This window comes from Culicoides brevitarsis, chromosome 2, assembly GCF_036172545.1.
Source record: "Culicoides brevitarsis isolate CSIRO-B50_1 chromosome 2, AGI_CSIRO_Cbre_v1, whole genome shotgun sequence".
In the NCBI taxonomy this organism is placed as follows: domain Eukaryota; kingdom Metazoa; phylum Arthropoda; class Insecta; order Diptera; family Ceratopogonidae; genus Culicoides; species Culicoides brevitarsis.
The window spans coordinates 10,404,483-10,464,851 of record NC_087086.1 but is presented as its reverse complement, the minus strand read 5'-3'; the positions used below and the strand labels follow the sequence as shown (position 1 = coordinate 10,464,851).

At 26.3% G+C, this 60,369-nt stretch overlaps 1 protein-coding gene across 2 annotated transcripts; it reads right to left on the bottom strand.

Annotated features, from left to right (window-relative positions):
* Nucleotides 1-1,670: 1,670 nt before the first annotated feature.
* Nucleotides 1,671-59,717, bottom strand: LOC134831125 (dual specificity tyrosine-phosphorylation-regulated kinase 2). 2 transcript variants are annotated; one of them, XM_063844781.1, is made up of 13 exons: nucleotides 59,435-59,715; nucleotides 56,988-57,023; nucleotides 28,524-29,165; nucleotides 21,257-21,512; nucleotides 15,717-15,880; nucleotides 14,810-15,087; nucleotides 12,688-12,826; nucleotides 11,999-12,170; nucleotides 6,623-6,766; nucleotides 5,651-5,780; nucleotides 2,393-2,640; nucleotides 2,252-2,323; nucleotides 1,671-2,190 (listed from the first exon to the last, which is right to left on the bottom strand). In XM_063844781.1, the coding sequence occupies exons 3-13, from the start codon at nucleotides 28,539-28,541 to the stop codon at nucleotides 2,072-2,074; spliced, it is 1,740 nt and encodes a 579-aa protein (XP_063700851.1). In that variant the 5' UTR covers nucleotides 28,542-29,165; nucleotides 56,988-57,023; nucleotides 59,435-59,715; the 3' UTR covers nucleotides 1,671-2,071. The 2 variants fall into 2 exon arrangements, with proteins under 2 accessions (XP_063700851.1, XP_063700852.1); XM_063844782.1 differs by lacking the exon at nucleotides 2,252-2,323 and having other exon boundaries at nucleotides 59,435-59,717.
* Between the last annotated feature and the right edge of the window lie 652 nt (nucleotides 59,718-60,369).

The following is a 60,369-nucleotide window of genomic DNA, read 5'->3' as shown; positions in this document are numbered from 1 at the left end:
TTTGTAGACAAATGCATCCCTGTCCCTATATCGGTCAAATAGGAGTTAAAAATCTCGATATTGATGTCTTACCGAAATTTTTACCTGGCGTTTTTCCATCGGGAAAGTACGTTCTCAACTTTAGTTTGAGAAATCAAAATGATGAGACAATTGGAAATACAAAAATTGAGTTTCAAGTACAACCGACTTCAGAATGTCGGAAAAATTAACCTTGAAATAAATTAATTTTTATGAATATTGAGCGGAAATGATAAAAAAATTATTATTTTTATTTTTTTAACTGTGACTTGAAAAATAAAATGATTTTGAATAAAATTTAAGAAAATTATTTAAAAAATTATATTTTTTTTTTAAGTTAATTTTTAAAAAAAAATTAAAAAAAAAATTAAAATTAATTAAATAATTAAAAAAATAAAATAAACAACTAAAAATAATAAAAAATATTTTTTTTATTTTTAAATGTATAAAACTTACATTTTTAATAAAAAAAATCTGAAAATTAATTTTTATCAAATAAAAACATATTTTTTAAATTTTTTTAATTATTTTTTTATTATTTATATTTTTTTTCTCACAATTATTTTTTTTTTCAATCATCATCACTGAGAACGTTTAAATTTATATTTTCTTACATCTTATTTTTAATTATTTTTTCAAATAATTTCAATTAATTATTTACCTTTAACTGTATCAACTCATGATTGTTTTGGTATACAATTTTTTTTATTTATATAATATTTATAGAATAACATATTTTTACACAGTCCAGTATTTTTTATTCGCGTCGCGTCATTTTTTCGGTCCATTAATTAATTATTTTTTTTTAATTATTTTCATAAATTTACAAGTTTTTAGTTATACATAAAAGATTTTTTTAAAATATTATTTTTGATTAAAATTATTAGTACCATTTTTTTTTCTAAATTTAAAAATTTATTTTTTTTTATTTATGATTATCAGAAATTTTATTTTTTTTATTATTTTTTGTAATAAAAAAAGGATTCATGGCTTTTTTGTGGTCATGGTGAAAGTAGCTGGCAGGCAATGGAAGCATTTTTTGGAGATTCAAAGCAGAAATATTATTATTTTTTAATATAAAGAATGAAAAAAGAAAGCTGTAACCGGCAGCTTTGCTATTTTTAAAGATTATGAAAAAATTAAGTCCAGCTAGCTGTTTGTTTGTTATTCAAACGAAATATTTGTTGCAACATTCTTGAGCTTGTGTTACTGGATTTTATTTTTTTTTGTTCTATTTTGGTCTAAATATGAAAGAATCTTATGTAATAATATTTAATTGATTATTAAAAAGTTTTTTTTTTGCAAAATCCGATAAAAATTCCTTAAGTAAATTTCACTATGACAACTTCTAATTTTTTTACCTTTTTATTTTTTTTTATTACAAATATTGTCATTTTTATATCTCATAATGTCCGTTTCTTTAATATTTTTTCTTTTCAGGTAATTTTCTTGGTCAATTCGTTTTTTGCGTTTTCAGATACAATTTTTTTTTTAAATTTATTTATAGGAGACGTTGAATTTTTTTGGAGTTCATCGTCGTTGAAAATTGCCTTAAAATTTATAAAATTGGATAATTTTTCACTACATTAAATTTTAAATATTTCTACTTTTTATCGTAATTTATTTTATTTTAATTTACAGAAAGTGGGGCACAGCAGTCTTGGATTTTCATTTTATTTAGATTAAAATATTATTTTATTTTTTTGACTAATTAATTCAACTCTTTGGATCAGCAACTTATTCATCCTCCAATAGAGTAATTTCTACAAAAATTAATTTTTATTTTTTTTTATCACGTTTTGGACCATTTTAAGCTGTTTTTGACATCTACACTTATTTTTAACCACCTTTGGCTTCAATCATTGTCATAAATTGTAATTAATGGAAAACATGTTTCGTCGTAATTTTAATTTAATTTAATTTTTTTTTGTTTCTTGCATTAAAAATTTATCTCCTCACTAACAATAGTAAACGTATTTACAGGCAGGTGTTACAATAAATCTGTGGCATCATCAAAATGACTAAATTTCACGTGTTCCGGTTGCGTTCCACGTCATGCCCTCCCAAAGATGGATGTGACGTCGCCGGTACTTTGCGAGTGTGCCATGCCAGCGGATGTGTTTGTGGCGCCGTTCGTGTGATGACTAGATCCGTATTTGGTACCATTTGTTCCTGTCATTAAAAATTTCATTAAAAAATTGTTTTTTTTTTACTTTTTTACGATCTAACTCACTTGCTTGATACAGGCGGTGCAGCGAGTACTGTTGCTGTGCAATTTCTAAATCACTAGTTGACGTTGTCATCACTACAAGCGAGCAGAAAAGTTAAATTAATGAAGCAGTTTGACTTTTTTTTTACTTTTAAAAAAATTTACCTTTGGTCTTTTCTTTTGAAAATCTTTGGCCGATCCGATTTGACGGCGTTTTAATTTCAGGCAAGATCGTATTCGGAGTAATTGGTTGATTTCGACCGTATTTGTGGAGTAAGCTGTTCTGACTTTCGCTGTTTTCCTTGCTTTGTTCGCGAGCTGTCTTGGAGACGATGTATGTGGGTGTCGCTGATGGTTGGAGCCATTCGTGATGGGCAGCTTCATCGGGAGTCATGCGTTTTTTGGGATCCCATCTGAAAAGAAAATTAAGATTCATGTTAAAAATTGTTGAAAAAATTATTTTTTTTTTAAATAAAAAAAAATAATATAAAATAAAAATTTAAAAGTTGAAAATTTTATGCCAGAAAATTTTTTCATACTTTTAATTTTAAATTAATTAATTAATTTTAATATTTTAATTAATTAAATATTTTTCAAAAAAAAATTTTGAATTCTTTCAATTTTTTTTTTATTTAAAAATTAAATTAAATAATTAAAATTTAATTTTTAAAAATTATTTAAATTTATTTATTTATAAATTTTATAAAAATTACTTAACGATTAAAAATTAATAAATTAAATATAAATAAAAATATTATTTTTTGGAAAATTTAAATTAAAAAATTTTATATAAAATGTTATAAACTTCATGAAAATATTTTTTTTAATTTTATTTTTTTGTTAATTTTTAATTAATTTTAATTATTTTTTAAAGATATTCCTTTAAATTATTTTTTATATTTTTAAAATTTTATTAATTTTAACAAAATCGTTCAAAACGAGTTTCACATCCAAGAACGTAACAAAGAAATAGAAATAGAACTTGACAAGCAACATCATTTAAAGTCCCTTGACCTCAGATATTGCAAGAGAATCGTCTCTTAAACACACAAAATGCAGCAGTTGTGTTGCATCTGTGCCTCAATTAAGTCGTTAAACTGAAATTTTCTCCATTAAAAATGTTCATATTTGGTGTAATTTTAATTAATTTTCTCCGTTTTTGTCATTCCTTTCACTTGCACGAAGAACTTGGGCAAGTGTGTGGCGAATACAATACTTCCTTGGAAACTTCCGAGCATTTTAATCAATTTCCGTGGTTTGTGTCGATCTATCTGAAGCATGCCGATGTAAGTAAAATCCATCTATGACCGGATTTCCTATTGAAATTAATTGAATTTTCTTACAGTATCCATCACTTATTCATGCCAGCGGGGGCACGTTAGTGTCCAGAGATCTAATTATCGCGCCAGAATCGATTTTTAAGGGCACGAAACCGCATTTGCCGGATAAATTTGTCGTTTTTGTCGGGGAATCGGCTAATTTGCAACGAATTCAAGCCGTTCAATCAAGAACTGTGAGTTAAAATTTCAAATTTAAATGATTTTTTTTGGTTATTTTGTCAAAAAATTAAAATAAATTAAAATAAAATAAATAAAATTAAATTTTTTTATTTTTAATTTTTAATTAAATTTAAAATTTATTAAAAGAAAAATTAAAAATTTAAATTAATTAAATAAATTATTTAAATAAAAAAATAAAAATAATAAATAAATAAAATTCATTTTTTGTCCCATAATAAAAGGGGTAAATAAAAAAATAAATATTTTTGAATTTTTTGTTTGTAATTTTTTAACGTTTTTAGACATTAAACAAAAAAATTCTTAAATTTATTTAAAAAAATTTTAAAATTTCAAAAGTAAAGAAAAATCAATTAAAATCTTCCAAAATAAATATTTAAAAACGTTTTAAAAAAATGTTTTTTTTTGTAATTAATTTTTTTAAAAAAATTTTTTAATATAAAAATTCCAAAAATGTCAAAAATATTTTAAATTAAATTTTTATTTTTTCAAAATTTTTTCGACAAAATCCGTGGGGGGGAGACAAAAAATTGATATATTAAATTTATTCGCCTAAATTAAAAAAAAAATAAAAAACCACGTGGTTAAAAAAATTAAAAAAAAAATTAAGAACTTTCAAATTATCTTATTATTCTTTTTTTTTTACTCAGTATTTAATTATTTTTATTTTTTTAAATTAATTATTAAATAAAATTTTATTTAAAATTAAAAAAAAATTAATTAAATATTTTTCATAAAATAAAATAATTTTTTTTTTAAATTTTTCAGATCAAAGCAATAATTTCGAATCCTGAAAACCAAAAAATTGGCGCTTATGCAGATTTCGTTCTCTTACGTCTCGACAAACCCGTCGAATTCAACGAACATGTCGCCCCCATTTGTCTTTGTCATCAAGACAGCAATTGGTGCGAGTTACGTCCCGAACAGATGGGTTACGTCTTGAATGCCGAACCAGTTTGGACTCCCGCCATTCGTTGCCCGAAAACTTTCCATCGCAAATCCACGATTGAAACAACAATTTGCGCTTCGCACTTGCATCCCATAAAGTTGGCGAACTTTTCCGACATCGATCACGGCATGAACACGATAATTTGTGCAGAGTTCAGTAACGATGCATGCACTCACAAGACCCGATCGGGACTTTATGTGCAAGCGAATGACGGCACACAAAACGGAAAATGGTATTTAAAGGGAGTCGATTACATTCCAACGAGTCCCTTCAAGGAGCACTTCAAAGCAGAAGATTGTCCGCGACACTTGAACGAGAAACCCGACGTTTTTGCCGGATTTGTTGACATCAGTCACTTGACAAATTGGATCGAGAGTCATATTTAACAATTTTTTTTTGTCGTTTCTTGGAGTAAAATAAAAAATATTCGATTTCGTACGAAAAAAAATTGTATCGTATCAAGATTAATGCGGTGTCTTATTCCTCATCAGGGAAATACGCAGAAGACAAAAAATACGAAACGAGATGAAAAAAACAAACAACTTTTTTTTGTTGTCCTTCGTCTCATCACGATGTGTTCCCCGGTCGACCTTGAAAGTGTTTGTTGCGGAAAAGCAGCAAACCGCACGCTTTTCGTTGATTTTTTTTTACGGTGTTTACCTCTGTCATGCTAATCATTACCTTCCCTCCGTCAGGTTAAGGTGTGAATTAAACAGTCAATTTTTCGCACATGTTTTCATTAAAAAACGAAAAAAATATTTTTTTCGGGGGTAACAGCTTTTTATGTCTTCAGACACGCGGCAACATGCCGGTTGTAAAAAAGTAAAATTCAAATTTTTCGGGGAGGAAACTTGTCTCGTGTGTGCTCATTTTGCTCACAATATAATTACAAAGTATGATTTTGAGGCAGACGACATAATAATTTAATTTTATAATTGGAGTGTGTCGTTTACTTACTCGAGACATTTGGTGACAAAATCGATGAATAAGGTGTCGTTGCAGCGGAGTGCTTGTGAGATCGTTTTGCTGCCTGGCTTGCGTTTGCGGCCCTTGGAGTTTGTCGTTGTTCGGGGATTGCCACGGGAGTCTAAAAAAATTGATTAAATAATTAGTTTCATTGTTTTAATCTAATTTTTAATTTTTATTATTTTGGTAAGTAATATAAAAAATTGTTTAATTTAATTTATTAATTATTAATATTTATTAAATAAATTAAAATTTAAAATTAAATATTTTTCATAAATTTTATTTTTTTTAATAATTTTAAAATTTAAATTAATTTTTTGTCAACTTTCTAAGGCAATGTTTTTTATTTATTTATTAATTTATTTCATTTCAATTTTTTAATGAAAAAAATAATAGTAAAATTTTAATAAAATTAATTTTATTTTTTTTCCTCAAATTTTAAATTATTTATATTTTTTTAAATTTTTTAAATTGAATTTAAAAATATTTTTTAAAATTAATTTTTATTTTTTAAATGTTTAAATTTTTTATTTTATCAATTTAATGCTCATTAATTTATTTTTTATTTTGTTAATTTTTTTTTGTTTTTTAATTAATTAATTAATTAAAATTTAAAATTTAATTTAAAATTAATTACAATTAATTTTTTTTTTTTCAATTTAATTTATTATTTTTTTTTTAATTTTCAAAAATTTTTATTTTATTAAATTTAACTTTTTTTTATTAAATTAAAAAAAATATATTTAATTTATTTTCTTTAAATATTTAAAAATATTATTTTTATTGGATTTTTATCAAATTAATGCTTCATTAATTTATTTTTTATTTTAAAGGCAAGAATTTTTTTTAGTAAAATTTTTATTGAAGAAGTTTTTCAAATTTTTTTTTTTTAATTATTTTTTTTAAAATTAAAAAAAAAATAAATTTTTTTCAGAAAATTTTACAAAAAAAAATTTAACTTACCAAAGAATAATCTGCGTCTCGTTGCCTGATTAATCAATTCCTCTGGCGGCAAATTGATCAACTCCATAATGCACGCCAACTGTTCTACTTCATTTTCTCCGGGGAACAATGGATAGCCGGTATACAATTCAGCCAAAATACAACCTGTGACACAAAAAGAGACAAGAGTTATTTAGTTTGTTGTTATGATGTCACATTTTATGCAAATTTCAATTATTTTTCCATGTCACTGTGTGTGAGAGAGAAGGAATTAACATCAGAGGTATGAGGGTAATCAATAATAATTTGTAGGCGACGTATGTTTTTTGTCCAGTCAGCTATTGCCAATTATTTGCCAATAAATAGGAGAACACACGCACACACGTTTGATTGATGTGGAAATATATATTTTTGATGCGAAAATTTATGTCGAACGAGGATGTCGTGTTTGGTCTCTCTGTGGGTAAGTAATAAAAAATTTATTGCTTTTTGCACCATTTTTTTTGTTTGGATTATTCTGTTATTTAGTTGTGTGATCAAAATGTTGTCACGATGAAACAAAATAATCAAATGAATCTTGGTAATAAACAAACAAACAATTGAATTTTTAAATAAAAAAGGCTTTCAAGAGCTTCAAATTAAAAGTTTTTATTTAAAATTGACAATTTTTTGAAGGTTTTTTACGATTTCTAGCTATTTTACAGCTTTTGAGGAAATCAGTAAAAGTCCTCGTATTTTTAACGAATAATTTTATTTACATCTTTGAAATAAACATAACCTCAATAAAAGTTATAACCTCAATAAAAACCTTTCAAATCAGCATAAAATAGATTTTAACCTACTAAACTTGCAATTTTAGAATTTTTATAGAAATTTATAAGCTAATTTTTCAAACTTTTAAAGAAATTGCTTTTGAAAGATATGAATGATCTGTCAAGATCTGATGAGGAGTATAAAAATGTGAAAATAACCGTTTTTGACATCTCTAAGTAAAATTGATATCAAGTGACCTTGAACTTTTTCACGAATAGACTCGCCCGTCCTTTCAAGTTACAATTTCCTTCATATAATGCCTTTTAAAAAATTAAATCCGTTTTAAAATTTCGGGTCTTATCAATAAATTGCAAGAATCGTAAATATTTTAAATACCACTAAAACTCAAATGCTCGATGTCTGAAAAGGTTCGTTGTACAAAATTTAGCAATTTCCTTTCATAGAATTGTTTTTTTTTTCACATCCTCAGTTGTTGCGGTAGCTGCGGAGGATAAGACACACCTGATGGTATAAATAAGAAAAGAGGAGCCATTACGACGCACATATGAGGAGAAGCTGTATTTTCCGTACTTTATTGATTATCACACAGCTCAGTGGCAGGAAAAAAGGTAAATATAGGTGTATCCACTCGTAATTTTTTATTTATTTTGTTTCTTCACCTATTTTCCGTATAAGTTTAATATTTTTTCTCGCAATTTCATTTCACGTCTTCTCATGCTCTCGTTATTTATTTATGTTCTCCCTTTTTTTCGGTCCATTCCATGTTTTCTTGACCTACATCTCGTCTTTCATGTTAAATGAATGTTTTTAATAGTTCAGACCGAGGTATTGTCGTTTTCCAGTACTTAACTCCTTATTTGTTCATTTTGGGTTACATTGAAAAGCCATTCATTATCGTGATTTATTGATTACAGAAATGGAGGACAAAAGTGTCGCTCGCGTCTTGAGCAATTTTGATAAGGCGAGATTAAATGAGGTTGACTTTTAATGGACAGAGACAAAGACCGATAAATTTATTGGAAGAGACAGCGTCTTTCGAACTGAAGGAGGGTTAGAAAACACATTAAAGTTTATTATTACACGGTCTTAACCCATTTTCACGAATGAATGACTGTCTTTTGTCGATTCGATAAAACATATATTTAAACAATATGCAGAGAAAACATGACACATAAAAGTAAATGTGTTGTATCATAATGTTCTTTTGCTATGAATATGGGAGATGAACAGATATGGAGATTACAGTTTACAGGAGTTTTCGAACCTCGAAGTTATTAAGTTAAGATGAAGATGGGTAAGTTTTATGTAACATTTCAAAAAAATATTTTGGAGAGCAAGAACCTGAAAATTCTAATGCTAAGGTTAAAAGAAAGAGGACTTTGAAGATTTAACTTCATGACGAGAGAAATTTATCGTATGTAAGTATTTTTTTTAAATCTGATAAACTCATAAAAATTTTCTAATATTAACTCATTTCAAGAGCCATGGACCGAAGCACATAAGGAAAAAGTAATTAAGCAATTATGTCAATTCTATAATTTAGTTCAAGGTTTGTAGCTCCTGTTCCTCTGACAAATGTGATAAGTATGAGTCAAAAAGAAGATTCTAATAGTAAACAGGAAAGAACTAGAATAAAGCTAAACGATCTCATCACAAAAAGAATTAAATCTGACTTAAACTTAAAGATCAATAAAGTAACTGTGGATTTCACTGATCTGAATTGTATTGCAAATAGTTAAATTGCTGAAGCACAAACTAAAAAATCATACAAGAAGCTCAATGAATAATGTTCATAATAAAAATGGTAATATTCGATGTCGTAAGATGTAATGAATCTCAATGTAGAATGTTTAGATTCGGATTATCACATTACCAAAGAGGAGGATGTTTGAAGAACGAATTGACTGCGAAGATCATCCTCTATTTCTGTATAAAGTTTTTATTATTTTTCCATCAGATCTTTTGATTTTGACAAAATATCAAAACTTTTGTCAATATTTCTTTTTTGTCAAAGCTCAACCTTAAATTTATTACTCGAGCTTCAAATAACCACGTGACTTGGAATCCCTTTGTGACGTTTTTCTACTCTTATGATGTTTCTCCGATGATGATAGTCTGAAATTTAATACATGTTGTCATCATCAACCCATTTACTACTGTGAAGCAAGCCACCGGATGGAGAAATATCTCACATACAGAAAAGTAGGATTGAGTTCACGTGGACATCTTTTGCATAACAAAAAAACGTGCATTTACATGACAAAAGTTTCGTGAAAACATGAAATGAGCGCACAAAAAGTGTCGGAGCAGAAAATATTTTTCTCAACTATCACTTGCATGTGCGATGTTTTCTTCCATTCTTTTTAATAATAAAAAAAGCACAGCATTTTCGCAGCAACACAATTTTCACAATGTTGTTACTTTTCCAAGAAAACCGAGACAGAATTTCAATAAGTATGCAGCTGATGAAAAGTTTTTCTCATATTTTCTTTTTCTTTTCATTGTAATAACAATCAATGACAATGAGGTTCTTTGTACAAAAAGGAGATTTGAAGTATCGATAAGAGAAGAAAGGAGAAGCACGATAAGAAAATGGGGGATAAAAAATGGAACAAAATACAAGAGCGATAATAGGATTATAAAAAATCTCAAATAGTTGATCTACTTTTCTCCTTGCGACACGCAAAAAAAAAGTGTGAACAAGAAAAAATCAGATAAAAAGTCAATTGTGATAAAATTGAGTGTTCATTTTCGTGTCAATACACCCGGAAGGCATGAGAAAATTTCTCGCTAGTAACTGACAAATGAACAAAATTTCAAGTTATACGGAAATAAATGAATCAACAAATTTTAATAATAATGAATTTGCTGAACTCCAGAGAGAAATATGAATTTTCCTCACGTAAGAAAATAAAGTTTAAAGGAAATGCAAGAAGGATAGTGTGCGCAGCAAAAGTTTTTCTTTTTATGACAATTTTATTTTATGATGTCATGAAAACAAGTCCGGGACAAGAACAGCGAATTGGATGTCATGGAATTCCATTTTTTATTATTATTAATAAATTTATTGCAAGTTTTAACATAAACAGCAGGCTAAATAAAACGAAATGTAGGGGAACAAAGGAATACCGAAGATAAGTTGGCAGCCAAACAAGAAAATGGTAGCGAAGGGAGGACATTAATGCGAGTTCCAGCTGGGAGTTTAGAGGAAGAAATTTTCTTGTTTTTTATGTTATTTTGTTGTTTCTGGTTCAATGCTTGCGGAGAGGAATTAGAGTGTTTTATGAGTATGAAAATTTTAATACGCAATTTTCAGGAATTTTAGTTTTTTTCATCCTACTCAAGGTTTTTTAAATTGCGACTCTGTTAATTATTTTCCTCAAAAATTAAAATTTTCTTTTAAAAAAAATTATTTAAAGTTTCATTTTTCAAGATTTTTGTTAAGTTGAATAAAATATCTTTTTTTTTTTTTTTTTTTTTTTTTTGAAAAAAAGTCTTAAGAAAATCATTTAAATTTCGATAGTTTTAAATAATTTTCCTCTAAAAACAAAACTTCATGAAATTATAATCTAATGAAACATTTTCAGCAGAAATTCTTATAAAGCATTTTAAAACAATTTTAATTAGCTAAATTCCTCCTTTGTTCTCTAACATTTTACTCTTTTCTTGGTTTTTGCTGTTTATCGAACAGCGCTGTTTTTAATTAGCTTCATTTATCGACAGATTTTCCACTGAATTTTCACTCTTTTCAAAGTGATATCCGCATCAAAGCAAATTAAAAGCATATTAGTGCAACTACAACGCGAGGTAGGCACAAAAAGGTATAAATCCGCAAATAAAAGGAATCTGGCTATTTATTCAAAAATTCCATTAAAACTAGATTGAGACAGTTCACAAGGGACTCACTGAACCGAAAAGTCATCATCAACACTCGTCTGAGCCAGGATTAAAATTTCAAAAGAAACAAACATAAATCCAAGAGCCATTTAGAGTTTAAAATAATTTAATTCTGTTTGTGAATTTTCTGTTTTAAAAGATGTGCTTTTCTTGCAAGACTCATAAGACCAACTTTTGTCATTAATATTACCATTAAATATTCCTTTGTGTGTCACGTTTGTACATGTGCGCCGCATGCCAGACTAAAGCTAAAAAACTTTTCCATGTAAAAAAAATAACAAAATATTTCTGGTCTCCATGTTGTTGTTTGTTTGTCTTTTTAGTTCAGTGAGCAAAGTAAATACGTCACTTTTATTGCAATAAATTAGTATTTACTGCCTGCATTATTATTACTTACTCTTTTTTTTTGATAGTTTATTTTTTTTTTGTAGTTTTACATTATGGAAGAATGTCTTGTCTTTTGCACACAATTTGTATAAAAAAAAAATTTCGTGACACGCGATTATTGCATCAGAAAGAGTTTCGAATGTTGTTGGCAACACACAGACCGGCAAAAAAAGACAAATAACGGAAAAATTTGTTCAACAAATTGAATTATTTAGTATGTGCACGGGTTTTTCTGACATTTGACTAATGTCGTAGTCGCCCGTCATACCTCACAGCAACATATTGGAAAAACAAAAATTATTATGCAGGATTTATTTTTTTTGTTGTTGTTTGACTTACCTAAACTCCACATGTCGATTGGCGTGCCATATGATAATCCGAGAATTACTTCCGGTGACCGATAGAAACGTGATTGGATATAAGTGTAGACTTTGCGGTGCGAGTAGCAAGAGCTGCCGAAATCGATGACTTTTATTGAACTACTGCCGCGTTGTTTTAGAAGAACGTTTTCCTGTTTTTTTTGAAAATAAAAAAAAATTAAAATATATTTTTTAAATCGTATTTTTTTAAAAATAATAATTAATAAATTAATATAATTTGTATTTAAAAATTTATTTATTTATTTTTATTTTTTTAAATTTATATTTTAAAATTATTTTTTATTTAATTAAAAAAAAAAAAAAATTAAAAAAAAAAATAATTTAAAAAATCAATAATTTTTTTAAAAATAATTTTTTTATTTTAAATTTATTTTTTTTTATTTTAAAATAGTTTTTTAATAATCATTAAAAAATATTCCTTAAATAAAAATAAAATAAAATAAAAAAATAATTTTTAAAAAAATTAGGTATTTAATTTTTAAATTATTTTATTTTTTTTTCTAATTTTTTTTTTTTATTTAAGGAATATTTTTAATGATTATTAAAAAATTATTTTAAAATAAAAAAAAAATATTTTTAATATTTAAAATCAAAATTTTCTATTTTTATTTAAAAAAATATTTTTTTACATGTTAAAAAATTACTTACGGGTTTCAAATCACAGTGAATAATGTTCTCGTGATACAAAAGTCTCAAACATTTGATTATTGAGTTACAAAATCTCCGAATGAGGCTCAAGCTAAATCCTTGATAATTATTCTTCTTAATCAGCTCGTACAAGTTTATGCTGCAAAAAAGGAAAATTATATAAATATATATTTTTTTTGTGAAAAATGTCGCAGAGCCCAATTCACGAACGAACGAACGAAAAAACAATCATAAAGTTTATTCAACAATAATTTTTAAAACGTGTCCTTAACATTAAACTTTTTATTGTATCTAGGCATTTTTTGTCGTACCGTTTCTCGAACGTACCAGAAAAATTATAAATAAAACAAAATATTAATTGCCTTAAAACATGAAGTGAGTCTTACAACTTTTTTTTTACATTTCTCATAATTTTGGGCTTGGATCGCAACGGTACCCACACAGTGTCCTAAGTATGATTTTGACGCAACTTTTTTCGAGCATTTTCTTTTTATTTTTTTATAGAATTACGAAAGAAGGTCAAAAAGGTTCAACTTTAACGGAAATTGTTTTTAAATTTTTATTTATTAGAAAAATTAAATTCACGTGGCTTTTTATTATTTTTCTACAAATTTAAAGCGCGTGCAAAGAAAAAATTGTAATAACAGACCAGTTGCTATGCGGATTAATTTAATGAAATGAACAATGATGAAGTCTTAATTTTGCGTGTTTTGATGAGAAGACTGTGATAGACAGACAAACACTTCAGATTTTCTCAAAAATGAAAATTAATGATAAGTATTTATCAAGCCACGATGAGGATACTCGTGGCAGGGAACTTTCGTTGGTAAGAAAAATAATTCAAAGAAAAATTCATAAAATTTTTTTAAAATATTATTTCGGAAATAAATTATTTAAAAATAAAAATTAATAAAAATTAAAAATTAATTAAAATTAGGTCTTATAAAATTTTCTTTTCTCTAATAAAAAAAAATAAAATTAATATTCAATAAGAACTAAATGAAAAATTTTAACAAACTCATTTAAATCAATTTTCATTGAAATTTTATTATTTTTAATTTTCAATTTTGTCATAAAGAAGACAAAAATTTTTAAAATTTCAATGAAAATCGAATATTTTTATTTCAATTTTCATTAAAATTTTATTATTTAAAATTTTCTTCTTTTAAAAATGTTCAAAAAAGACGTCTATAGAAGCAATTTTGGTTGTCATAAAAATTTCAATTGAAAATCGAATATTCTTTTAAAGCTTAATTTTTTAATAAAATAAATTTTATTTTAAAAAATAAAAAATCAAATAAAAAAATATAATTTTTTAATAATATTTTTTTTTTAAATAAATAATAATTTTAATAAAATTTTTTATAAAATTTTCTACGTGATTCTTATTTTTTTAATTAATTTTTTTAAAAATGTTTTTAATTAATTTAAAAAAAATGTTTATAATTTATTTTTTCTTTGTAACATCGCAAAAAATGTCAAATACGTGATATTTTCGACAAAATTCTCCTCCGTGTGTCACAATAATAAAAAATAATTTTGTTTGCCTAGATAATCTTTTTGAACCCAAAAATAAATCACTTGCGGAAAAAGGTCAACTTTAATAAAGAAACCTAGAAGGGTAAGAAATAAATGAGTTATAAATGGCTTTCAGCAGGTACAAAGCACTATTTTTCATTTTTATTCATTCATTTAATGAACAATTTTTCATGTTTCAAGAAACTTTTGTTCAACACAATTTCCGCTAATGACGAGCTATCTAAACGTGGGAAAATGCACTGCTTTCATTTTATTTCATGAAAATAATAACACGGTCCTTCAATTTTAATTACGTTAAAAAAATAAAAACTTGCATTCGACGTCCTTTCATCAACAACATGCAAAAAAAACGCGAGAAGGATGCGATGCGCGACAAATGCTGTCGAAACCGCACGACAAGCAAAATAATATGATTTATAATTCAACTATTTATTTTTATGAACACGCTGCATTAAGAGGCGGAGGCGTGATGAAAAAACTTTTTTAATTATCGTTTCGCTCAGATTTAATTATGTTGTTCTCTCGAGTCGGGCGCAGCAAAGTAAGTAAACGACAAACTTAAAGTGCAAAGTGCATCACTTACCTCATCAATTCGAAGCTAATGCACAAGTGATTTCGGAAGTAGAAGTAGTCGAGCATGTGGATGACGTTGTGAGAGCTGTCGGCATCGCGTTTTCGTAGCTCATCGAGAATCCGGACTTCGACGAGGGCTTGATGGTGAAACCGTTTCTTGTTACGAATAATTTTGATGGCGACATGTTGATTGGTTTTGTGGTCTAATGCGCGAATTACTTGACCAAAGCTACCTTTTCCGATGACTTCGAGAATTTCGTAGCGGTAGCAAATGTGATCGTGAATTACCTGGTAAGAAATTTAATTTAAAAAAAAAATTGAATTAGAAAAATGGCGATTTTCAAATTTTCAAGTGTTATTTTTTTTCAATTTTAACGAATTTTATTTTTTTTAGAAAAGATTTACAAAATTTTGGTTAAAATTAATTTTTTTTATATATAAAGTTTTAAACCATTCTTAATTTTTTAAAAGAATTTGTGAGTTTTTGCTTTAACTTGAAAAAAATTTAAAGCAAATTTTTAGTTTGAATTATCAAAGAGGCGATTTTCAAATTTTTAACTGTCATTTTTTTAATTGACATTTAACGAATTTTATTTTTTTTTGACATTTTGTACAAAATTTGGTTTAAATTTATTTATTTTTTTTTTAATTAAAACAAAAAAGACATTCTATCGATCATTAACATTGGATTTAATTCAAATTTTAGTTTGAATTATCGAAAAGGCGATTTTCAAATTTTTAACGGTTATTTTTTGAAATGACATTTAACGAATTTTAATTTTTCTAACATATTTTTATTTAAGATTTATAAAATTTTAATTCAATCAATTTTTAGTTTAAATTAAAATTTAAAAAAAAAATTTAATTAATTGAATTTTTGATTATTTTTTTTTAATCAAAACATAAATTAAACTTACCTTATTATAACTACCATTATCGTCATCATATCCAGAATTAAGAGCTGTTCCCGGCTTGGCATTTATTTTGCAAGAATCCAAGCCAAGATACCAAATTTCGGGGAACTTGTCAATTTCCTGTCTTTCATACTCTGTCAACTGGCTTCGATATAGGCTGAGTACCTCTGAAAATAAAAGAAGAAAGAAAAAAAACATGAAAATTCAATTCTTTTCATTTGATAAAGTGGCGCGTGATGCAACATGGCATGCTGTAACAAACAACAAACAAATCCTGATAACACGATGTAAATATCGATCTATTTTTATCTGTCATCCGTAAAGTGATACATTTCCTGCAAAACTCGCTTCCGCTGTCCTCTAACTTTTTTCCTTTGTATCTTCGAATAAATAACAACGCACGGAAAAAAAGTAACAATAACAATTTCGTTCGCTTTCAATATTGGAAATTACCTTCGCAATAACATCGGAAAAGTAAATTGAGGTAAACAACGAATTCCCTCGCAAAAGAACTCGAGATGTTCGAGTAGAAGAAGTAAATTTATTCGTGGGAGTTACTTAACATATTTTTTTTGCAAGTTTTTTTTTGTTTCTCTCGGGATTTGTGTCCTCCGAATGACTGAATTTCCTCATAAAGAAAATATTTTCTGCGATATTTCCATTTCGTTGCATCTTTCGCCTGACGATGATGAGCTTTATTTGAATGACAGGCTCAAGTATGAAAAAAAATGTATTACACGCGCTTCTTGTTTCTATTATACTTTTCCAGGTATTTTCCCGTTTGCGATGACAGCTGATTAAATGCTCACGTGGGCAGCTGGGTAGACGAGTGTTGGAGAAGCTGCATGAAGACTGATAAAAGGGGAAGGTTTGCTACACGTGTCTATTGTCTACCCCGTGAAGAGGCTTCCGTGAAATTATTATTTGAATGGTGAATGTCAAGGTTGTCTCAAGTAGGGAAGAAAATCTTAGATTTATGGAAGCATTCATAAATTTTCGCTACTTGAATGCTTTTTAAAGATGATATATGTTTCAGGAAATTATTTCTCGGGATTTTAAGAGTTCTTTATTGTTCAAAGGCGACCTTTTTCTATCATTTCTGAGTCAATTTCCATTAAAATAATTCAAAATGTTAAGATAAACAGAGGACAATAATAACAAAATTATATATGAAGGAATAGCTCATCCTTAATTTGGATCCTTTTGAAATGAAGACCTTTTTCAAGCGGACGACTGTTGATACTGTTAAGGGTGTCAAAAAAACTTGTTTGGGTAAATGACGAAGAACAACGAGATGCTGTTTGATTTTGAAAGGTAAGTTCTAATTTTTTACAAAATTTCAGAAATTAGAAGAGGTTATGACTAAGGGTTCATTTCAAAAGGTTGGTAATAAATTCGGTATAAATTATTTCTATTTAATTCAAAATGTTTAATTTTTATGTTGGATCAAATTTCGTCTACGTTAGAGTTAATTAAATCCAACATAAAAATTGAACATTTCTAATAAGAAATAATTTATAGCAAATTTATTATCAGCTCATAGAGAAGAACCCTTATAATAATTATCATTAACTCGCATAAACGAAGCCGCATCCTCAAACCTAACCTAAGCGAAGAAAAATGATCATCGAAGAAGATATTATTTAATCATATAATCACGAACATAAATCTTTCTTAATCACTGTTTGAGATATATTACGAATGAGTTAACAATTGACCTTGCTTTTCTGAAAATGTGCAAATGAGATTTTTGGAGCAACAATAAAGCCAAAAAATATGAACCAATACACATCATCCGATATCAGCATTTCATCGAAAAAAAAAATGGCATGAGATTTTTTGTTAAATTTGTGTTAGTTAGGCCTAAAGTAGTAAAAAAAACCTAAATTCAAAATTCTGGAAAGAGCTATTGAGATTTTAGACATTTTTTAGTGCATTTGGGTTTTCTCAAGTACCTCTTTGACATACCCGATCTCACTAAAAATGCACAGAAACACTTAAGCTCATTCTAGAATTTTAAATTTAGGTGTTTTGGACTACTTTAGGTCTAACTAACACAAAAGCATCTAAAAACTCTCATGCTCTCATGAGAACAAAAAAAAACTCATCCAATTCGTCGATGTAGCATCACAAAGGCGGATCCAGAGGGCTATCAGCGGACCACGAAGAGGGGTGCAAATCTATATAAGATCACCTTTTTGTTAAATTTTGTGTCATTTTTGTGATTTTTAGTGCTTTTTAAACTTAAAAGGGGGGTGCAATTGCCCCCCTTGTCCCTCCAAGCCCTTGTAGCATCATTAACTTTTCCTCGTCCTTTCACTAGACCAAGTATGCCATAAGCGATAGGTCAAATTGATGTACAACATCCTTGTTTTTAATTTATAAAGAGGAGAAAAAATCCTCAGCTAAGTAAATAACTTCCAAAATTCCGCCATCCTTAATGCAATTTCACGAAGGAAGCATTCCCATTACTCAAAAGGCAACAACAAAAACGTCAACCAAAATCTCTATTGACATTCAAATGATACAAAAATGATCCGGATCTCAAATTTCTCCTTTTTGCGTCTATTGTTCACTTTTTTTTCGCAAATTTCATACCTTTTTGCAACCCATTTTCAACGGAAGTCTGCATCCGTCATTTTAGCGTTGCCATACTTTTTATTTTTCTTGAATTTTCATCGGAAACACATTTTTCGCTCTGTCGATGAAAACACTTATATTTTCTCGCGTAGATCAATAGTAATAACGGCAGAAATAGGTCACCGCATAGCAAGATAAATTACGATTCATTTGGGATCGAAAGTTTCATCAGAAAAAAGTCCCATCAAATCGAATAACTTTCCCTTGCTCTCTTGAACGTTAGTTATGTTATTTTACGAGCCAATCTTGTCTAGACAAGACATTGCGTCGGTCTCGTAATATGGGGCGGTATCCAATTGGTCTACTTATTATTTTTATATGACTAACCTTTTTTTTCTTCGATATTTTTTTTTCAATTTCCTTCGTCGTTATTTTTCCATTCCTTCATATTTTCTGAGGATAATTAATATTTTATCGATGTCTTCCCAATTATTTATTTTTTTTTGATATGAACTACCTGCTTTATGATTTAGAGTTCAGGGTCAAAGTTTTTCGCATTGTTTCTGTTTTCAAAGGAAAAAATAAATTCACACCCATTTATCACGAAAAATTATTATTGTTTCAGTCAAGCAGCTAGATATCCGTTCATTTTCATGACATGCGGTTGATTTGCTATTTTCCAAAGAAACATCTGTCGCCAACAAACACACACGATGATAATCGATTGCGGGTGTTCCTCGGTCGTCGCACCGCTATTTGTTTGTTGAAAAAAAATAACACGAACTCCATATTATTGCTTATAGTACTTGCCTGGTCGACTAACAATTATTTTATTGACCGTTGATGTGTTTGTACGATAAAAATTACGGCAATTTATGTGCTAAAGTGCGACATTGTTCAAGTTTGTTAACTCGGATTAGTTGGCAATGTGTTCGCTTTTTTGAAAATTGTTGGAAAATTTTCACTTTTAATCTCTCTGCTCATAATCTTGTTAATTTTTGAGTAGCTTAGAAGGGGTTTTTAAAAATGGATGCATTTTAATGGAGGATTTTCAAGCAATTAAGTTAAAGTTTTTTGTGACGTAAGTTTATTAAGTTGCAGATTTACCATTAGGCCCTAAGCTTTTGGGAAAAAATTATCAAAAAAGGACAAAAATTGTAAAAGAAACTACTTCAAACTAGAAATCTATTCTAATTAATCCAAACCAAGCAATAAATTTAACAAGTCATGATTTATGGAGTGTTTTTAAATTTAAATCCCAAAAATGTAAATTTGCCATTTTCGTAGATTTTAGTTTTTCAGATGTTCTTTAAACTCAAAGAACATTAAAAAATTTTTTTTTATAAAAATACGAAAATATTTAGGTTAGTTCCCTAATTCCCAAAGACTTTTTTGTACCAATTATTTTTTTTTTATTTATAGAGAAAACTTCTAGAAGAGCTCTCATTGGTATGACTATCTTTGGTCATTAGGAAGGGAAAATTTTTTCCCATATAAGTGCCCTTAATTATACTTGAGAGCTCTTGCATGTCATTTAATATCAAAAGAGCAATCGTAAAACCTTCAATTTATTTTACAAACCAAATAAACATGACTCATACTGTCAATTATGAGATTTTAATGACCTGAAGGATTTTATAGCTCTATTAAAAAATATTTCAATTTTTCATTTTTATTTAAATTTTACATGGTAACAAGTAAAATTGAAAAAAAACATTAAGCTGAAAATCCAAAAAATGTCAATAAAAGCTTTTTTAATTAAACTTGCGCGACCAAATTAACGATTTTTTTCCTATCTACTGAATTTCAATAAAAAAAAAACAACAGCAGTAAAAAGACCCGGAATAAGTTGACGTGCAACAATAGGCGACGGTAATTGCCCGAGAAAATTATGCAAAGTAAAAATATGTCACCGACACGATTGCCGACACTCGTCTCATGTGACCATTCTTGGCGGTACTTTTCCTTCCTTTCGTAGTAAAAAGTTAACAACACCGCAAGAAAAACCCCCAAAAGAAATTACCATAATTGGTCGAGTACAATTTTCGGTTGGTAGGTATAACAATCCACGTAATGGGTGTTTGTTCTAGTTTCCTTAATAATTTTTTTATTTTATTTTCTGCCTTTGGTTTGGTTCATGAGGAAATTTAGTGTCGACGATAACACCATGCAATGCGTTTTCCCTTGCGCACTCGTGTAAGAAACGGATCGTAATTAAATTAATAAAACTTTTTTTTTTCTTCGTCTACGACGTTGAAGAATTTTCGGTTAATTTTTTCGTTTTAAGGGCATTTTGATAAAAAAAATATATTTTTTTTAAAAATTGATGGCGGTTGAGAAAATAAAAAAATTTGCAAAAATTTATAACTTAAACTTAAGAAACTTGTGTGACTTAAACTTAAATATTTTGAGTTGATTCGGACTTAAAAGAATTTTGACTTAAGCTTAAGTTTAAAAAAATGTGTAAATAAGTCAAAAGTTAAATATTTTTAAATTCTCAACGAAATTTCGAATTAAGTTTATATAAAATTCTTTTAAATTAAGTCAATTCATTTTTAAGTTAATTAATTAAGTTCATTTGACTTAAGTCAAACTTAAGCAAAAAAAAATTTGTGACTTAAGAAAACTTAAGAAAATATTTTAAATTTTTAATTAAAACTCGAGAAAAAAAATATTTTTAAAAAATTTCGTAAGTGAAAAAATTATTTTGACTTAAGTCAAACTTAATTGACTTAAACTTAAGCTTAAGTCAACTAATTTTGACTTAATAAATTTTTCAGCATTTTTTATTCAAAAACTTAATTAAATTAAAATATGATATAATCATTGCGTTTTTCTCAAACGAAGACTTTTAACGAACAATTTTTGCCTAATTTTCTTTCCTTTCTTCCATTCATAGCGAAAAATTATCCAAAAATCTCAGTTTGATAATTATCAAAGGAAAACAAAAATTAAAGACATACCTGATGGCGTTAATGGTAACTTTGGTTTGCTGTCTCCGCTGTCGCTGGTTCCCGTTGTCGATGATGACGACGACGACGAATTATTGTTACTCTGTGGACTGAGTGGCGGCAACGTGTTGTTATGTGAATCGATTATGCTGTTGCGAGCGATGCGTGTACTGCTATTGTTACGTGTGCCACTGCATAAGCTGGAAATGTTGAGATGTGACCCGGAGAGTCGCGTTTCGCGACGCAACTTGTCGTTGTCGATTTGAACCTGCAAAAAGAGAGAGAAAAAATGGAGACGCCTGGTAAGTAACTTTTTTTTAATGAATGAAAAAAATGTGAATTGCATATTTCGAGGCGTTTTTGTTTTTTTTTTCTGTGAAAATTATTCCTTTGAGTGAAAATTTTTCATTCATTTTTCAACTATTCATTTAACAACTAATTACGAAGAAAAAAGAATTTTTTTCCTCCTGCCACACATTTTTTTTGTATATCATTGTTAAATGGTTAAATATTTACATTCAACATTAATTAAATTCACATGCATGAAAACGTATGCAGCATGTTGGCAGCACGTTAATTATCCACGGGAATTCTCGTCAAACAATTCCGACAATTTTTTTCGCTACGACGCCATCATTTAACATGCATAAAATCCTCAAATGTTGCCGTAAAAACACCGAGAGTAAACAGAAAGTCACAAAAATAGGTCATGTTGGTTGTAAATATAAAGAAAAAATTACCAGGGATGAAAAATTCTTCGGATTTCTCGGAAAAAAAGAATAAAATCTGTCTAAAAGAATCATCATTCTTCATTTTATTCTCATAGTAAAGTGCGATGAAAACCATTAACCTAAACATTTTTTTTAAACAGCACGTGCCTGACTTTTTTCCCATAACATTCACAACAAATAATAACCATAAAACTGGAATTTATGAATGTTATTCAGATGCACGTGAAAATTGTTTTTCCGCATTTAAAAAAAAAATTCCGAGAATTTTCGCATTTCGAAAATTGAAAGTCGTGATTTTTGTCAAGGACTTGCGAATCAAAGGACTCGTAATGGCATTTCCTGATTCGATTGTAAATCGCTAATTAACGATGATTGTCATAAATTAAGTCGTCAAGTCAGTGTTAATTATCGTTAAATTGAATTAAGTTTGATTGGCGATTAGTTTTTATTAACTATAAAGTCTTTCTTTGGTGAAGTATAATAAAAACAAGCAAAAAATGAAAGGATTTTTGGTGTCAATGTTACTCAAGCTTTAAGCGTATTTTGATTTTTTTCTAGATTTTATCGACGTTATTGACATTCATAACGAAACGTGACTCAAGTCTTTGAAGGGCTTCAAAAATCTATTAAAATATTAAATCTTTTTAGTGATAATTTTTTTTCCTTACATGGGTAAGAAGGGTTTTATGACAAAAAGAATGACATTGAAAAAAAATAAGTCGCAAAAAATAAATTTAATTAAATTTTGCGAGAAATTTCTTCAAGCCTCGAGGAACATTTCTCATCAAAATTCTTTAAAAATGCGTTTTAAAAATTTTATTGCTTGTTTTTTTCTATAATAAAATAACAGACTTAAAGACATAAACTTGTAAAACTTTAACTTTTTCCACCTACGACTTGATCTATGTCTCTTTTTTTATTACAGGTGTCGTTAAAGTTTCTCATGTTTATCTAGATAATCTAATATTATAATAGAAAAAACGATAAATCTTAGCTTTAGCAAAGGGAACTCTATAAAATTTACAAATAAAAGTGAGAGTGGGTTAATTAATTCCTCACAAAACAAGTGATTAAAAGTTGTAATAATTTTTTTTTAGTTAAAATCTCAAGCATTGACAAGTTAAGCTGTCCGTGCATGTTTTGTTAAGTAATAATAAGTCATTTACTGAAGAAAGGTGTCTTGACAATAATTAATTACCATAACCTTGAGATTCCGCTGAGTAATTAATTTAGATTAGTCGCGTTAACAGTGACAGATTTGCAGAGACAGATCACGGGGTGGTCGTGAGTGAATTTTGTTTCTTCGGAGAAAAAAAGTTGTAAGTTGATATTAAGTAACAAATGAATGATAACAACAATACGTGAAGTAATTTTAACTTCTTTTGCATAATATAATGATTCAACGCGAAACTAATAAACACATAAAAAAGTAACACAATATGTTTGAAGAAAAAAAAAATAAATAAATAAAAGTTTCGCATTTGAGGCTCATTTATTTCTTTTAATGCGTTATTATCTACTGAAATGCGCCGCGGCAAGTTGCTTGCTTGAATTGCAAATTGCAATGTTTAATAATATATGAGTACAAAGTGTTGGAAGCAGCATACGAAAGTCATTCATAAATTATAGAGTTTCGTATTACCATTAGGGATGCCAATTTAAATGAAACGGATTCGGATGAACCGGAATACCGAAGTAAGTGTTGAATTGAAGAGAATCAATGCAATATATCAATTGAAAGCAAATTGAGCTAAGAATTAAGGATTCTTATTAATGGAAATTTTCTTATTATTGGAATATTCTAAATTGGTAAGTCTATGTATTCTTATTTCTTTGGATTTTTCATATTTTTTTCTATTTTTTAGATTTGAGTTGAGATTTACTTCTTTAGTTGTGTTAACTTACTAAAGCAAAGCATTTGACCCTCAATATGACTCTCAAAGGATCTCTTGCCAGATTATCTGAAAGTTAACATGTCACATATCGGCGAAGTTCAGCCTTGAGGAGCAATAACCAACTACGACTATCACAAAATCTTCAAATAAATTCAGTTTTTTACAAGGGAGGATCACTTTTCAACGAATTGACTAAAACCTGTGATACTATTGTATTGATTGTGAAAGCGACTCTATTACCATGGCTCTTCGTTTTAGCAAATATTGTACCTTCAGATCTGAGACGAAAACGCATGATTAAAGCTTTATTGAACAGTTGCAATTTTCATGAAAACTCCCTTCTTTATGACATTTTACAAGAAAAAATAGAACAAAGATTAAATTCTCGAAAAATTATTCGAGAATGGATGATGTCATTTGATGAATTCGACAAAAAAAAGAATGGAAATTAGCTTGGACCAACGAAAGTGTTGTAAACAGTTTTCTAATAAATGATCCAACTGAAAAAGTTCCAGAATACGATTTAGACAGAACATCATGGACGCAATTAAACCGAATAAGAACCAATCAAGGGAAATGTAATTACTGTCTCTTCAAATGGAAAGTAACTTCTGACCCGAAATGTGATTGTGGTGCAACCGAGCAAACTTTGAATCTTTCAAGAAGTTAATTTAATCTTAAATAAGGGGTCAAAATTTATCCTTATAAGGAATTAAGTTAACCTCTTAAATTAATTTTAGAGGTTTAACTTTGAACCCCTAAAATCGCTCTTTTTAGTAAGCTGAACTATTGAATGTAACTTACTTCGCAATATTTTTTTTTTATTCTCATCATGCAAAACTTTAATTAAATTCTCTCCCAACCGGTTCATGCACCCACTCATTTCCATCTCTATTCACATTAGAAGATAAATATAGACCGAATCATGTTAACTTATTCAAACATAGACTTGGCGTGTGTACTTCCTAACAGCGCGCTACATAACCTACTGAAACAATAACGCATCGGAAGCACAGCCCACTCAAATATCAAAAGTGCAAGTAAGTATCGTCTTTCAAACAAATCTCTTGATAATTTGATTGACGATGATGCATGACTTGGCGAAAAAAAAAATCTTTTTATCAAGGATCGGCGACATTTCCGTTTGACATTCTCCTTCGCATGCCTAAACTCGTCTACCTAATAATGACTTATAAATAGTGCAACCTACTGCGTCGAGTGCACTAGATTAGTTATTTATTTATCTAGTTTTTGATTATTATGAATTTTAACACATCGAGGGATTGAGAGTTTGCAATAACTTCATTGCGTTATTTTGATGGAGTGTTTGATGTTGCAGTTTGTAATTACATCGAGGTGAATATTCAGAGATGTAACTTTTGATGAAATCAGGATTTTGTTCCAAGCAATTTAAAAATTCGACTCCAAAGCTGTTTTCTGTATTTAAAGAAAATTTAACAAAAAGTGTTATATTCAAGGACTGACATTTAAGTAACTACATCCCTGAATTGATATCAAATGTAGGAAACATAAAACCAGTACATATTTGGTTTAATGTAACGGAACACGAGACGACACAAAAGTCGATGTAATGACAAATTAATCACCTAATTATGAATGCATGTGCAAGTAAGCACGAGCTCAAGTTGACATAGAAAAAAAATTACATCTGTTAAAAAAATCTCCACGATTCTAAGATGAATTGCGGAACAGCTTTGTTGATATTCACGAGTTATTCAACAATTGACAACATTCCCTTATGCGATTGATTAATGTTTATTTTGTTTGTAATAATTATCAATTACAAACAACTTGAGACAAAGGCGACAATCTGCGCGCATCAATAACACACACACGTGAGTCACTCGTCTCTCTTGAGCTCCCGAACTCAAACTCCATAACGGATTTTTGTTGAATGAATAACTCAAGAACAAGACAAAAACTGAAAAAAAAACTAAAGTGCAATATTAATGAGTTGGTCGACTGGAATGCAGTTTTTGTTCTTAATACTTATACGACTTTAACATGCGAGATGTGTGTGTAACTGTTGTTGGTTGCGTTTGAATAAGAGACAAATTGCATTGCGCGGTAGTAGACAAATCAACAAATATTCAGAAAAAAAAACACGACAAAGAATAAAATGTAAGTTGCTCATATAGAGACATTTATTGCTTTAATTTAGTAAAGGCGTGCGTGCAACAGTAAATTATTACCACGCGACAACTTTAAATTGTGTGTAAAAAAATATTTTTATAAATTGGACAAATAAGAAGCAGATTGATAATTGGGTCGTTGATTGGTAATTCAATATACCGAATATACCTTTATTGTCAAAAAAAGGAGAGTTAATGATAATGGTTTAAACTTTCATTTTCGTACTCCTCACGAGTTCATAACGACAGTTCTTTATAATTTGCTTGAATTTTCTATCAATTTAACATTTTTTTCACATTTTAGTACTCCTCACTTCACAATTTTATACTCCTCGTCAATAAATGAGGTTTGAAGGAGCATTGCTATGGTCTGAAGACCTTTTCATTGCTTTAAAAACTTCGTCATGAAACAAAATTCATTAAATTTGAGCTGATTTTTCGGTAAAAATATTAAAATTTTACATTTTCGTACTCCTCATTTAACAATTCCATACTCCTCAATTCTTTTTTAAAGAAAATATGACAACGAAAGACAAAACTTGCATAATTTCGTTTTTTTTTTGACCGAAATGTGGTAAAAAGTATAATAAAAGGTATCGTCCTACCTCCCAAATTAACTTTTATTGTGAAAGAAAATATCTAATTATCCCTCAATAAAAATTAAGTCCATAATACATTTGCATGTTATATCATAAAATTAGACAAAAATTTCGTAATTAAGAACCTAAGCAAAGAAACGATAAAAAAAATCTCGTAGGCGTTTAATTAATTCCATGAGTTTAAATATAACTGAAAGTTCAATAAAGTTCAAACTTTTTTCGTAACAAAAAGTGTGAAAAAAAAGTTCAATTAAGGAGCAAACTTTTTAACAATTATGGACATCAACCTCTTTCCGGTTGTGTTCTTTTGAATTTGCTTGCGGCACAAACTTTTTAAACTTTTTGCTGCAGAAAAAAATTAAACCAATTTTCGTTCAAAAATATTAATTATTCATGACTTTAATTGAGTTTCCGACGATAAAACTTTTCGACAAATGCAACGACGACAACTATCAAAGAATAAATATTTTAACATCTAAATGCAAAAGAATGTATTTTCATTGATTTTTGTTTACTTTTCTGACAATTTGTTGGCAGGCAACGTTTTGTGCTTTACGGAAAATTTACATCCAGTGTCTTGGAATGAAAATATTTATACAATTTTCGTTGTTCACTTTTTACTATCGTTGCTGTCCTAATTGGTTGATTGTTGATGGAGAGTTTTTTGTTTGATGAATTTAATTAATAATAAAATATTTTTTTATTGCATATTAATTTTTAGTTTTGTTGGAAATTATGATTGGTAAAAGCAGATCAAGGTTGAAAATTTATGATTTTTTTTCAGATGCTTAGAAAAAAGATTTGCAAGAGATTCATCATAATAAAAAATCAAATATTTTGAAATACTTTATGTTAAAGTTCATTAAAAAAATTTTTTTTTTTGGTTGAAATTATTCTGCTTTCATATAAATTTTTTTTACAAATTTTCTGTTGTTATTCAAAAAAATTTCTAAAAAATAATTGCTTTCATCTATAAATATTTTAATATTTTCTGCTTTTATCTACAGAAATTGATCTGCTTTCATATAATTTATTTTAAAAATTTTGCTTTCACCTTCAAAGATTTTACAAATTTTCTGCTTTCATTTACAAAAATTTTACATTTTTTCTGCTTTCATCTACAAAATATTAAAAAATAATTGCTTTCATCTACAAAAATTTTACAAATTTTCTGCTTTCATCTACAAAAATTTTACAAATTTTCTGTTTTCATTCAAAAAAATTTCAAAAAATAAATGCTTTCATCTACAAAAATTTTACAAATTTTCTGCTTTCATTTACAAAAATTAAAAAAAATAATTGCTTTCATCTACAAAAATTTTTAATAATATCTGCTTTCTACATAAATCATTTATTATATCAAATTTTTTCTTCACAAATCCTCAACAGATTTTTTTCGTTTATCACACTTGACACCACAATCAACCAAAATCAACTTCAGATCGAAATGAATGCCACTTTAAAATCTTGTCAGGAGATACGCAAAAAAAATTCTGTCACGTACATGACGACATTTTTTTCCTCCTCTATGCACAAAAATAACATCATTAAATTCTTTTCAGGCATGTCCTTGGTCGACTGTTGAGGATGTTCTTTATACTGTCTGTTTTTTCAGTTTTCTGCTCTGTTTACGATCGAAATCGTAAAACAAATTTTGAAGCATCCTCATTTATTAATGGTTGGCAACGCATTGCTTAAACTTCAACAGATACACGTCCAAATTCGGCAAATAAATACTCTTGAGAGCGATTATTTTATGGCGAGTCACTCAAAAAAATTGGAAAACAAACTTTTTCCCGAAAAAAAAGTCGTAAATAAAAGTATTCGTCGAAAGAAAAACAAAAACGCATAAAATGTTTTTTTTTTTTATCGCGGAGAGATTAGCGAATGATAATACTTACTGGTCCTCGATCCAGCATTTTGATGAAATTTTATTTAAAAATTTATGTTATGTGAGAAAAGAAAAGTTTTTTATTTTTAACGTTTGGCTTCTGTTTACTTTTCGATTCCAAAACGCATTTCACTTGATCGCGTTCAATTTGTAGAGATTTTTATTTTTCTTTTTTTACTTGATTGAACAATTAAAATAACAATGCTTCAGTAGTAGCGTCTTTATTAATTGATTCTCGTTCGCGCTTAATTGGCGTATTAAATCAATTTATTTCTCTTCTTCTTTTCTTTTAGTCTTTGTTTTATTTTTATTATTATTTAATATTTTTTTTTCTTTTATTTTTATTATTGACTGAAATCACGATGATATTTTGTAATATTTCTCGTATAATAATAATAATGTTGTCAACGATGTAATCAAAATGACAATTTATTTGATACAAATTTTCATTTAACTTTCTGGAGCGCACTACGTTTTTTTTATGATGAATATTATCACTTGTTTTCTCTTTATTTTGCTCTTTCTTTGTGATCGTTTGAATTTTTAATGTGAATATTATTCAATACGAAAGTAATAAAAGTTGCGTAATAAAAAGTACTTTTCCTTTGTTGTCTGCTAAATTTTTTCTTGTGGTGCTGTCCGATGATAAGAACTGAAAATAAATAAAAAAATGGAAATTTGTTAGATAAAAATATATAAATTTTCTTCCAGAAAAAAAATTATTTAAAAAATCAATTTAATTTTTTTTTACTTTTAAATTTTTATTTTTTTTAAATTTAATTTAATTTTAATTTTTTAAATATTTTTAATTTTTTTAATTTAATTTTTATTTTAATTTAATAATTTAATTTTAATTTTAATTTTTTTAATTTAATTTTAATTTAATTTTTTTTAAATTTTAATTTTAATTTAATTTTAATTTAATTTAATTTTAATTAAATTTTAATTAATTTTTAATTTTTAATTTAATTAAATTAAAAATTTATTAAAATTATTTTAATTAGGTATTTATTTTTTTTAACCACGTGGTTTAATTTTTAAATGCGATAAAAATATTTTTTTCATAAAAAATCACCATCCGTCTCCATCTCCTTTCACAAATAGCATAGAAAGTGATTAACTAGTCTTAGTTGACGTCACACGGAATTACATTAAGGATTACGGTTAACAAAAATATTGCCGCTGTTGCGATTAAATCGAGCAACCAAACACACACACAGCAACTCGTGAACATACCTCCATAAGCCAACAACAAAAGCCTTCAAGTCGAAAAAAGACACAATAAACATATTTTACTCCGTTGCTCCGCATGAAAAGAACACCGCCGGTATTACAAAATAAAATATAGAATTAGGCAAGTTTGTTTGTTTGGAAATTTTTTAATGGTTATCGTGAAATCGAGTTCGCTCATGAATAAGCAAAGTTTGTGTGACAGACACGTGGTTGGAAAAATGAAACTGATTAGTCACCCTATCTGTCTATTCCGCTTTGAAACATATTTATTTATGAATCCTTTGAAATGGAATTTTATGAGAGATAATAACGCAAGCAGTTTTTTATTTTATTTTTTGGGAAATTAATGAACAGAGAAAAATATGTTGGTTTTATTTTTTTCGGCAGACTTACATTTATGTGAGGTACTTAATGAATGGCATGCAAATTATTGTTTATCAAAAGTTTATTTTTAGCTTTTAATAATTTTTAAATAGTTGTTTTATAAAAGTTTGTGGATTTGCGTCATTTGTTGTAATAGAGTGCTGCGATTTTGTGACTAAAAATATTTTCTTGTTAATTTTATGTAATAAGTTTTTTTTGTTTGCCCCAGATTTAATATATAAAATTATTTAAAAATAACTAATTTTTATAATTCAAATAATTTTTTTCCATTTATTTAATTAAAGTTTAATTTTCTTATTTTCCAAAAATTTAATTAATTAATAATTTATTTAATAATTATTTAATTTAATTTAATTTATTTAATTTAAAATAATTAAATTCAAAATTAATTCAATAAAATTTTAATTTATTTAAAAATAATTTATTTAATTTAATTTATTTATTATTTTAAAATAATTTATTTATTTTTTTTAAAAATTTTAAATTAAAATTAATTTTTAAAATTTAATTATTAATTACAAAATTAAAATTAATTTTAATTAAAAAAAAAAATTAATAATTTTTTAAAAACTTTTTACTTTCTACTTGAATAATTTTTTTAAAAATAATTTAATTTTTATGTGTATAAAAAATTTTGATTTTTTTATTTTTATTAAATAAAAATGATAAATGCCTTATATTTCTCTCATGGCTGAAATCTGAAGTCAATGTGAAAGTTTCGAAGAAAAAAAAACAAAAGTTTTCTCAAAAAACTCAAACACAAGAAACTAATCCATCTTAAAAGCTTTCTTTTGTAACAATTTGACCTCCAGAGAGTTTCGTTTTTCCGTTGAAATTGCTCAAAAAATTATCAAGAACTTGCATATTGGAACATGACAGAGATAAAAATCTGGCGAGAGCAGAATGACAAGTAGAAAAAAAAAACAAAATACGCACATAAAATAATTGCGATTCGATTCTTTCGTGGAAAAGCCACAAAAACGACATTATTTTGAAATAAATATAATAAAATATTGCAAACAAATTTTCCACTCCGTCATGCTCTTCGCTCAACTAAAGACGTAAAACATGAAAAGAGGCTTAATTTCCTTTTCAAGCTTTCAACAAGGAAAATTGACGAGCTAATAGTGGGTGGTCGATGTTTCTCTCTCTTGACATTGAATCGAACTTAATAATAATAATTGTGATTTTCCATATTTATTTTTATTTTTTTAATCCTTTTTGTGAATTTCTAGAGAAATTCTGACATTGAAAAAATAAAATGCCATTTAATTGTGAATAACGAGGCTGTCAGCTGAACAAGGAAAACATGGCTCGAAATGTCGCTTTGAAGGATCGAGAAATTTTTTCAATGCATAGACTTTATTTGCTCGCGTGAAATATGTCCCTCGCGATGTCAGTCACTGTAGTGAAAAAATTCTTTGTTGTCGCGAAACGTGTTCGTTATAATCACATGTGTAAATAATTCGTGCATATTGTGAAATTTTTGTGTTTCGAAATTTTTTTAATCATAAAAAATATAAAATTAAATTATCTAAAAATTATTAAAATAATTAATTTAAACTCAATTAAATTAATTTTTATTAATTAATTTTAAAAAAGTTTAATTTAAATTTTTTTTTTAATATTAAAAAAAAAAATCAAAAATTATTTCAAAAAAAAATTTAAGAAAATTTCGTATGCTCTAAATATAAAATAAATAATAAATAAATAAATAAATTAAAAAAAATAAAAAATTTGATTCAAATTTGTAATTTATTTTTTCAAATAAAGATCTATTGAATTATTATTTATTAAAATGATTAATTTAAAAAAAAATTAATCCAATTTGTTTAAAAGAATTTTTAATGTTAATTAAATTTTTAATCGCTTGAATAAAATTTTATTTTTGATAATATTTTTATTATTTTAAATTAAAATTATTTTTTATTATTTTTATTATTTTAAAATATAAAATTAAAATAATGTAAAATTTTAATTAACTTTAATGTATTAATTTTTTTTTGAATTCAAACTTAATTTTATTAATTGAGTAAATATTTTAAATTTTTAAAAATTAATTTAAAAAAAATTATTTTTGATAAATTTATATTTGAAGATAAAAATTAAAATAAAATAAAATGCTTTAATTTTGTTTGCGAAACACAAAATTCTTACAGACCGAGTATGAGAAAATTCTTTCATCATCAAGGTAGTTTCCAAAGTATTTTTATTAAAAAAAAAACACAACGCCTACTGTGCCTCGTTACTCGTTTTCCCTGCTTGCCAGATTTTCAATAAAAATTCTTCCGTATTGTTGAACAATTTTTCATTCATATTTTTTTTTTGCACTGAGATAATGTTCACGAAGCCGTTGAACGATGTGCATTATATTAGAAATTTAATGGAATTTCATCGCTTGACAAAGAAAAAAAGCGAAAAAAGTGCTTAATGGGCAACTTTATCAGGTGTTCAAGTCACTGTTCTTCATCATCATGAATAAATCACGAATAGTTTGACCGTGACGCGCGTTAAAAATAGAATTTTCACACACATTTCTTTTCTCGTTTGTTTGGTCGATTGTTCACTTTTTCACTCTTTCTCTGTCGTCCACGCAATTAGCAAAGTGTTCAATACGTTTCGCCAATTTGTACCGAGATTTAAAAATAAATCTCGGGTATTTGTACCTTTTTTCTCTGTGCGATATGCAAATTCAATCGACACTTTTTTTTATTTGCGTTGAATTGTTGGCGCTGTGTCTTCGACAATTCCGCGACTTAAAACTGCACGACGACGTGTCGATATAAAATTGCATAATTTTTGGCATGCGTTTCGCAGCGGAATGAATGAACTTTCGCTAATTTTTTATTTCATCAGAAAAAATTTGTGTCAAAAATTCGTCGAAAAAAAAAATCTGATCGAACTCGAAAACAAATAATTCGATAAATAAGAGGTTTTTGTGTCATTTTTAGCTGAAAGCGATGAAAAATTAAAAAAAAAACACAATGTATCAGGTCTTCGTGTGTTTTTTGGCACCGGAGAATATTGACACATTTTTTTTTATTTTTTTTTTCAAGATGCGACGTGCCAACGATCGCAGCTAGTCAAAGTGTCGCATAATAGTCTTACATAAAAAAAAATAAAAACAACGCGAAAAGTGCATGTACCAGAACAAAAGAAATGCCAACGAAGATCGTAAGTGAATAAATAACTAAAATTCTTGATATTTTTGTTGTTATTTAATTTGAAGTCGTTTCTCGTGTATTTCAGTAAGAACGAAGTTAATGACAATTAATAGTCAATAAATGATGAAATATGACCTTTAACACATCAATCATCGTAATAATAGCTGGCGCATGTTCATTTTTAGCGCGTCAAGGAATTTTTCTGTGTGCGCTACGAGCAAACAAGCGAAAGAATCAGGAAGAAATTTTTTTCTATATTATATTTAGGACTGCATGTGACGAGAAATGCTTTCTTCTTTCTTTTCGCAGGTTGTCAACGGAATTCTTGTTTGGCAACAGACAGACAATAATTTTTTTTTTCCTACTTCCTAACGAACTATGATTGATTTTCCGGACAGATTCTTGAGAAAAAATAGAGAACGAGGTCTGGGTGATGAAAAGTAACTGACCTTCATTGAAAGAAGAGGAAAAAAGAGAGTAACCTTACTGTCATGTTATGATTGATTTTTTTTTTTGGGTTTTGACATGATGTCTTTCAAGTTCGGTTTAAAAAAAATAAAAGATGATAAGATCAAAGTTCGATAGTTTTTAAGTTGGTCAAGGAAGAATCGGAAGTCTCAATGAAAATTTTCATTGCGGAAATTGATTTTCAGGAAATTTTTTATTTAAAAATTGTAACAAATTCATATTTTAATTTTTTTTTAGTTTTAAAAAAATATTATAGAGCAATTATTTTTTTTTAAATTTTTATATTAACAATTAAGTAAAAATTTATTTTTCTTAAATAGAAAAAAATTTTTTTTTTAAAATTTTATTTTATAATTTTTTCTTAAAAAAAAATATATATATTTTATAAATTAGAAAAATATTCATTTATAATTAGTTCATAAAATTAGAATTTATTTTTATTAAAAAAAAATTAATTAATTTTAAATTATTTTTAATTTATTAATTTTAATAAAATTTAATTTTAATGAATGTTAATTAATTTTTATTTAAATTATAAAAAATATTCTGAAAAATCTTCAGAAGTAGAATTAAATTTAATAAATAAAAAAATAATTATATTATAAATTAATTATTCGTGAAAATTAAGCTTATTAAAAGTTCTAAATTGTAAAAAAATACAATTAAAATTTGTTAAAATTTTTATAAAACTTTATTTAAATTTAAATATAATTTAATTAAATTAAGTAATAAGTTTTTGAAATTAAGTTAAATTAAATTAATAAAATTTTTATAATTAATTATTAATTTAAATTAAACTTTTTACTAATTCAAATTAATTTAAAAATAATTAAAAAATTATTAAAATTATCATCTTTTTAAAATTGTCAAAAAACCTTCAGAAATTAAATAAAATATATTTTTTAAAAAAACTTGGAAAATATTCTAAAATTGAAAAAAAAATTTAACCTTTAAAATATATTGTCAAAGTTTAAATATTTGCCATTTTTATTTAAAATGCTTAAAAATAACAATCTTATAAATTAAAAAAAATATCAAACCACATCTGGCAATTTTCAGACAAAACCAATTTCCCTACATTTTTTTTGACAATATCCACAAACGTCGCGATGTCGATGCAGTCATCGGTAATTGAAACAAAAATAAAATACAATAAAAACTAGGTTAAACATCACTGTTATATTTTTATAACACACACAGAAAGCCGCATATATTACAATTTTTTTTTTCATATACATTTTACAGAACGATGGCAAAAGCATTAAACATACAAGTTTTCAATCATGCTGCACTCACTTGCATCGCACAGTGAAATGCACAAACAAAAATAGAAGACATCATGTCGTATAAACGCAATTATCTTGTCTTGTGTCTGTTTGGTTTATTTAGGTTCATCTTCTCACAATTTCGATATTTTTTTTGTGTGTCTTTCCCAATTTAGATTCTTTGTCTTTCGTGTTTGAATTGATTCGCTTTTGTTTCATTAAAATTTAAATGCACTTCAAAAAATTGAATTTAAATTCCAGAAATCAGCTTAAAAACTGACATGAATTTATTTTTTTTTTGTTTGTCTGACGTTGCACTTTTGATGCCTTTTGTTTTAAATATTCATAAAATAAATAAATAAAAAAAATTTCTTACGGAGTGTATTTTAGTTTTGAATATAAACAAAGGAAAGAGAGTTACTTGTAAATATTTAATTGTTGAAATTTTTAGTAGAGTAAACAAAAATTGATTTTGATCCAAATACTGCTGCAGTAAGACTAAACATTGAGAACTTACAAAAATTTGTTTGTACTCTTTTTTTTAAATTCTCATTCACTTCTTCTTCTGTGCCTTTTTTTATTTTTTTTTTAAATCTCTCTCTTTATTTTTCTCCTTTTATTTTATTACACTTTTGTGATTTTCTCGATCGATGTTATACCACCTGTTAAATATTACAACGACGACGAAAAAAATAACAGGTTCTTCTTATACGATTCCAGCTGTACTGAATTGGATTCTCTCTCATTCTTCTTTTTTTTTCAAGTGACTTTGTAAAAAAAAGTAAAGTTCTTGTAAGAAAAGAAGACTCGTTTTAAATACCCTTCTCGAGAGATTTACGGTCACGTTTATGTATATTGTGCCTATGGAAAGGTGTATCGTAACATAATGAGAGAGATATCGACGTAGTTGAGCACAATTTCCAGCTGATGGAATAAATTATCTGTTCGTCTTTCCTTTTATGATGTTCCTTGTTGCTGTTGTTGTGTATTTATTTGCCTGCAAGTTCATTCCTGTTTTGGAGAACATTAACCGTTGTCAGGGGTGTAGTTATTTGGATTTTATTTTTTTTTTTACTTAATATATTTTTTTTATTAATTAATTAATTTTTTTTTATTTAAAAATTTCTGATTTAAATTTTTCCTTTAGGAAAATTTAATTTGACAATTTTTTTTTGAGAAAAAAAAATAATTTAAAATCTTTTTAATTTTTTTTAAATGTTAATTTAATTTAATTTAATTTAATTAATTAATTAATTTTAATTTATTTATTTTATTTTTTTTTTTATTTTTTAATTAAAATTAAATTTAAATTAAAAATTTAAAAAAATAAAATAAAATTTTAATTAATTAAAAATCTTTTTTAATTCTAAGACTCTCAGGGTATTTAAAAAAAATTCAAATTATTTAGAATTTGCATTGGGTCATAAATAAAATTGTGTATTGGTCCAAAAATAAAAATGTGCAATGGGTAAAATTTTTCAAATATAAATTAAAAGTATAAGAAATAAATTAAAAATATTAATCTTGATGAAATTTAAAAAAAATCAATTTGTGAAAATTTTAAAATGCGCATTGGGATAAACACTTTAAATATATTCAGGGGCAAAATCAAAATGTTTCCAATATGGAAATTTTTGACCTTTTGTATAATTTGTATTTTTGACCCAATTCATATTTCAAAATTTTGCCCATTACACATATTTTTCACTTCATCCCAATGCACATTATAAATTTTGCCCCAATGCATATTTTTTTTTGTAAATTTTCGTTAACTTAAATCACCAAAAAATTTATTTTTTTTTTAAATTCAGAACTTTAAATTTTTTTATGTTTCATTATAAATTTTTCAAAAAATTATAAAAAAAATTAATTAAATTTTATATTTTTTTTCCTCAAAAATTAAATTAAATCACACCCCTGCCCCAACATTCAACATTTCCTTCTCCATATCTTACTGGTTGTCGTTTTATGTTTGACTCGAACGTGACCAAACAAGTGCACGCGTGAAATTCTCTTGAAAAAAGGCAAGATACGAGTTCCAACTTGTAACGTCTTGCAAGATATACAGTTAAAGCAACACAAAACGAGAGACGAGGGCAGTGACCACGAAAGAAGATCGCACATCAAATGAGCTTAATTCGATCAAATCAAAGCCCAAATCTCATCAAATTACGGCAAATTCCCCGAATTAAGTCTGTCTGCGTTAAAATTCGTTTGTGGTAAAAGTTTTTCGGTGTCATGTCTACCAAGTTTATTGCGAGAAGAGAAGAGAAAATTTCGTTCATTGATATTCATTTCAAGGTTGGATTCGACATCGTTCGTTATTAGATTCGCCTTCCGCTCATCGTTACGCGTCTATCCAAATGGATTTAAGACAAATATTTGTTTTATCATGTTTTCCAATTTGCTTGCGATTTAATGAAACGTGCTTTGATAAAAGTTAATTTTTTTTTCGTTAATATTTTACCGAAAATTTCTTAGCCGGTAATTTTTTTTTTAATTTTGTACGGAACCAGACTGAACGCTTGAATGAATTTATTGAATGTTGTTCAAAGTTCGCAGATTTCATTAATCAACAATTTTGACCAATTTGTAAATTCATTCAAGCAATTGTATATTGATTAGTTTTTTTTTGTAAAACATCCACATAAATAAATAATTTTACTGAGAACGGTTAAATCATTAAATCTTTTTAATGTTGAAATTCTTGATGGACAACATTAAAAAAAAAACTCAAATTTATTCTTCTCACGAAAAAATCATTTTTCATAGCTTTGTTGTTAGTTATGTCTTGTTTCTTGATCTATTCATTGATTGTCGTTCCTTTATTTACTGTAACTAACTACATGACAAAACACACTCTTCATGTATACAACAAAAGTTCAGTAACTTTTTCTTTCCTGCTACTTATTTATTCTTCTCCGTTGTTACATTATATCTTTGTTGTTGCGCCAAGTTCTAGACAACTCGTGAATGAAGGAACTGGTTTTTTGTAAGTCAATAAATTTTTGTCATAGATACGACGACGTCAAATGGAAAATTTTCATTCCCTGCCATTTTTTTGAATAAAATATTTCTTTGAAGGAGGAATTTAGGGATAATTTCAGGCACTTTTTCGGTTTTAAAATGAAATTTTAATCAATTTCAAAAGAAAAAAAATTTTCAAGTTAGAATTTTAATTACTAAATTAAGAATTAAAAAAAAAAATATTCTAAAAATTATTTTTATTTAGTTTTAATTAATATTATAAATTAAAAATTGGAAAAAAAAAAATTTAATTTAATTAGAAAAATTTCATAATTATTTTATTAAAAAAATAAAAATTAAAAAATAAATAAATTAAATAAAATAAATTAATTATTAAATAAAAAAAAAATAATAAAAATAATTTAATAAATTTTTTTAAGATTTAAAAAAAAATTCAAACAATTTAAATTTGTTTTAATGAATGAAAATAAAAAATATATTGTAAAAAATTTTTTTAAATTAATTCAATTAAAGAAAAAAAAAAAAAATAATTAAAATAATAATTTTTATTAATTAATTTTAAAATAAAAAAAAAATAATTTACAAATTTTTACAATTTTTAAAAAAATTCTAACAATTGGGACCTTCCCATATAAGCCTATATACCAAAAATTTAAAATTTTTGAAAAAAAAAAATTTTTTTTTTGTTCGAATTTTTTTATTTTTTTTTTTGCCCTATTTTTGGCTTTTTGAATGGAACAAAATTATCAGGTTTCATTTGGATCAGCCTAAAACACTTTTTTTTGTCTCTGTTCCAATATTTATTTTTCCTTTCTCGTATTCGGTTTTCTTCTCTCTCTCGATTTTTGCTCTCTACTTCGACGCCTGCGAACATCATCAGATTATATATTTTTAAATGTTTCGCAAATAATTTTTATACCAAAGGCGCCAATTTGACTGAACACTGCAGGAAGTGCGTCTTGTTACTTTTTGAGTAAAAAAAAATCTACTTGCTACAGGCGAAAAAATTTTACTGCGTTGCATGTCATAAAGCAAAATGGATTGAAATTGTCGCAAATTTGTCGCCAATTTTTTCCTTGTCTTCAGATTTTTTTTTCTTTTTTTTTTTGCGGTGAACAAATATTTGGTTTTTAAAATGGCTCATTCATCATTCGACAGAATTTACTTTTGTAAAATTGACTGAATTATGTAAAATGGAATTAAGTCCTAATCAATCAAATTACAGATTTTCTTATCGTTTCCAACCAATCGTTTTTGTCTTTTCAATTTGAATCGTTCGAGACATATATTTTGTAAGTATTAACAATTCATTCTTATGAAAATATGTACTTTGGAGAGGAAACGAAAAATGGAGACGGAGAGATAATCTGATGACAACAGATTGTCGTTTGAGTAAATTGTTGAGTAGCCCAGTGGCAAGGAGATTAAGGATTTTAAGCTAAAGTTGAATGGAAACAACAAGTAGGTGAATTGGCTCATGAATTTGTGATGTAAGCCGTTGTTAAGTATTTGTTGTTTACAAGGATTTTTTATTTTTTTTAAATGGTCAAGTGTAAATAGAAGATTTTTTTGCAGAAATTTTTCAAAGTTTTAAAATTTTTCACAGAATATAAAAATTTATTAAATTTTTTATTAACTTAAATAATTTTAATTTTTTTTCTTTAATTTTAAGGAAACACTTAGCTTAAGTTGAATTGAAAAATTAATATTATTCACTTTTTTTATAAAATTAAACTGTGGTTCTTTACTTTAAAATTATTTTTCAACTCAAAATTTAAAGAAATTTTTAAAATAATTTTAAATGAAAAAAAATTTTAGTTTTTATAATTTTTTTTAATTTTAAAAACGAACTAAAAATTGAAAGAAATTGGAGCTGAAAAATTTTAAAAAATTTAAAAATTTTTAATTTATTAAAATTAATTAATTTATTAATTTTTTTTTATTTTTTTAATTTTATTTTTTAATTAAAATTAATTTTTATTTTGATGACTTATTTTTCAAAATTTTTTTAAATGATAATTATTAAAAAAAAAAAATTTAAATATTTTTTTCTTAATTTTTTTTTCATCAAAATTAATATTTTTCAACAATTCAAAATATAATTGATAAAAAAAGTTTCAAAAATAAGAAATTTGTTGAAAAAAGTTGACTTCGTTGAAAAATTTAAAAATTTTACTCAAAATTAAAATTACTCATGAAGTCCAAAGACACTTTGTCACCATGGGGCACAACTAAACTGCTTTACATAAAAAAACCGAATCAAATAATAAATCATTGAACCTTCAAATTACATTCATTGATTTATCTCTCACTCCATGCATCTCTTTAATTCTCTCCACTTTTCTAACTCAACAATCTCCAATTCAATTGAAATAAAAACTTTTTATTGATCCAGTGATTAAGATAACGAAATTTGTTCCAACTTTTCTACATGATTCGATCATTATCTCGCTCCTCATACGACTTTAGGTATCTCGCATGCATTAGAATCGAATCACGTGTAAATCAAAAAGACACACAGACGCTGTTGCTTAATGTATTTAATGCTCAATAAATGGGACCCATGTCAGATGTTATTCCAAATTTATTTGCTTTTTGATTGATATACGATACGCAGTTCTCACACCAAAACTTTTATACTCAGAGATAAGGTCATGAACTGTGATGATGATGATGAAATGTAAATATTCGTTCATGGTGATACGATATGATAATGGAACAGAGACTAAGACGACGCGTTATGAATTAGTTTTGACATCGTTTTGTGTTCGCTGTTTTTTTTTCGTGGGATAAGTATTTAACAGAAACGAAAGGTCGTTGACAAGACGACAATTCGAAGAGGTCGTTGCTTGACCTATTCTGCAGAGACAATAACTACTGGCTTAATTGAATTTTGTTTATTTGTCGTAATCCAATATTGATCTAATAAAAGTTCTTTTTTTTCGAGAGAAAAAGTGCTTCAGACTTTTTTGTATGGATTCCTTTGAAAGGTTTTATTTTGCTGAATAAAAGGAATGTTTTTTGGTCGGAGATGGAAAAAGTGATTTTTTTAAAGGGATCCAAATTTATTTACTGAAATTAGATTTTCAAATTAAAATTTTTTATGAAAAAAAAGTTTTAAAAATTATTTAAAAATTTTATTATTTCACAATATTTTATTTTAAAAATATCTAAAAAATTATATTAAAATTGTAATATTTTTTTTTTATTTTTTAAAAATTTTTAACATTTTTTATATTTTTTTATTTTTTATTTTAAAATAATAAAATTTTATAATTTTTTAAAAATATTTTTATTAAAAAATTATATTATAATAATTTGAAAAAAAAAAAATTTAAATAAAAAAAATTATTAATTAAAATTATTAATTTTTTTAAATAATTAATTCTATTTTTTTTAAATTTTAAAAAATTAATTTAAAATTTATATTTATTTTAAAAAAAAATTAAATTAATTTTTAAATATTTTTTTTAATTTACAAAAATCATTTTAATTTATTATTATTAAAATTTATTTAAATATTTATTTTAATTAATTATTTTAAAAAAATAAAATAAAAAATTTTTAATTAAATAAATAATTATTTTATTAAATAAATACGAATTAATTAAATATTTTTTTATTCTTTAAAAAAATATTGTTTTTTAATTATTTAAATTTTTTCATATTTAGGTCCCTTACTTTTTCCATTACTTCTTCCGACTCATAAAGGTTGTAATTTGATCCAAAAAAAAACGACTTGTTGTTTACATGTTCGAAAGTACTACGCAATTTTTCTGCATTGTTCATAAAATTTCTAGAAAGCATCGCAGAACGTGTTATTAAGTTTTCATTCAAAGAAAATCGCCTCGAGGCTATTTATCTCTGCATGTTTTGTTTGTTTTATTGTCAACATTGGCAATTCCATTTAAATATTTCCCCAGGCAGAGCTTTACAGAAAATTATTCATTATGATTCTCATGAAAATTGTTGTTTCATTTAATTTTGATTTGAATTTTAATCAAAGCAAAAGTTCACAAATTGCCTAAGCTTTTGAAGGAAATGCAAAAAGTCTCGTGTGTCAGAGAAATGTCGACGCGTAGGACATGATTTGTGTAAATAACTTTTTTCATTACCGTCAAAAAAAAAAAATGTAAGTTACTTTAAAAGCGACTACAAGGAAGAAGAAGGAAATGAAAAATTACAAAAATTACATTTTTTTTCCTTTGAACTTTTTTTTTCGTCTAAAATTTGTTTATTTAATTTTTTAGATTATCACGAACACGAAAAAAATCGACGTTAAAACATGAAATGTATCACTCTTGATTTTCTCGTCGCCATTTGATCTCTGCGATAAAATGACAGCTTTTGGTATCACAACGCCCCCTGACACAATCGACAATCAATATTTGCCAAATTCAAAAAATCACGGTAAATTCACAAATTTGTCGCGTTGCATTCATTCAATCCATTAACTTGCAACTCCCTGATGAACGGCGATTTATGAAGCTTGTCCCGGAACTGCAGCTAACTTATCAGGCATCACGTGTTTTGAAATTGACGAACATCCCGACATGTTTACTGCAAATTTGCAAGCAGCTGTAGCACGAAACTCGTGTATCGGGTGTCAATGGATTGCTTTGTGAATCGTCGAATGAGAGATCTTGTCTTTGACAGGTAACGAATTTCAGTAAAAATACGAGAAAAATATTTTTAAAATTTTTTTTTTTTTTTTGAAGAAAATGTTACTTATTTGACATCGAAAACAAGACTAAGGTTAAAATATTTTAAAAAATTATTTCAACCAATTAATTTTTTAAAAATTATAAAAAATCCTTGAACTTGATTTAATTTCAAACCAATTTGAACGAGCTCAAAGACAAGTTCACAGTGAGTTCACATCAATTTACGCATTTTTATTGTAAAATTACAGGAAGGAAGAGTAACGAACGTCATTCAACATATTCACTTTCGACTTTTTAACGCCATTTTTAGAAAAAATTAAGCGGATTGATGGAGGTTTGTAAGGTCACGTGGTTAAAAAAAAATATAATAAATTTTTAAAATAAAATTAAAATTAAAAAAAAAACACGTGGTTAAAAAAATTTAAAAAAATTAATTAAAATTAAATAAAAAAAAATAATAAATAAATTTAAAAAATAAATAAAATGTGGTTAAAAATTTTAATAAAGCACGTGATGAAAAAAAAATTTAATAAATAAAGGTAAAAGTAATTTTAAAAATAATTAATAATTTAAATAATTAAATTTAAAGAAAATTAAACAAATCGTGGCGAAAAAATAAAAAAAATAGAAAAAATTAAAGAAAAAAATATTATTAATTTTTAAATTAACCACGTGGTTAAATGATTAATAAAAAATCTAACTACTTTACCATCATTGGTAGTTCTCAAAACGTCAACTTTTTAATTTATTTTTACCAAATCCATGAGTTTGGAGTGATGGAACTCACCTGCAACGAAAAAAAAAGAAAAATAAACTTCATAAGTGGATTACATAAATATTTTTGGTAATAATTCAACAATTTTAACATAAATAAACATTAGATTTCCACTAATGTTAGACAAAAGTAGAACAAACACGCAATAAAAACGTTCTTCAAAACGCATTAGTTCACTATTTACTGCACTCTGCAATAATTCCTCCTAAACACGAGTGGAAAAGTACAACGAAAAATGTGTAATCAATAAATAAATATTGAACCAAAAAAAAAAAAATCAAAAATAAATTGAAAGAATGTCATCGTCAAAAATGTTCCGTTTCGATACAAAATCAAAAAATATTTCGAACAATTGCTAATTCATGAGGTTGTTGTCTGTAAGCACATAAGCCAATTACCCAAAAATATTACTGTTTGATAGTTATTTGATAAGTATCAAACAAATAAGCGAGACTTCCCCTCGACTTCTTGTGCAATAATAAAATAATGATTTTACACAAAAAAAAAAGAAACTAGGCAAGAAATATTTTGTTTTGTTAAAGGTAATAAGTAGGAATTGTGTAAAATTCGAAGTAAAATGTCACAAAATAAACCGAAAACAATCAATTGAAAAATTTGCATAAACAACGGAAAAACGGAACTTTACAAATTTACTTTGCATTTTATGTAGTTGAGTTAAGTTTAGGGGCAGAAAATTTTGTTACTTTTACTTTCAGATTTTTTTTGGCTCAAAATTTAAATATCGAGCCTTTTTTAAAAAAAAATAATTAAATTTAAAATAAAAAAAATATAGTTTTTATGATTATTTGTAAAATTCGTTGTAAAAAAAATTTTTAATTTTTAAATTATAAAAAAAAATTAATTTTTAAATTATAAAAAATTAAATTTAGTTTTTAAAATCTAAAATCCGGTAAAAACTAATAAAAAAAATAAATGATAAAAAAATCAAATTTTTGACAAAATATATAAAAAATGAATATTCACAAAAAAAAAAAAATTAAATTTAATCTTTTAAGAATAAAAATCAAGAAAATCATTTAAAATAGCTTCAATTGATTTTTCTTAATTCATTTGCTAAATTTTCAAAAAAAATTTTTTTAAAATAAATAGTGTCTCGCGTGTGTCTCGCGCGTGTTACTTTTGCGAGACAATATATTTTTTATTATATTTTTTATTATATTTTTTTTTTATATTTTTTTTAAATTTTTTTTAATTTTTTTTTTTTATATATTTTTTTTTTATTTTTGACTTTTTAGTGTTCGTTCTAGAATTTGGCGAACATGTTTTTTTTATAGTCGGATAATATATGGCGAAGAGGAATACGGTAGGTGAATAAAATTAAAAACAAAAATTAATTTAAATATTTTTTTTAATTTTTTTTTAAATTTAAATAAAATACCTGAATATTTAAATTAAAAAAAAAAATAATTTAAATATTTTTCTCTTAATTTATTTTCAGATTTAACTCAATTCTCGGCCCTGACTTGCCTTTTTTTTAAAGTCGTACGTCATTTGGCTCCCTCGAAAAATTTACCTACTGGTGCATAAAATTTGATTCAATATTTTTTTTTTTGCTGAGCAAAGACAGTTTTTTGTGTTCGTAAGTGAGAGGGTTGAACAATACGCGACAAACTGAAATGACAACAATGAATACGATGACGACTGATTAAACGTTTTACTTAAGTAGATTGATTATAATTTTGTTTTTATTATTATAAAAGGGTTGAAATTGATCGATTTTCGTTTTGTGGTTTGAATTGTCTGGTGTTCGTGGTGTGCCGTGACACTTGACGTTTGTGACCTCTATGATTAGTTTTTTTTTTGACAAATGCATTAACCTTGTTTTTAATTTGTTTTTGGGAGTTTATGCAAAAAATTTATAAAATTTTCCATAAAATGTCAAAAAATAAGTTAAAAAGGAGGAAAAATGAATAATTAATAAGTTTCTATCAAAAAACGGAAGTAAAGTCATCCAAACAAAAATTAAGTAACTAATAAGTTTACTTTTAAAATTAAGTCTAACCTAATAGCTTTACTCGTAAAGTATTCTGAGAAACTTTTCGCCGCATCAAATATTTACAAAAACAATTTTCAACTTTTGTTCGTAGAATATTTTCGTCATCATCGAGAGATTCCCCGTAAAATCACGCACGAAACATTACAACACACAAATTTTCCTCTAAAATTTATTAAAACACATAAAAAAGCAAATAAAAAAAACGGTCTGTCTATTTTGTGAATTAACAAATTTCGTGAGAAACCTTGAAACGCTCAAAACTTTACGCGCGTTCGCAACACGAAATAATCGCTTTTTAAACACAATATAAAATGTTCTCAAAAAAATTTTTCTAATAAAAACTCGCAGAATTAGAACCCACACTCAAAGTCACACATGATTATTTTTATGTGTGTGTAGTAAAATAAATTTAAAATGCAATATTTTAATTTACTAAAGCCATCAAGAATCATCATCATCAACATATCATGTGCGGTTGCTGACAGAAAATTTTAATAATGAGCACGAAAAAAAAGAAAGAAAGAAAATTCGGTGCGTGTTAAATTTAGTGGGAATTATCGTAACTTTGGCAATGAAATGATGGATATAATTTCAAAATTTGTTTAAAATAGACGACGCAACACGTCAAATGTTTATACAAAGAATGAAAGAAAGAAATGATATTTAACTTATTTGTTTTATTTTTCACAGAATATAAATAACGTTAACAATAGAAAATGATTATTATTTTGACATGTGTTATGAGCGATCGTATGGGAAACAAATGCCGTTATGTCTTGCGTTGCGGGCATTTAAAGTTTGATTTGTGTCAGAAATCCGACAAAAGTTCTCTAAATTTGTAATAAATTTTAAAATATATGAAGATGGGTGTCTTGCATGCATTGTATTTTTAAAGTATTTTAATGAGTGTGGGGCGCATTGATGATTCATACGAGATCTTGAACATTTACAAAAATTTTTGAAGGTGCATTTGGTGTCATTGTCAGAAAATAATTCTTGGTATGTAAACTTTTGGATTAAATTGAATGTCAAGATTGTTGTTGGATATGTTGAAATGACACTTTTTAGCCACAAGATACGTTTTTGTGATAAGAATGTTTCATTTGCAGCAGTAAGAAAGGCAGTTCCAGAAAATGAATTTTGTTTAATGGAAAATGTCAAAGGAATTTGGTATCAGAATAGTCATTGTACTTTGTGAACTATAATGTCAGGGATGTAGCTTAAAGTCATCGCGACATTTATAATTATTTTATTAGGTAATTTATGTTTTTTCTAAAAAAAGTTTAGAAGTAAATTTTCATTCAAATTATCTTTAGAGGTTTATTATGTAGGCTCATAGACGAAACCACAAGATACTGGGAGTTCGAAGAAAGGAGGTTGTCAGAACATGTCAATAGTTTTGTACCAAACAGATCTTTGACAAGAACAAGAGAGCTGATTAACATGAATATTACTCAAATTAGAGTCATAGTTGCGTTCCTAACCGGTCATGCAAGGTTTAATAAACTGATGAATAGAATGGGTTATAGGGATTCAACAGATTGCAGAATCTGTCACTCAGCAGAAGAAACAGCAATGATCACTTCCAATGATCGTAGAAGCAAATTGTTTACCTAATTCTCTCGCTTGAGTTCTCTCTGTAGAATAGAAAAGCCAGAAATTACGTTCCTTCACATATTCATTTGAGTTTTTAGGTATCGACCCCTACAAGCAAATAGATCATTGGTCCCTAGTTTAGTTTGATGGATTTTTTGTTTGAATACTTTCCATTTACTTGTGTCTAGCCCGTCGTTTCCTCTTTCTTATTTGGAACACAAAAAAATGTTGCTTTTAAGTAGTGAGAATGGCATTATGGATCCTAAAGAATTTAGAAATTTCTCCCTGAAAAAATCTTTTCTTTCTTAAAAAGTATCAGCATCGTTAAAGAAGAATATTTTTGTTTTCATTCAAGGACTTGTTAAAAAAGGGCAAGTTTTAAAAATTGCCCTTCATTTGTTTTTATTGACTTCACGCCCCTGACTTAATTTGTCAATTTAAGTTAATCATCCAGATTTAACAGAAAAATCTTCTCTGTGAAAGTCCCTTGAACTTCAACACTTGACATTCCAACTCTGATCGTATCCCTCCTCCTTCCAAAAGTCCTCATTGCGTTTGCCGAAACAACCAGCGATAAATCGTTTTCGACAGTGGCTGTCATCAAATATATTTATGATAAATTACTCCTCATCTATCTGTTTTATGACATCAGACTGCCATCACATCACGCACTTTGGTATTTAAACACTTTTAAGACTTGCTAGACAGACATCGAATGATAGAACAGGACAAGTTCATTCTACTGCATAATTACTTTCATAAACAACGAAGAAATATAATAATTTTTTTTCATGGGAATGGCACTTTATAATGTGTGTTAATACATTTATAGTCTCTTGTTATATTCATCATTTTTTTTTGCACCATTTGAATCATATCATTATTGCTATAGGTACACGTGAACGTGAAAAAACAATAGCTGATGATGTCAAATTTCGGGTCAATGGACGTCGACTTTTCATTTCACTTCCATTTTTATTTACTAATGTTTTTAGAGTGGAAAAATATGATGAGTCCATCTAGCTGCTGATCAAAATTAAAATAATTAACTTAATTTTTTGGGCGAGTCATCATCATCATCATCGTCGCGGACTTCCTTTTTAACAGTTGGATACATTGGACATGAAAGTGACATGAAATATGATCGACGATAGATAAATATCTTCTTTTCGTCTATTTAATAATCATCATCATCATTGCTTGAACACACAGCAGGCAAATGCCTTCATTAATATTAATTAGTCTTCGTGGAACTTGTGAGACAACAATAATAACATTAATAATTCTCGTTAAAAACAGATTTTTTGAACGTGCTTCATTGGAACAAAATTGTGGACAATCAAGAGACAAAAACTTTTTTTTTCTCTCGTTCTGTGATAGTAGCCAGAAAGTACACGATGCATTCGAGACATAATGCAGTTGATGGTATCTTTCCGTATCAACTATTTAAACAAATATTGTATACAGGCAGCATTCAAATAATAACATTTTTGTATTATTAGAATTACGATGCGGAAAATGTTTTTTTTTCTTGTCGAATGAAATGTTCTACTATATGATATTATTGTTACTGGTCATACAAATTGAAAGAGTATACCGAACGTACAACAAGAGCTTGTTCATTCACGTCGGTCGCTTGCTCGCTCATCGTCGTGTATATCAGGTTAACGACCTTAATTAACATACATTTGTGTTGTGGGTATTTCTCGTTGTTCGTCTTTGTTCTGTTCTAGACACTTGATTTGTGATATAAAAATAGTTTAGTAGTTGATTGAAAGGAAATTATTTCTCATCCATTTACATGGGAAATATTGATTTTGTGATTGTGACACATTGTCACTTAATTATCGAACGAGATATGGAACGTCAAAAGGTTGTGGTAAGTTTTTTTTCGAATGTTTTAATTTAATTTTATCTTTTTTAGGTTTTTGAACTTTGCTGGAGGCAAGATTTTGTTAGAAGGCAAGTTTGTAAGTATTTTGTGATTCATTTTAATTATGTCAATGTTACTTGAACTTTATTTCTTGAAGGATTTCTGATCGATGACTCTGGAACAGCTGTTTGAACAATTCGAATGCATAAAGAATTTATAAGCTGGAAGTTTCAAAGACAGCTATCAAATTGTTATCATTCATCATCTTATGAAACAGTATATATCGTTCTTTTAACAGTTTATCAAGTAGTTCTATGGATCTTCGGACTAAGTTTATCTCCTAATATTGCTTGCATTGCCAATCTGTAGTTGGATTGTGCATGTAAATATTATGGATCGCACTTACATTAAATAGAAATGGTTAGACGGGCATTGTTGGCTGCGGATAGATATGTCTATAAAACCCTCTGAACGAGACTTATGAAAAAAAAGACTGACTGAACTTTTTAATTTTTTTAAAGAAATAAGTATCTGTTAAAAAAAAAGATCTTTGGACCGCGGTGATGCTTTCCTCAAACTTAAAGTAACAAATTTTTCAAAGCGATCTGTGAACTGAATGAATGAAACTTTGAACTTCAACTGTTCAATTTAAATTTTTATATCAAGCGAAGTTCATAAAGCTTTGAAGCTATTGATTTGTCACATTGAAGAAAGTAACAACTAAATCAAAATAATGAAAATGGCAGCCAGAAAGTCTATGATGGGTCAATGGCTCAAGGCTCTCAGAATAAGGAATCAATTTGGCTAAAGACAGATAAAGTTGGAATCTCATCTTAAGTTGTTGTTGTTGTTTTTCTTTCCATCATTTACGATGATATTGCGACGGTTTTTTGGCTAGTTCGTTTAATATCACTTTTTCATATACTTATTTCATTTATCACATATTGCTTTGCTTTAACTTTAAAAGTCTCCAAACTATCATAGTCTTCAATATCACATATCACAGTTATTTTGTTAAAATAATTCAATCCTTTATGCCACACAGAGTCGTATATTGCACTTCTTGGAACTCTTAATTGTCTTCTGTTTCTTAACATATATGACTGGACATCAGTTCAGCTAAATCCAAGTCTTGAATGTAACATCAGCTAAGTAATTTAATTTCAAACTGTCTTAACACACTATCTTATCAACTTGTCTAGACTCTGTAGAGAAGTTGGTTAATATGTCATATTGATGAGTCAGCAGATTGATCGATTACGATTTGAAGTACTTACATTTATTTTCTCTCTCTGTTTTTGTAAACAGGTTGTATTTAAGATCATCAGAAACTACTTTAGAGGCTCTTGAAGTGAAGCCAACTGAGATCTGAGGTTCTATCAGACCTAAACATTCCATTTAATATGAGTTATAGCTTCATGGTTTAAAATCTCAAGGAATTTTCATTTCAAATTCTTGAAAGTGAAAATCTCTTAACCATGATTTTAGCAAATCCATCATAATTGACGATAAAAAGTATGCAGCTACTGCCCAGCGCATTGCATGTCTATAACAAGCAAAGTTGTTGCCTGACTTGCTTTATTCATTGATGTAAGTCTGACGACTGGCTCTATACCATACTGCGTGCCTGCCAATAAATTACACACGTTTGATACTTTGATGCACTCATTCATTAGAACTTTAGTGAAGCATAAAATAATTTTACCTTGTTTCTAGTTTTTTTTTTATTATTTATTTGTTTTTACAACACACGAAATTCTGCTTTCCCCTCACCTCGAGAGCCCATGTGATTTATGTCTAAACAAAATACCTCCGCGATATTTAGTACAAATGAACATGAATGCTACCGCAGTAAAAATAAAAAAAAAGTCCTAAAAGAACAACCCTCAATTATAATAACTGTTGAACGATTATTACGAGGAATTGGCTGCACACATTTGAAACAAAAAAAATTTCCTACTTTGTTTACTTAATTGAACGTCGATTTGATTTAGTAACATGTTGAACGCCCTCTTGTCGTCGCCGTCGTTGCTATCTATAACGCAGTAACTATCACGAGTGGCTGAGCGAAAGTAATTTTGTGTCAATTTTCAAACTGAAATATACACAAAACGAAAATGAAATGAAATGAACGGAAAGTAATTTAGGTCAAAATTGTATCAGTGGGACCGAGTTTCTGATTACTTTTGCGATTTTATCTTGTTGCATGCGTTGTTATCGATGGCACACGATGTAAAAGTTATCTTTTTCGATAACGGACAAAAATTGGTGACCGAGACATATTTTCGCAAATAAAGGTCGTTCGCAGTGAGGGCGGTTTTTATTGACCAAGGTTGTTGATGATAATGAAAAGAAATTCAAAAAAAAAAAATTTTTTTTTCAATTAAAAAGTGACTTAAGCGCATTTAGTTTTTATTATTTTTAAGAATTAATTTTTTAATTCTTAATATTTTTAATTAATTTAACTTTAAAATTTTTATTTTTAAAATTTAATTTTTTAATTCCTAATATTTTTATTTTAATTTTTTTTAATCAATTTAACTTTAAAAATTGATAATTATAATTAATTAATAATAAAAATTAAATAATTTTAAATTTTTTAAAAAATTAAATTTTAATAAATTTATTAAAATAAAATTAAAATAATAATAATTTATTAAAATTTAAAAAATAAATTTATTTTTAATAAATTAATAAAATATTTAATTAAAATTTAAAAATATTTAAATATAAATAAATTTAAATATTTTTAAAAAATTAATTTTTAATTTTTAGGAATTTTTGAAAATTAAAAAAAAATAATTTTTTTAACCTGACGATTAAAGCCAATAAAAATATATTTTTTATTTAGAACGCGTTAAAACCGTTATCTTGTAGTAGATAAATTTAGATTGCAAATTTTACGTTGTTTGTCAAAAGTTTGTTAACATTGAAAGTGGCGCAATAAAAAGTTTTATAGCGGATGGTATAACAAGAAAGTGAACGTTTTTTTGATTAGAATCTTTTGAAAATGAAGAAAACTTTTTATGAAAGAAATATAAATCATAAAGTAACTAAAAATTGTTCTTTGTTTTGAACAAATATTTGGAAAAAAATTTATATTGGCGAGAAAAATCGTCAAATAAAATCAATCCGACACTTTTAACTTTTATTTCGTCGTCTTGCGATATTTCTCGCGACTGTTACAAAGTACCGATATACACGCGCGCGCGAAAAAAGGGGACACCAATACAGGTTTTTCTAACTATTTATCTTTCTATGTCACTTGCAATCTCACACTCCACTTGCTCTAATCGCCTTTCATTAATATTTCTTCTAAATTGAGGCAATCTTTCATTGCAAACCGATCCTTTAGTTCAAAAGAGTGATTTAGAACTTTTTTCTCAAACCACTTAATAAACGTTTGCCTCTTCTTGAGCATTCAATCAAAACATTTATCCACTTCTTGGCTTACTTGTCCGTAATAAATCTATCATGAACGCTCCATCAAAATGAATGATGTTTACAAAAGTGACATTTTATTGCGTTATCAATTATCTATATGGGTCATATCTCTTTGGTTGCAACGCGTTCCCGAACAAAGTTAATCAATATGATGCAACGCCATGAATTCATGAGAACACGTTTCTGCATGGAAAGTAAAAATTGTTCATCCGGTCCTAAAATAAAAATTTTTTTAATCAAATTTTGAACCCGTTAGAATCGCGTCGTAAATTTAGGTCGTTCCAATCTAACATCATAAATAATCTTTTATAACACTTTTGCATGGATGGCAGCGGCGGCATCAGCGTCAATTATTGAAATATTTTTTTGCTTCGTTTGAATTTTTTTTGTAGTTTTCCAATTATATTCAAAAAGCGTGACAATTTTGAGCGTATTTGTGTGAAGTGAGTACGCGCGGTGAAATAAAAGGTGAGACACGCACACTTGAGCACTGCTTTGCTGCGCTCGTGGTATCGGATGATGAGTGAAAACAATTATAATTTTGTGTTAATATACGATTAATTGTACAAAAATGCTGATGTTGCGGGAGGTTTGCTGTGATAAGTTGATGTTTCGCGATTTTCATTTAATCTTAAATTATTGAAATTGTTTTTCTATGAAAAAGAAAATTTAAAGTTTTCGTATTTTAAATGAGGATACACTAAAAGTAATAAATAAGAGATTTTTCAAAAGAAAATTAATATATAAATTATAATAAAAATATAAATAAAATTAATTAAAAATAAATCAACAAAAAACAATATTTATTTTATATATCTGATTACAAAAAAGGGCAAAAAAATTATTTTAAATTAATTATTTCGATTCATTTTACACGAAATTCTGCTATATAAATTATTCTGCAGATTTCTTTAATCTATTATTTTTATAAATATATCCGAACTCTCAAATTTGAAGAGCTCAATGTATTCTCAACGAATGTCAAACTAAGAATGACAGAAATTACAATTAACACGAGAATTTATATGAAAAATATTGGACTTGAACGAGTAAGTCGGTGATTGTTATGAATCACCATGCTGATGCTCATTCTATCCAAGCTTTCATTTTTCTCTAAAGATAATTTTATGAGATGATATTTTGGATCATTTTTCATAAAAATTTTAAAAGGGTTTTAAAAAATATTTTTAATTAATTTAATTATTTTTTTCATTTTTAATTTTATTTATTTTCAAAATTATTTGAGCTTGCAAAATGTAGTTAAAAATTATTTTAAAAATATTTTCAAATAATTATTAAAGTTATAAAAAAATTGGTTTTAAAATATTTTTGACAATTTTGAATAATTTGTGTTTTTTAATTTAAATTAAAAAAAAAATAAACTAAATAATTTTTAATTATTTTAACAAAATTTATAGATTTTTTTTATTAAATAAAATTCTAAAAATATTCCAATAATATCGAAAAATAATTTAAAAAAATCATTTTCGATTTCTTAAAAAATTCGAACTTTTGTTTCAAATTTTTATTATTTTAAAAATAATTATTAAAATATTTAAAAAAATAAAAAATTAATTTCAAAATATTATTGACATGTGATTGAAAATTTTTGAATACCTAATTTGTGTTTTTTTAATTTATTTTTAAAAAATTTATATTAATTAAATAAAATTCTTAAAAAATTCCAATAAAATCGGAAAATAATTTTTAAAAAATCAAAAATTACTTAAAAAAGTCGAATTTTTGTTTTAAATTTATTTTTTTTGTAAAAATATTTGATGCGAAACTTGAATTTTCTACAATTTAAATTTCAAATTCGACTCCAAAAATCAGTGAAAATTGGTATCACTGTACAACATCTCGGTATCTGTGAATGCCATCCACACTACTGATACTACCGATGATGGTCACGCTTTCAGCTTTCGCATTTCACATTAACGAAAAATAAAATCGTTTGTAAATAAAGTGCGATAATTACTGCACGAATGCACTTGGTTTCGAACAATTTCAAACAATTCCACACAAAAAAAAATTGAATGAACTCCCATCTATCCGTCTATTTTACGCGAATTGGTCTGCATTGGTGATTTATGAATCGATACTCGATGCAAGGCCATGTCCATCCAGTGAGTAAATTGCGCGCGATAAAAGCAGGGCACATTGACCCAAAAAAAAAATAAAGTGCAGCATAGGCAAGTAACTGCAGCGAAGGTAAGCTTGAACGAGTTTCGCGATTGGGAAATATTTATACCGCTTCTGGTCTCGCTAAAAGGCCTTTTCGTGTTCAAATGTTTCAATGAACCGAGAAATTTGCAATAATATCATAATAATAGTTTGCTGATTGAATTCAAAAAGTTCTCTGATTGAATTTAAATTACGAGGGGGGAGCTGCTCTCTGCTCTGCTCTCGTCTGCAAAATTTCTTGCCGCGAGTAAATTTTTCGCAAGTAAACCACAAAAAGCAACACAAAATAGTTTTCACATGTTTCACCGCAATAAAATGGAAAACAACAAGAGAATGTGAAACATATTGTGCGCGATTATTATGTGACCATTTACAAACACCTTATATTTCGCTTTTTTTCTGTTTCTAGTTAAATTCGAGCTTACATGACTCATGTGTTCATTTTCTGAGCACAAACAACGACCTGTGGCTTCAATTTCGTTCAGTTTCATTGTTTTTACGGTTGTTTTACATGTTTGCTGATATAAATATTTTTGCGACTAGGACTTGATTTATTGCGACATTCGATTATTTTGTACCCGGTTATAATTTCTTGAACTAGCACGTTTTTCGCAAACAAGAAATGTAATTTTGTGGGTCGTAAATTTTATGCTTAAATTTTGGGAAATTTTTTTCCTGACCTGAATTACCTTTAAATGGGCATAAAAATTAGAACAGTAAGAAAATGAAAATAAATTTTTTGACTTTATCTTTAAATTTTTTTTAATTAAATTTAATTTTTGTCAAAAACATTTTTGTTTTTTTTTTCAAAATAATAAAAAATAGTAAATAAAAAAATTAAAAGAAAAAATATATTTGTAAAATATAATTAAAATAAATTAAAATAATTAAAAATTTAATTTTATAATTGAAATTAATAATTAAATTAAAATAAATTAATTAATTAAAATTATTTATTAATATTTTTAATTTATAATTTTTTTATATTAAAAAAAAAATAATACTTATTAAAAAAAATAATTATTTTTATACCATAATTATTATTCAATAGAAATCAAATCAAATTAATTATCATTAAAATTTATTTTAATTAATTAATTGTTATTTTTAATTATTAAATTAATATCGTTTTTTTCATTATAAAAATATATCATTTTTTTTTATAAAAGTTTAATTTTTTATTATATTTTTTTTCAAAATAAAAAAAAATATTTGACAAAAAAATAATAAACAAATAAATAAAAATAAAATTAATAAATTGAATTTTAAATTTGTAAAAAATTTTTTTTGAAAACAGTTTTTATTTTTTATTATTATTATTATTTATTTTTTTTTAATTCAAAAAATATTGAAAAAAAATATATTTTTTTAAAATATTTTTTTGCACCTTCTTTATTAATTTAATTTAATAATAAAAAATTAATTCAAATTAATTAAAATTAATTAAAATTAAGTTAAAAATATATTATTAAAAATTTTCTGAACTCACACGTATTTCGCCAACAAGAAATTAAAGTTTTTGACTGACAAGACATTAAATAAAATTTCGGGGGAAAATATTTCCTGACCTATGCTACCTCTAAAATAGTTGCAAATCGCATATAAAAACTGGGGCAGTAAGAATCTAGCCATAAAACTCACGTTTACAAAAGTCAGACAATGTTAACGCCCCAGACGATATAATTTTTTTTTACAATTTTTTTCTCGTCTTACTTTTTACTCTAAACAACATAAAGCACAAGATGCGAGACAAGACAAAGACGAAAAGGAGATGATTGCTTTTTCTCCATTTCAAGTTTTACTTTTTCTTACTCGAGACGACCTATCTCAACATTTTTCGCAACAAGATAAGAGATTTTTCTCGTGAAAGAAAGAGTTGCAAAAATACGTAACGACTGAAAATGTCTGACTGTTGGCAATGTATCGTTTATGGGTGGTATTTTTGCAATAATTTATAGAATTTATTACAATTTTGTGTGTGTTTGTCGTGTCTGTCTAGTTGCTGTCTTTCTCTCTCTCTCTCGATTCTGTTCACGTAAATAGTTAACTTTTCCCTTTTTTATCTTGCTAATGTTACACTAATGTACAACTTTTGAGCGAATTGCCGAACAAATGAATATTTATTTGTCTTTGTTCCGAAAAAAGAGTTACGATTCTTTCGATTCGTTCTTTGTTGCAATGCGAGAGGTAATTTTTTGTTTGAATGGAGGTAATTTGCAAGTAAAAGTGCGATTGATAGTTTTCTGTCAAAGACGAACGAAAAAACAAGTAAGCGTGGGAGTCGCTCTGAGAAATAATCGACATTTATTATTGTAATTTTTGCATGTCATTCGTTGATCTGAGGAAATTTTTGTGGTGACGTCAAATTGTTTTGGGATCTTTTATTTTATTTTTTGTTTTAGATTCATTTGGGACTTACCTTAATCATCAGAGTTATTTTTTTTTGAGATGATATCTGAAAGAGAAAATGAAATTTGTTTAATTAGAATTAATTTACATGGTCGTGTTAAATAAAAAAATGAAATTGACACAGTTGAAATTTCGATGTTACGAAATTGATGTCTCTGTTAATTAAGCAAATGCTTTTTAATAAAAATTATTTTAATCCTTTTAAAAATTAATTATAGTTAAGTATAAATTGAAAAAAAAAATAATAAAAAAATTAGGTACAAAAATGTTTTTTAAATTTAAAAAATTTAATTTAATTAAAAATAAATAAATTTAATTTAAAATTAATTTAAATAAATTATTAAAGTAAATAATTTTTTAAATTTTAATAAATAATTTATTAAATAAATAAATTTTATAAATAATAATTAAGTTAAAATTATTTAATATTTTTTTTAATTCTTAAAATTATTTTATTGATATTTATTTGTATTTTTTAATAAAAAAATATTATTAAAATTAATTATCAAATAAATGATTTTAAAATGAAATTTTTTATATTTAAAATTTATTTTATAAAAAAAAATACATTAAAGTACTTTTTAAAAAAAAAATCTGGAAATTGGCTTTAAAAGCTCTCTAACAAATTATTTTGAACGGATTTTTTTTAAATAATTAGATAATTTAAAATAAAATTTGTAAATTAATTATTTATAAAACTTAAAATTTTTATAATAATTTAAAATTATTTAAAATTTAATTTAAAAATTTTATTTTATTTTATTTTAAATATTAAAAATTATTTTTTTTATTCTTTTATTTTTAATTTAATTTATAAAAAAAATATTAAAATATTTTTGAAAAAAAATAATTTTGTTCTTAAAAGAATAAGTTATTATTTTTTTTCTAATATTTAAAAAAAATGTTAAATTTTTGTGTGAAGTAAACACAACCCTGATCAAAAAAATTCTAAATATCTTTGATGTAGACAAAAAAAAGAATGTAGACCCGCATAACTGTTGCATTCTCCCTTCATAACAAAATGCAAAAAAAAAAATTCTCATGTAACCAAACTGTTTTTGAATCCATGAATATATTTTGTCAACGTATGTTTACATCGAGTTGACACGTTTCGGTTTCATCTATTATTACAAAACCCGTCTTACGTCTTTTCTGTTTAACCAGTGAATGAATCACAACATTTCGAATAATAATACTTTTTTCTTATTCACCATTCGTTCATCGTATACCTTACGCACGTCGTCGGTGATATTTTTATCATCATTCGGGATGAATAATTAATTTGTGTCATTTTGTGATGTTTCATACAAAATTTCAGAAAAAAAACTCTAAATACGTCAGAAAGGACTGGTTTCTATGAAAAACGAAATTAAAATTATTTTGTGCAAAGCATGAATTTAATGAATGGTTTTATTTCAATTTATCAAGTAATTAGTCTTTTATTCAAAATGTTTTTCATCTTCTCGAGTGTAACATGAAAATTTTCTAAAGCTTCAGAAGAGCAGTAAATTTCCTTACATAAATCCTTTATTTTCGTGTTTTGTGTTGAGTTTTTCATCGTATTACACGGAAAAACAAATCTGATTCACGTCGCATTTTGAGAAATGTGTGTGTTTATTTAAAGCGAATGTAGTGAGGAGAGAGACAATTGAGACAAGGAATACGTGATAAAAACGTAATTTGCACATTTATGAGAGTCAGCACTTTAAGACGTTTCATATTCACGAGACATGTTAACTTTTGCAGGAAGTTTGTCACCCAGGGTGATATTTTAAAGGATTTGACTTAAAGTTTTGTTACTTTTGTAACTAAAAATTGATTTTCGAGGAAAAATATTTTTAATAAAATTTAATTATCATATTTAAAATTAAAAAAAAATAATTTATATTCAAATCTAAATATTTTTTTTTATTTAAAAATTATTTTTTTTTTCAAATATAATTAATAAAAGAGATTTAATTAATTAAATTAAATTTTTTAAATTAATTAAATTAAATTAAATTAAATTTTTAAATTAAATTTTAATTTAAATTACAAGAAAAATAATTTTTAAAAATAAAATTTTTTAAATTAAATTCGGTTTTTTAATTCAAAATTTAATTTTAAATAATATTGATCCACAGAATAATGAAATTTTTTATAATCAAAAATTTTTGTTTAATATTTTAATTAAATTTGCAAAATTAAATAGGTATAAATATTAAAATTTGATTTACTTTTGTTAAATTTTAATGATTTTTTATTGAAAATTATTTTTAAAAAAATTCTCCATTGTTCATACTTTCATTGAAATTTAATTTTTGCATTTAAATAGTTTACACAGTAAGTTCAAAGAATTTATTTTATGTAAAAAAAATAATATCAAATCAGAATAAAAATAAAATTTCTTCAACTGTGGTTTCCATTTAATCAAATTTCTACTAAAAATTAACTGTTTGCACTAAAAAAACTACTTACTTTAATGTGTCTATTTTCCAACAAATTCAGTTGTCAAGTTTTTTTTGCACTTTATTTTCTTATTTTCTTTGATGATACAAAATAAAATCCACAAATGGAACACTTGATACGCTTATGAGATGTAAATATACGTCTGTTTCTATTTTTCTTGTTATTTATCCGAATGAAAAAAGGATTATCTTTTGTTTTTCTCCTTTTATTCTTTCACACACTTTTTTTCTCTTGAAAAAATTTTTTTTTCTTCAAATATGTTTTGTCGTAGTTTTTTTTTTATTTATTTTTGATGAAGACAAAAAATAAATAAATATGGTAGACGACTTTTTTGAATCTTTTTTTTTAATTCACTTGTCAATAAAATTTTATTAAATTCAATGAAATTTGATTAGCAAACAATACAGATTTCACAAAAATAATTATTTCTCTTTTAACTTTAAATCTCCCGATGGAGTTTTAACTAAAAAGTAGCTTTTTATGAATTATTTTCACTTTAATTTGATTTTATAATTTTTCCTTTAATTTTTTCCAATTTCTTTTAAATTAATTTTAAAATTTTCTTCTCTACAAATTTTCCCGACTGTTCTCTATAAAGCAACATACGGAACTGTTTTGCTTTCTTTCAAACAAATAATGTTTTCAAGTCGAGTAGAAAAATTTTTGTTGTGTGTGTTTGTGTTCCATTCTTCACTCGTTTCTCTCTCACTCTCTTTCATTTTGTGCACTGACAATGCAGTGAATGTGGATTTGTAACAAAACAATCAAACGAAACTGGTTTCTGCTGTACGAGCAGCTCAGCTGTTTTGTGTTATGATGCTCAAATTCTCTCTCAATTTCATTTTCATCCAAGTTTTTTGTTTGTTTTGAGAGAATCGCAATATTTTTGTGGTGAGATAAGGAATTATTGGATGCTGGATTGGCAACAATTTTCCTCAATTTGA

Excerpts from the sequence above, each read along its gene's own strand:
- LOC134831125 (XM_063844781.1), bottom strand. Across the intron at positions 2,324-2,392 it reads TTCAAAAGAAAAGACCAAAG|TGATGACAACGTCAACTAGT; the intron begins GTAAATTTTTTT and ends GCTCGCTTGTAG. Across the intron at positions 2,191-2,251 it reads GCACCGCCTGTATCAAGCAA|GAACAAATGGTACCAAATAC; the intron begins GTGAGTTAGATC and ends TTTTAATGACAG.